General features: G+C 36.9%; 2 pseudogenes; both read right to left on the reverse strand.

Moving 5' to 3' along the window:
• Positions 1 to 6,830: 6,830 nt before the first annotated feature.
• Positions 6,831 to 31,724, reverse strand: LOC114542427 (annotated as a pseudogene).
• A 3,085-nt stretch (positions 31,725 to 34,809) lies between these two features.
• LOC114542428 lies at positions 34,810 to 35,578 on the reverse strand (annotated as a pseudogene).
• Positions 35,579 to 72,089: the final 36,511 nt, after the last annotated feature.

The raw sequence follows: 72,089 nt of genomic DNA on the forward strand, positions 1-72,089 counted from the left end.
ATAAATTGATTAGGTAGGAATTCATATGCTATTGTCGGCTGTTTAAAGTGTTATGGTATTAGGGATATAATAATATTCCTCCATTCTCTTTTTATTTTTGCTTTGGATAGATGGCGGTTCATAATTATGGGGGCATTGATGGTTATTCTCGTATGGTGGTCTACCCAGCATGTTCTACAAACAACCCCAAGCATTGCCTGTGTACCAGCATTTCAGATCAGCTGTTCAAAAATTGGGCCTACCCACCTGTGTTCGTTCTGATAAAGGGGGCGAGAACACTGACATTGCGTGTCTGGACGCCTTAACGGATGTTGTCACATCCGTTGAGGGCTCCAGACAGAGAAAGCCACATAGCTGGCAAGAGTTTTGCATAATCAAATAGAAAAGTTATGGAGAGATCTCTTCAGTGGTTGTACATATCTCTTTTATAACCTCTTCTATCACATGGAGAATGAGGGTATACTTGAACCGATGAGGTGCATTTGGCAGCTTTACATTATGTGTTCCTCCCAATTATCAATTGCCACCTTCAGTTATTTACAGAACCCTATAACAGAGCACCAATCAGCTCAGAGCAAATCAATCTCCAGAACAACTTTGAGTTAGAGGCATGCTATCAAATCCAAGCAATAGAATCGCCAATGAATTTACAAATCAGGTAAACAACCATAATGAATGAACCATGGAATGTGAAACCAATGCAAACTCAAGCAAACAAAGTTGTAATGTTCCTTCTTTTGAATATTTAGAATTGAATATGGTGTGGATTGGGACAGCCCAATACCTGAAAGCAAAGTAACAGAAGATGAAAGTACTGTGGTACCAGAAAACAATACTTTCGTTAAGTGAAATGGAGTTAGAAAATCTTCGAAGTCTGATCAGTCCTTTAGCTGATTCAGAATTTTTTGGGGTTGACATATGCACTCATGTTCTAGGTTGTATTGAAGAATGTTTACAAACAAGAACAAACCAATAAAATGTTTTACTGTAAAGAACTGTCAGTATGTTCAACTTGATGCTAATGTAAATATTTTATCTCTTTATGCATACATTGTGTTGTATGTATATAAACACCTCAAATTGTGCACTACATTGCACTATAAGTAACAAAACATCAACAACCTAATGAAAAGCTCAACAATATCTAATATTCAAACAATACCAAATCCTTCTTCTTGAATATCCAGAGCAGAATCCATATTGAATTTAAATTCTTCATATGTTGTTACTAGACCAGGAAGCTCAAGTTCTAGAGACAAGGGTTTGCATTGTGTAGGGTGGAATTATTCTGCAACACTGTTATAGAACTTTGAAAACCCATAGGAGGAACTGCTTTGCATCCTGTGGCAAACATCAACAGTCTTGACAGTTTACGTTCTAAAAGTAGATAACATAATATTACTTTTCAATTGAAATGTCAAGGTTTCTTTCAACATATATATAAAAACTCGTTCAAAGAGAAGCCGTCAAACATACCTTCAGTGAGAACATAATGCTTGAAAAAATCTTTATGGAGGTTGTCCAATCCGGAAAGGATATTTGTGATTGACGGATCGCTACGATGAAAAGTCATATGCGTCGGCATCTCAACGAAGGAAATGATATCAATTCAGCGTCAGATATGAAGAGAGCACTTGATTCGTATGGTGGCGTCAAAAGCTGTAGGATTGCCGTAGCTGAAGTTAATATATTAAAGCAGGACATCAATGATCATAATTGGAAGGGGATACAGTCACTGAATAATTTTGAATTCCTTAGCACTGGAATACGAGTCTGGAAAGCGTTTAGCGTTGCCAAGGGAAAAGTTGTGAAGAACAAGGTGCTCAAGGATATGACTAGTTCACAGCGAAAAACAGATCTTTGCATTGTTGAAACATTCAGTGATCCGGTGGAAGATAAAGGAGCGTTTAAGAGAACCCAAAAGGAAGGCAAATCCACAGCGAAGGCGGCCGAGAAATCGGATGACTCTTCCTCAGAGGAGATAAGTACAGCTAGAGGTTTCAACTGTCCAGAAATTAACTGCATCAAAGTATTTGTATCTAATGGCGCTCTTGAACGGCATCTCAGGATTCAGGAAAACACATGTATAAAGCACATCAGGAATCTTTGTTTGATTGCATTAAAAGAAAGTGGGTAGAAGCCTGTACATCTGTAGGTACTGTAGCAAAAGGTACCGGAATCCTAGAGCATGGCACTCTGCAAGATTGCAATTGTAAGGTTACGTCTGGCGCGGAAATGGGCTGGGCATTAAAGAAGTCTAAAACGAAAGCCCGTTTTTCAGATAATGTAAAAGAATATTTAAAGAAGTTGTTCTTGGAAGGGGAGGAAACTGGTAGGAAAGAGCTACTTTTCAAGATTGAGTGTTCTCAACAAATGTGGCAAACTCCCTTGCAATATTGATCTTGATGATGATGAAATTGATGGGCTAGAAGAAGCATTAGACAGACAGAAGAAAGTAGATGCTATTCATTGTGCCATCAAATTGTAAAACAAGACAACGTAAAAGGCCCGATCCGCAGTTGTCCTCATCGTGGTGTTTGATGCGCTTTTACCTTATATCCACTTGCTAAAAGATGTCTTATTATTATTAAAAAGGTGTCTTATTATTTTTGTTAAAACGCACATTGCCGATCGATATTTTTATTATAGATCATTTAAGTTTCTTTTTGAAAAATCGAAGAGACTCTCTACATCAACAAGTTACTAAACCATAACATTTTAAAGGAATTTGACATCACAGCATTGGCAGCTGAACGACTACTTATTATCAACAGCTAGTAATCTCACTCAACTGAATGAATAATGCAGAGCGACAGTGAACCTCTTCAAAATATATCCTTAGTACGTTGTCTAACTTGATATTATACTGAAATTGACTGTTTTGAAAACTGTCTCCAAAAACAATACAATTTGTAGCCAAATTCAGAACCATAGTACCAAAGGTAAATAGACATGGAATTTTCTTATTAAATATTTCGCTATAATACTATGTAGTTGAAGTAACATTTGCTTACATCGTTGAAATATATTGCATTGCAACCCAAAATGGATTCTTGCAGGCTGCTGTTAGAAGACATTTTAAGGCCTCAGTTTGGCGAATTAAAAAAGTTTTTCTTTTTTGTTTTTGATTTGACTTTGAATTTGGATCAAGTATAGGGTCGAAAGAATCCCCATACATTTTTAGGTTATTGAGTGCCCGCAGATTTTTTTCGTGCTTTAGTAATTTAAGCAATAGATTTACTGGAGTAACAGAAAATTTTTTCATTTTCGAAGTGGACTTTGGAGATATTGACCTCTCAATAACACGAAAAAAAAGGGTAAATTCAACATTTAAAGTTCTTGGGCTTAAACATACCGTTGCCATGACAACGGTATGGAAGTAAAGTGCACCTCTCTTTAACGTATGAGTAAGCAGCATCTCTGCTCAAGACAAAAGGAGGTTCCACATTTCTACAATTTAAGTTTAAGTTTTTCTGCCTCATTCAAATTAAGTTACGTTTATGTTGTATTTGATGTCAAAATGGTCTTTTTGAGGTGGGGTACCTGTAACTTAGCACCAAAAGAACTGATCCAGCTGAAACTTTGTGACAGTTCATAACTCACTATGCTATACAACTGTACCAAGTTTGAACAAAATCGGTGAACCCAAATGTAGCACCACCTACCAAGCTTTGCCTGGTTCTACCATGGACACACGTTGGTTATCCTGCAAGAAATTTCTCCCACTCGTGCGGGCTCGTTTTTTCAGCAGTTATTCGCGTGATAGATCAATTATATTCTTAGAAGATGAAGTACTTGCGAAAGTTTCATAAACAAGATGGCGTCTTCTGAAAATATTGATCCAGAAACCGGAGGTGAAGTTCTTGATTTGCGCGCATCTAGTTCTGCAACTGAACGCGAAGATGGGTTTTGGAATAGCTCTGTTGTGTCCATGAAGTTTTCAGTGGAACGCCAATGGATAAAATCCGTCCGAAAAGCAAGGCGAAAGCCAAATTATGGAATGTCGAATATGGATTCCCAACTTGAGGAAGTGGTGGAAACAAGCTTGAGTGAGTTGGTTCTCTGCTCGACATCTATTTAAAGGAAATAGGTAGCTCCTTAAAAAGCCGGCTATTCAAATCAAAAGCCACTGGTTTGGTAAATCCAGTAACATTGTTTATCCCTTGGGCCGTGTTTCACCACATTATCGTCCTCGTGCGTGGGTATTCTGGTGATGTCCATACAAACAACAAGAGTTCAAAACATTATGTCTCTATTCAAAAAATGGACACAATGAAGAAGTTGTTTTCACCAGCAAGATTTTCTGGCGAAGTGTTCTTTGCATACAGGCATTTTAAGAAAGCAAAGTGCCCAGAATCTAAAAAGATGATATCTGTCTACAATGGCAGGTCAACATTGTTGTGTCTGAATTAACACCATTTTGCATTGACTACACCATGAAATCTCAACGTGCTACAATAACATTTTATATCCAACGATACTCAGTGGATGACTATGCTATTGATGGGCACCTACAGTCATTGATGAACAGTCAGTAACAAAGTTAACATTTGAATATTATTTGTTTTTGGTAGGGCTTTTCTAAATCTTAAGCAAACTGACACTCAGAGACATGCATACTGATCAGTTGTGAAGCCAGAATGTTAAATGTTTTATGTTTGTTTATGTTTTGCACACAAAGTGATTTCTCTCTGATTCTCACCCAAACCTAACCAGTAACATGATTTATCCAATCATATTTGTGCACAAAACACATGGGTATAACCAGCCAGAAAGCAGGGTGTAAAACACTATTCTAAGGCTCATTAAATATGAAATTAATCTCTAAGGCAACTGTGAAGTGAGTGAAAAATATGGTATACGCTGAACATCATTTTTTGTGAACAATGTAATGCAACAAGTGACATTTTTTGGAATGCTTGACAACATGAACCAGTACCTGACACTCTTTAATTCGATGAAAAAACATCTTTTAGAAAATTCTCTGTCAAAATATAAATTTTACCAAACATCTAATTAGTCAAAAAAGTAAGTAAAAAATAACTAGCAATAAAAAATTGTCAAATTTGAAGAGTTACAGGTACTAGGTTATACACAAATAGAAGATTGTGAAATTTGTATTATTTGTATATAACAACAATTATAAACCTGAATGCAACCTAAATTTAAAAAGCTTAAAACTACACTGTTTTGAAACTATGTACAGTATATTTCACTGCAATTAGACAGATTTATTCATACTAAGTTATGTGCTATGCTTTCTTATATGCTCTCTCTTATGCCCTCTTTCTAGCATCCTCCAGCTAATCTATATCCTTTCGGCCCAACAAACTTAAATTTAATTTACGCAGTTCTTCCTTAAGTTCTTTCACACTCATCTGCTTTGGATTCTTCCTACTGCATTCAACTGGACCAGTGTCACTGTTGTGAATCCCTAAATGGGGATCCAAAATAGACTTGTCAGCAAAACGCTCACCACAAATTTCACAATACACCGGTTTCAAAAGGATAATCAGCTCCTGAGAAAGTTCTTGGTTTTGGGCACATGTCACAATCTCCCTACTCGATAGGCAATCATGACAAAAAACATTGTTGTTTCTATCTTCCTGCCACAATTACAAAATCCTGGCTGGTCACAGTGTGATGAACACGAGACTGATAATGTGATTGTAGGTAGTTGGCATGGGCTGGTTCTCAGGTAGATAAAAGCTGCGCACATAGTTAGCTCTTAGAAGTTGCCACCATTTCCCTTTAGTATCTGTGCTGTTCGATCTGTTTGTCAATGCCAAGTCCTTCTTTACAGCAGCATGTTTGGCTTCTTTAGCCTGCAGGGAAATTGTGCCATATCCAACTTTATACATATCATACAACTTGGTAGCGTGGTATGGAATTGCGTATCCAACTGTCCATGTGGTGACATTCACAGACGTGGGGTAGAATAAGCACATCAAATGGAAAAATAACTTACAATTGTCCTCAAGTTCCACCAGGTCTGCAGGTGTGGCAGACAGCTTATTGAATATAGCACAGGCATTCCTCAGGTAATAAACCATTCTACCCAATGCCAGCCGTTTTAAAGAATGCAGAGGTGTTTCGTTAGGAAACTGCAAAGCATCTACTAAGCGATATGCATAGAGTGCTAAAGCAGTGGCCTGCCCAATAAGTCTGGTACGAATCTTATTGTCTCCTATTCTTATCATCATGATGCTCTTTGACTTTGCTTACCAGGAATCTCAAGCCGCAACCAATTGTTTGTGACTGGCTTACTGGATTACTTGTACTCGTTTCACTAGTTAGGGATTCACCAGTTTCAGTCTGTGAAGCATCAGCTGCGAACTTTTAGTAGAGACTGGAGCACCTAAAACTTCAATAAAATCATGAAATTTGTCCCTTTGCACAGATTCTAAGTATATAATGTTCAAAACTTGCTGCCATGCGTTTATCTCACAATGCAGAGGTTCAGGGCGTTGTCTTTCGGCAAATACACCAATACGAGGGGGACCCAGTTGACGTATGCCATTTTCCATATACTCTAACATCTTGCTATGTCGTGTCTCCTTTAGTGTAGTTGGCAGTGAAGAAATGTACGCTTTTACTAACTTTGCATGTTCCTCTCAGGTGGCATTAGTATAAGGTTTCCAAGTATCGGTATCAGCATTGCCAATAGAACCACCCATTGTTGAGATGTTGGCTTTGCTTACATTTGCATATGGAGAGGATGTGTAGCAGCCTGGTTTAACTCATTATTGGACCAGCCTTGCCATGACATATCTGCACTCGGTTGGAATTCAACAGTACACTGCTTTCCTGCAACTGTTAGTACATTTCCTTCAATAAAGCCATTTCATCAGTGTGCTGCTTCCAAAGATCTTCTAAAATTTGATGTTTCTCTTCCAAGCTGACACAGTGCAGTAAATACTGGAAATCTCTACTTCGGACACGGTCCCCAAGATTCCACATAGTAACACTTCCTATTAGAATAAATATAGGGCACATAAGCACTGTGATTATATATCCTAAGAAAAGTCAAAAAATGATAACAGGTTTCATCAATGCAACATGTTGCACTCCTGAAATTTTTTCCATATTTGAAGCTAAGTTAGTTTAATACCATATTATAGGATTGATAAATATAGGATTGATTTCTCATGTTCCATGCTTCCACACATCCATGTATTATTGCCTATTTTACTCCAGAATTTACAGTACATACCTATTGACATTGTGAGATCACTTGTCTCTGGAGCACCATCATCAGAAAATTGGAATATGAAATGATTTTCCATTTCATTAAACCAAACAAGCTTTTTTGAGAGATGTTGTACTCGAAGATGCAAATCAATAATCATAAAGACCAGGCCAGTGATTGTCCTTGAAACTCCTGATGTGCCTGGTAACTGCTCAATATCACCAATGTCAAGATTTTTCACAAACAAGTCAACAGCTTTAGAGGATACTGGTTGAGGGTGCCTCAGATCCAACCCCAGACAGTTAATATTCTTTGGCAGCCATATCTCCTTGTTGGCATTGAAGTAGGATGCTTGTGTCTTGCAAACAAGTGTAAACTTTCTTCGGGACAAGAAATTCTGGTACTTCAAAGCTAGTGCGTTCTTCATGGCTTCAGCTGAAATTTGGTAATCTTTCATAGAGTTTCCAAACAGTTGTTGTAGATGCTTTCCTTTTTGTACCCAATAAAGACCTCGGTGATAAATTCTTTTGTGCATTAGCTACTATGTAGTCCCAAGCACCATACAATGAACCAACCTATTAATTAAAATAGTGATCTAGGATGAAGAATTTTTAGTACTATATAGTATTTACTTATTTCCATTAACTAGTTACATAAGATCTAAAGGTCTTTCTTTGATGAGTACCGTACCACAGAACCTCTGGCATTTGACAAAGTAAAATAAATTTAAGGGTACAACACATGTTGATGATGGGTCAAGTATGATACCTGGCTGTTTATATAGCTACTCAGCAATCTGCCCCATTGTGCTTCAACTTTTTACTTTACTCTATGTATTGCCAAATTATCTTACACGCCAAGGGGAGACCCTTACAGCCTAATGGGCTAAATTACAGTCTCTATCCATATGTATACCTCTCCTCCATGTATAAATGTAAGGGCCTTCTCTGTCTCTTTTCTTCTTCTGTATCGTGTGCTTGAGCTGGAGTCATTAATCATATCTTTCAAAGTGGGATTTTTCATTCTCTTACTCTTTGAAAATTGTTTGTAATCTAGGCCAAGTGAAGAAATCATTGACTTCAGTTCTTGATTCTCCTGTGTTTTAACTGACATTTCCTGTTTAATTGCTTCAACTTGCTCGCTTTTCTCTTCAAATGCTCTGTTTAGGTTTACCAATTCAGCATCTGAATAAAGTAAAATATCAATAGAGAGGATGCCATGTATATGGTATGGTTAGACACAACACTGCTTATATTAAATATTCAGTTTGAAAGTATGATTATACAGTGTATTTTGAAAAATATATCGAACCTAAACTTTGTTTACATCATTCAAGAGAGAATATAATTCATTGTATTCTGCTTCGCTTTCTATTGGATCAAAAATCACTCGTGCTTATTTCCTTGCCAAGAAGCGCAAACAAAGTTTAGGGGTCTACAGGCTCAGAGAGATATGATATAGTCCAACAAATATTCGGGTAATGCTCCTAATTTTTACACCAATCAAAATCAGCTTACCTTTATTGCTCAAACTTTTCATAAGCTCGACCTTAGCGTCTTCCAACTGCTTTACTTGGGCATGAAAACGAGATGCTGTCGATTCGCATTCTCGGATTGTTTCAGTCATACGATTTTCCTTATCTAACTACTCTCTTCGTCGTTTGTTTGCAATAAAAACGGGTGAATTTTCCCAAAATGTTGCCAGTTTTTTTTTCAGAGTTGCAAAGTCCCTTATGGCCTCTTAACTTCGAACATTTACGACTTCTTTTGCAATATAAATCTTCGTCTTCTTGAGTCGCCATCTTGAATCTACGAACTTCCGTACATAGGTCAACCTACGGCTTTCCACAGTCTTTCTTTTACACTTTTTTGAAAGCATAAGGTATTGGTTAGGCTACAAAAATATATATCTACACAATTCGTTTAGTTAGGAGCCTGCACGACATTTGTATGAAGATATTTTCATCAAAAAACCTCCACTTTTTGCTTAATTTCCTAATTTCCCGCTACTATTAAAGACCTTGTAGGGTAGCCTAAGTGACAAATGTGGATATACATGTGCTTTACACACCCCTTTCGTCAGATCTGTTTTTGATTGTTTTGATCAGTCCCTAGAAAGCCGTTTTATCAGAAAAATGAGGGACTAAAAATGCCATTTTACTGCCTTTTATGCTCATACGTTGGTCAAAATAAGTATTTCTTATAGAGACCATATATTTTACATTGTTTTAAAGGTATTTTTAGATTCAAAACATAATCAGCTTAGTGGTATTAATATTAATGAAGCATGCTTATTCAGCCGCCCCTTGACAGTCCCCATTCTGTCTTGCGCTTGTCACATGATCATCACGACGCGATGGGAGAAAATTGAGGAAATTTTGCCAATGTGACATACTCTTAATTTCAAAATGGAACAAAAAAACGGGACGCACCCCCGAATTCTCATGTAAACTTTACGAAAAACTCCCCCAGTTTGAAAATCCGGACAAATAAAATTTGAGCGATGACTTTACATAACTCGCGTGTGTGGACTGGGGGCGAAACCACTGTTCGTCAAGAATAGTGTGCTGCCTCGCAACTATAAAACTACACTATATGAAAAGTCCAAAATATCAAAAGTTTAAAAGTGTTTTAAAAGTTTTTAAAATTTGCCAGTTATCTATGGTCAAGCGTCAAAAATATCCTGTATTCTAGATCTAAACTTTGTAATAGATATTTCTTCTCTCAAATTAGTTAGTAACAAGTTCAAAACTTTTGCTTCTGGAAACATGAAATGGTAATCTATCACACAGTGATTTAATTGAGATCCATTTGCTAATTGATCTCTCCCAGAACACAATTTTGAAAGAATGATCTTGTATTTTCTGAAATCTATTTACCACTGTATCAGAACCGAGTAGCAAGGGGTGGCAGTAAAGGAGAATCGGTTTTATCATTACTTTAAATATCGACTCCGCTAAATGTGTTGTAACCGTTGATCTGATTAATGCTAATAGTCTACCCCTTGACATCTTCTTGAACAACTTGTCTGTCTGTTGTTTAAACGTCAAAGAGTGGTCCATTAAGACACCCAAGTATTTGTAGACTGTTCAATTTTCTACTTTCGTTTTTCCCGCCATTATACTTCTATACTATTCAGATGATATGAATAGTTTCTTTTTAGTTCCATATATATCGCACAACCTCCAACTTGGTTCCTGCCGTACTAATATGCATTCAAACCTCGATTCAGGGGACTGTATCTTTCTTGATTGCAATATTTATTACATTGATTTGCTATTTACACAAGTTTAACACGTCTCGTTCACAAATCTCGAAGCCTCTGCCCAAGGCCAACAACAATACATGGTTTCATCCACCGGTGACATCACTACATATCAAATTACACTGGATCAACTATTAATTAAATTATATTTACATAAGTATTCAAAACAACCACCGCTGTATTAAGGAACTGCTGGCGCTGCGCAGGGAACCTACAACAATATAGAACAGCCTCAGTTTTTCCTAATATTACCATGTCATCAGCATATAATAATATTTTACATTTCTTTATTTCCATTCCCAATATCATTTATATGTAGTAAAAATAACAATGGCCCCAATATTGGGCCCTGGGGAACTCCACTTGTCACAGGTCTATCGTCAGAATCTACACCGTCATATTTGACATTAAAACAATTAGTCTTTGATCCATTCCAATTCTTCGTCCTGAATGCGACACGCCGGAAGCTTGGATGGAAGGACCGAATGGTCCACTGTGTTATATGCTTTTCGCCAATCTACATATACCACTCCTGTATAGTTGCCTTTATCCATATGCATACGGAAATGGTAAAATAATAAAGTTACGTCTTGGGTTGTACGCCGCCCTTGCAAAAACCAAATTGACTTTGATTGAATAGCTTGTTACTTTCCAACTATTCTTAAATTTGTTGATGAACTAGTCGTTCTAGTACTTTTGAAAAGGTTGGCAGCACAGAAATCGGTCTGTAATTCTCGCATGAGTCTTTGCCATCAGATTTGAAGATTGGTGTTATTTTGCCACACTTTTCAGCAGTAGGAAATAAAGATTGTTGAAGTGACATATTGACAAGGGGAGGTGATATCTCTTCTGCCCTATCACAAATTAAGTTGAAGGTAATTTGTCATTCCCAGAAATTGGTATCTAAATAGGTCGATGATTCTGGGGGTTTGTATGCTATGCAAATTAGGATAGGCTGCGATAAAAGTATAAACAACTCAATCCCAATAGATTCAATTCTGTCACCCTCAAGATCATAGCGCCAGTTCAAGTCAAATATTTGAATGCAACTACAAGTGCCTTGCATTAGACTATTGTTAATCTAGTCATTAATTTATTCAAACATTACTATCAATTGCATCGAGTTTGTCAATAACAGCATTAGCCCTTTTTACACTGATGATGAATGTTTAGTTTAGTTCAAAAGCTTTGTTTTTAATGATCATAAAATTTTTTTTCGCTAGTTGAACGGAGTTTATAAACATGTCCATCCTAACTACAAGAACATTTAGATATAGTCAAAGGAATTGTTGTCTTATTTCTTTTAACCAAAGACCTTTATACTGACTAGAATCAATTTAACAGTTGCAGATGCATCACAATGAGCAGCTTTAACCAATTACAATGCTCAGCATCTGTTGTAATTTTGATATTGGCGAGCATCGCCGACTATCTGCGAGTGATGAAAACCAGGCTTTAGTGGCAACATTTAGTGACGGCTCGGCATCTGGAAGATCTTCAGAAAAATCATCAACTTCTTTAACATCAAATCCTTCTTTTGGGTTATTCATACACAACTCTCCGCACTCATCTTTCTTTATCTTCAAATTTGTAAGTAAGTATGTTTTCTCATTTTTTACTGAATCAACAAAATCTTCCCAAAAAGTTAAACTGATTGATCTAAGTGTGCCAGTAGTTTTCCTGAGAGGTCTGTATTGAGCAGTCTTCACAAGCTTTTCTCCCAAAAGATTCATCACTTTAGCCTTTACGGTAACTAGCTGGCCAGGAACCATCAACTTTAGTATCTTGATTGGAACCACTTTATTGCAGAGAGAATTCATAGAGGAATATGGCAACGACTTTTGGTACACCACATTTTGCAATTTTGTCATTGAACTCAAATCTGCAGATTTTTACAAGGCTTTTCTTTTCCATTGCTGTTTCAACCTTTTATGGGGAAAACCATATTGCTTTTCCCACCCCTCCTCCACAGTTAGGAGTTGTCACGTGATGTAATGAATGTTTCAAGGCTTCTGTACTCCCGTGACATTATGAACATGAAGAAATTGGTAAGCAAATGGAGCAATATTCTGTTTGTAGTGAACTCTTCAATGAAATTCACGCTGGGGATTTTCTCTTTGACTTCTGGCCATTTCTTTACAGCTATCGTTTTGTGCAGCGGCATCCTTAGTAGGGTTTTGCTGTGGGCTTGACGACAAGCCTTATTCCTTTGGTAGCGAAGAAATATTTCGGAAAATACAGCGAAGGGCAGAAATTCACAATTGTTGAAGCATTTCCCATGGTAACACGCATTGCATAATGCTGGTATAAAACATTTATGCCAAGAAGATGTGGTGTAAGAAATCCTTGGAGAATAACAGTTTCCGAATACTCAAGTAGAGAGATATTCAATATTATTCAACAAATTGTTGCACGAAGCTCATATGAAGTTGTGTGTGTGTCAAGTGATAAACATATTACGATTGTTTTCGCCAAAGAAGCCAGGATTAGGCATGTTTTTTGTGAGTTAATGGACTGCAAAATCCTGCAAGAAAGTTTTCTCAAAAGCTCCACAAAAGGGAGGGGAAAAGTGGAAGCTATTAAGCAATTTGGGATGAACAATTGCTTATTATTTGCTTCAACAGTACAGTTGAGTGACTGAAGTCTGCATGAACATGAAAAAAGATAGAACACAGACCATGTCTCTATTGACTATGTATTGATGGCATCAAACTAAAGGTACATGGATTTTGAGATTTCGCTCAGGGGGGGGGCTGTGCAAAGTTCAGTGGATGCAAGCAAAAGGTGTATAAGGCTGCCTGAGCAAATTGGGTCATGGTCTTGCTGCCCTTTGGATTATCTTAAGTTACAAATTTAGTTTGCCCAAGCCTCAATATCCTTAGTCTCCCCCGCCCAATACCCCCTTAGCCTTTGTGTTCCTCTAAGCCTTGTTTTAAATTTGATTAAATATCAGGTGCACAACGTTTAAGAGAAGCAAAGTTCAATTTTAATGAATAGTCTAAAAACTCTGATGCACACTAGTGCCACAAAATATGTAGCATTTAAATATTGAACAAATATTTTTCTAAATAAATAACTTCCTTGAACAATTGGGGGCAGTTGTTCAAAAATAGGTTAGTGCTAGCCTTGGGCTTAATTTTAACCTGCTGTTTTGGTTTCTGTGTTTTTCAAACAGCCGTTCATTTCAAAATTTCACCAAATAAAACTTCCTAAATCCAGAAATATTTGTGGGAAAACATACTCAGCTTTATAAACAAGGTTAAACTAACCAGCTTTTGGACAACTGACCTTGCTTTGTTACTGATTGATAACACTAGCTTAAACTTGGTGTCAGCAACATCCTCATAACCAGTTACATCTGTTCGCGCTACAGCATATTTCAAGATCAGTGCCATGCATTATTCTTAAGGTGCAGTGGTTCTGCCTTTATTCGGTCAACCACTTCACCCAGCAGAGGTGGAAATTCTGTTTGAGAGCCTTTCTTGGCAATAAAACCCGTAACCTTATTTCTAAAAGAAACAGAGGTTTCATAGAGGAGTTCGACAGTACTTTTTTTTCTCAGCAACAGCTGATGCCACTTTAATCCTTTCTTGGTATACCCAAGGCTTCCACTTATGTGAAGTCCTGACTCCAAAAGTAGATTTTGTATCTGATATGTCAGCCTTTTTAACATTTGCAAAAGGTGAAAAATAAGTTGCAGAAATTGAAAGCTCGCCTGCAAGAGATGCGATGTATATGGACCTAATACTATTGTATTTTGCCTTGCTTACAAGGCCATTCCTGTATAGCATTTTTACACTTCTAACAAAATTGGTTTTAGATTTCTCAAAAGCCTTGACATTTTCATTTACAACATTAGGAATTACTTTTTGGATTACAGTAGGTGATTCGTTAAACATATCAGTGAGTACATTAGCTGAATTATTACCTTTACATAGGGTTGCCAAAAACCTCAGTAAGCTGGTTGCATATTACTTGGAGTTCCTCCATGAATTCTCAATGCTACATTTTTGGTTTCTTGTATTTTTTTTCTAGCTGTTCTCTCAGGACCACTTATATTTCCTTTTTCATCAAGAACTGTGGGAGACTGTAATAGTTTTTTGGTCATAGATTTAGAGAAGCAAAATTCCTTTTCTGAGTTCTTCCCAAAAGGTTTCTATAAAACATATAAAACATATAAAAGAAACTTTACTCCTAAATGTGTAATAATGTAATATAATTCACAATATGATATAATTATGGAAACTAAATATGATAACAGGGCCAAGTTTAGGGATCAGAATACTTTGTTTTCAAATGACTTGTTGATCTAAATGACAAAAGTTACTCTTTGCCAAATAATAGTGTACCAACCTGAATATTATACAAAAAAATCTGCTTCATCTATTCCTACTTTTTTAAATAAACAAGATCAAACCAAGCTGTGCTATTTTCTTTTTATTGAAAACATTAATTGGACTTTCCAAAAGGGAGAAAGCCCTGCACACCCTTTCTTTGATAAGCCTACTTAATGGGCCTGAATTGGAAATATGCATCAAAAGCTCATTAATAATTTGTTTGTGACACATTTAATTTTATAGTACAAATACCTTTTGCATGACTTTCTCTTTATAAATGTTTCCATCTATTGTTTTCACCTATTGAAATACAAAAGCAATCAAGGTTCTCAGGGGTTGATTACATTGATCGGGCTATACTAAAATCCTTCCTAATAGCCTATCCTAAAGTAGCCATGTCTTCCAGGTTTATTTCAAGTGAATCTAAAACCACAGTGTAAATAGCTTTGAAAGAAATGAGTCAGCCCAGATAGCTGGGTCCATGTATTCGGCCCCTCAAAGATATATTTGTAATAGATTTTAAGGGAAAAGTCAAATATACATTTCTGCCAGAAAAACTAACCTTATTTTGAAGGTGTTTTAACTTTGCTTGCTTAGATTTCATATTTTGTTTTCAGCCACTAGCCTTTGTGTCAGCTGTTCTTGCTGTCTTCGCAAAGCAACGTTTCCTTCGTGGCATTAGCCAGTACTTGTATAATAACCTAGAAGACTCTCAAATGCTGAAACACCAAAATAGAGAATTTTTAATCGAAAATTACAATGCGAAGAAGGGATATCAAACAATTTGAACAAAAACAAAACTGTACCTTATAATCAGAGTTGTAAAAATGTACAAATTTCAGAAGATTGTCCATCAGGCTATGAGCCTATTGAAGCCAAAATATTACAATATCACACGTCCAAGGAAAGCACGCTTATCGTCATTGGAAAAACAATGCTTAAAACGGGTTTCTTAGCGCGAAAATTGACAATGTTGGTATGAATCAAAAGATTGAAGCATATATTCTAAGAATTTATTCAAATGAATGTATCATAGCAACGAGATACGCGAAAAAAGGCTCTCCCCATGCCGAGATAAAGCCCATACCATACGTCAATCAAATATGGCGTCATATTACAAAATTTTTTGGAACACTTCCGTTGCCGGGAACACCAAAAAAATTCCCAATGTGATTGGACATCATTTAGGCGAATGTACGGTGGCCCATAGGTACAATACACAGCTAGAAATACACAATACACAAATAGAAGTACATGAACACAAATAAAAGTACACTAACACAAATAGAAGTACACTAACACAAGTAAAAGTACACTAACACAAGTAAAAGTACACTAACACAAGTAAAACTACACTAACACAAGTAAAATGTGCACTAACACAAGTAAAATGTGCACTAACACAAGTAAAATGTGCACTAACACAAACAACAAATGTAACCGATGTACCGCAAAAACATACAAGTAGAAGTACACGAACGCAGCGTACAAGTACACAAACACATACTAATAGAAGTACACAAACGCAAGTAGAAGTAGACAACCATTACTCATTAAGCGTTAAGAAGTACACAAACAAGAGCATTATTGGTATTATACGAATTCAAAACGATACTTTAAAAAAAACTTTAAAATTCCAAGGCTCTTTGTCTCTGGAGTGGTCATGGAAGAGGCAATAAGAGACTATTTCCGGAAGAACTATCAATACAAAACTATATTGAGATTATTAGAAAAATTTCATGGCATAACCATCTCGAAGGGAACACTTTTGAACAAGTTAAAAGAATACGGATTGCTTCGGCGAGGAAATGTTGTAGATTGAATTCGTGTAAGAGAATGTATTCAACAAGAAATAGATGGAGATGGTAAAATGTTGGGATACAGAGCTATGTGGAGGCGATTACAATCAAAATATGACGTGAATGTACCCCGTTTGGTTGTTCAAAACATTCTTCGAGAGGTTGACCCAAAGGGATCAAGACTTCGACGAGCAAACTATCTTTGAAGGAGAAACTATTTGAATCCAGGTCCAAATTATTGCTGGCACGTCGATGGCTATGACAAGCTTAAACCCTACGGGTTTCCAATACACGGATGCATCAATGGCTTTAGTCAGCCATATTTTTAGAAAAATTGTTGACAGATTTCAGTAAGTAAATGCGCATAAAATTTGCATCAACCTTATCAGGGTTAGGCCCTAGACACTTCATTTGAAATAAATTAGGAGATTAGGGTTTGAGACTAGGGATTTTCCAAACATCGGGTGCAAAAGAATGACTGGGCTTCTTCGAGCAAGGGGTGTCAACATGCAACAGGCCCGAATACAGCAGTCTATGGATAGGGTTGACCCAGAAGGTGCTCTTGAAATTAATATTATCCACCTGAAGGCAATACGGTGTTGCAGGACCGCTATCACTTGGCACGTCGATGGCAATCATAAATTGATTAGGTAGGAATTCATATGCTATTGTCGGCTGTTTAAAGTGTTATGGTATTAGGGATATAATAATATTCCTCCATTCTCTTTTTATTTTTGCTTTGGATAGATGGCGGTTCATAATTATGGGGGCATTGATGGTTATTCTCGTATGGTGGTCTACCCAGCATGTTCTACAAACAACCCCAAGCATTGCCTGTGTACCAGCATTTCAGATCAGCTGTTCAAAAATTGGGCCTACCCACCTGTGTTCGTTCTGATAAAGGGGGCGAGAACACTGACATTGCGTGTCTGGACGCCTTAACGGATGTTGTCACATCCGTTGAGGGCTCCAGACAGAGAAAGCCACATAGCTGGCAAGAGTTTTGCATAATCAAATAGAAAAGTTATGGAGAGATCTCTTCAGTGGTTGTACATATCTCTTTTATAACCTCTTCTATCACATGGAGAATGAGGGTATACTTGAACCGATGAGGTGCATTTGGCAGCTTTACATTATGTGTTCCTCCCAATTATCAATTGCCACCTTCAGTTATTTACAGAACCCTATAACAGAGCACCAATCAGCTCAGAGCAAATCAATCTCCAGAACAACTTTGAGTTAGAGGCATGCTATCAAATCCAAGCAATAGAATCGCCAATGAATTTACAAATCAGGTAAACAACCATAATGAATGAACCATGGAATGTGAAACCAATGCAAACTCAAGCAAACAAAGTTGTAATGTTCCTTCTTTTGAATATTTAGAATTGAATATGGTGTGGATTGGGACAGCCCAATACCTGAAAGCAAAGTAACAGAAGATGAAAGTACTGTGGTACCAGAAAACAATACTTTCGTTAAGTGAAATGGAGTTAGAAAATCTTCGAAGTCTGATCAGTCCTTTAGCTGATTCAGAATTTTTTGGGGTTGACATATGCACTCATGTTCTAGGTTGTATTGAAGAATGTTTACAAACAAGAACAAACCAATAAAATGTTTTACTGTAAAGAACTGTCAGTATGTTCAACTTGATGCTAATGTAAATATTTTATCTCTTTATGCATACATTGTGTTGTATGTATATAAACACCTCAAATTGTGCACTACATTGCACTATAAGTAACAAAACATCAACAACCTAATGAAAAGCTCAACAATATCTAATATTCAAACAATACCAAATCCTTCTTCTTGAATATCCAGAGCAGAATCCATATTGAATTTAAATTCTTCATATGTTGTTACTAGACCAGGAAGCTCAAGTTCTAGAGACAAGGGTTTGCATTGTGTAGGGTGGAATTATTCTGCAACACTGTTATAGAACTTTGAAAACCCATAGGAGGAACTGCTTTGCATCCTGTGGCAAACATCAACAGTCTTGACAGTTTACGTTCTAAAAGTAGATAACATAATATTACTTTTCAATTGAAATGTCAAGGTTTCTTTCAACATATATATAAAAACTCGTTCAAAGAGAAGCCGTCAAACATACCTTCAGTGAGAACATAATGCTTGAAAAAATCTTTATGGAGGTTGTCCACACTGTCAAATTCAACCAATGACATCACATCTTCAGCAGATAATGGTTTAGAATTGCCAGACACCAGAAGAGGTTTGGCTTTCTCATGATGATTGCATATCAAATTCAGCCTTTCAGGATAGAAATACTGAGTGAAGAGATAATGATGCCACTGCCTGGGAACGATTTTGGTAAGTAAGAGCATATGGGAATCCTGCTTCTATAAGAAGGGTTTGTAATACATGGCCATAACCAGTGATGGAAGATCTTCTTCTTTCACATCATTTATCTAAATGTATATATTTAAACTCGTTGATATTTGCCTTATATCCAAACTTTAAAACAGTTAAAACTTACCTTTGAAATGGCATCAGTTACATCAATATCAACCACATCTTCCTCAGTGATATATTCACCGAGATCTTTAGCATTTGGATTGCAAAAATAGGAATACACTGCCTGGGAGAATATATGGAAGCCTGGTCCACACCATGGCAAATCGAGCTTGCCACCATTCTCCCAGCAACTTTAAAAAGGTTAAAGCAGACAGCATCTGAATTTTGGAAAGGTAGGATGTAGGAGTTTCTCCCCTGAAAAAGGAAAATATTTCACGACCCTAGCAAAAGTTTTCGTAAAAGTTTTCATTCTCAATTTCATTCTCATTGATAGGCAAAGTGAAGTCAAAGTTCCTTTTCTTAAAAAAAGCAATACTATCTTCAAATATGCAATCTCTGCTCACAGCTTTTGTGGACTGCTTGGAAGTGGTTTCCATTTCTTCAAAAAGCCATTGAGGCTTTTTTCACTCTCAATTTCTTTTTCAAATTCTGAGTCGGCATTTATGAATTAAGGGCACATGATCCAACGTGACCTGCTAGTTGCTAGCTAAGGCTAGACAAGGAAGCTAAGGCGTTTTCATTCAAGGGTTACAAAAATCAAGAAGGGCTTGAAACTGATGGGAATGAACTAATAGCTATTAATGTTCTGCAATACATTAAATAGAATGCTAATAAACACTCACCATTTGCATCTAACATGAATCAACAGCTTTTTCTACATTGCCACCGTGTAGATTCAATGCAGTAGAAATCTCGGCTTCAGAAAAGGCTGGTAAAATATCTTTGATATTGCTCATATCTATGAAGCCGATTTTAAAACCCACTGTTCGTTATCATACCCTCTTTTAAACTATTAATGAAACTTCTGATGAAGTTCCCCCAGGGCAAAACGTCTGTGTGTGTGCATCAGTAAGTTGCAGCAATATTCTTTCATGATAATCATCACATTGGACAGTGTCAATATTGGAAGTTTCTTCCTAGCATTTAATGTAAAAAAAAAATGAAAAACCTACTGGCAGCAGTATGAATTGCATAACATTTTAATAATACCATGTACAGATGTTCTTAAATATTTAATTTTATAGTACTTCTCCATTAAAAGTGTTTCCTCATGTTCAACATTCATTGTGACTTGCAATCTAAAGACCAGATTAAGACAGAAGCATAAATTAAATTTCATGCTTTAGTATTAAGTAAATAGAAAATTTGATAACAGACATTATATTTACAACAAATTTACTTTTTGGTATAAAATTTTGAATTGTTTTATCTTTTGGCAGGTTTCATTACTTTTAAAGGAAAATGCTTATTAGCTACTCGCAATTCCTCATCCATACAACATTCCTCTTGATGCTTTCAGTCACTGCCACCATAACATCACAATTCATACATGGTACTAAAGGAGCAGCTTCTACATCACTCTGAAACATGTTCATGTGTTCAGCATCTAAAAATCATGAACCTTACCTTGGGCTCTGGGACACAGGTTTACTTGGATAGCAATTTATTAAAACTCACCTCACCGCTGGCTATGGCTGCGTCTGGTATTTTATTAAGGTCCTTCTGAATAGGCCTAATAAAAGCTATAGCTTGGCCCAACATTGCAGTGTCGTGAAGAAAGGGGACGCTATATCACTTAGGAGGGGGTTGAATGTGAACAAGTTCACCAGTTTGTACACCACGTCATAGAATTTCAAATCCTCCACTTTTTGTTTGGGGTATTCTTCTTCTAATTTCACCTGAACGTCCATAGGACTCACTTTCGAATTAAAGCAAATTTTTCTGGGTCCTAGTCCAGCTTTCTGCAGCTCTTCTTTCAATGCAGCGGAAGGGAGTGTACATTGCGCACAACTATGCAAACAAAAAAATGTGCGAGTCCAAGTCTCTCGCTTGAATGATACTGCATTTGGGTTTTTTTTCCATGGGTTAACTGACTGGGTAGAAGAACTGAGGCTTCTATGGTTATTATTGGCATAGGGCACTAACAGATTTCTGAAATTTCCCAGGACCCTTTCCCTGCTGAAATTTCTCAAAAGAACCACGGTTGAAGCAGTTGTGGATGTAGTAGCAGTTGAAGGTGGAGACTGAGTCGTTCCGTTAGCTTGATTTGTATTTATGGTCGTAATGTTTAAAGATTCTACAGTCTTGGAGCAGTTTGGTGTAGGAGAATACTCCGAAAGTAATTTCTTAGCTTCTTACAAGAGAGAAACAGCACGCTGTGGATCAAGCGCCTTCTTGAAATCACAATTTTCCATGTTTTTATTGCGTTTTGGCACTAAATGATAGTGTCGGGTCTAGTCCCTTGGAGACCGTAAGTTTAATATTGGTTTCTGAGTGCCATGCAAAATGAAAATAGTCATAATTGCAAGTACTCAATGCAAAATTGCAGGTTGTAATTGGGCACTATTGCATTATAGCATTGAAAAAAGAGCATTATTGCATTGAATGATTTCAACTACAAAGTCCAAAATGCCATGATAAACCTCATAATTCTCAAATACATTTTTTATGGATATTACACCTGATAGATTTTTGCTACACACTGGCTTCCCGAGAAGCTTTGTAAGTCATAATGGTTTGAATTTTACAAGTGACAAATTTGGACAATTTCTTAAAATGAACGGCATCAAGCATATAAAAACTGCCCCATATCACCCAGCGTCAAACGGATTAGCGGAACATGCCGTACAAACATTTATAGAAGGCATGAAGAAGATGAAAGATTGAAGTATTGAAACAAAAGTTTCACATTTTTTGTTTCAATACAGCATCACAGTACAGACTGCAACAAGGAGCTGACTGAACAAGTTACTGATGCGCAGGAAGTTAGTATCAAGATTAGATTTACTGACACTAGACGTGGGACAAAGAGTAGGAGATCTGGTATATGCAAGGAATTACGCCTGGGGCAAGAAGTGGGTTCCACGTCGCATTAATCAAAGAACAGGACCAGTATTGTTCACATTACGAGGAGACACTACTGAGAAAGTAATTCAAAAACTGTGAGACAGAAGAATATTTGTGACATTTTTGGTCCTGTCATGCAGTTTCAAATTGTTTATATTTATGTTTTGTGCTGGAAACCTAAGTACAGAAATAATCAAAACATCTGTTTCAAACCACAAGTGCCTCAAATTGGCCAGTTAGTTGGCCTGAATTCAATAGCATAGGAGACATGTAGTGGAAACTACTCAAGACTGCCCTACTCTTATTGTTCCATTGATATCAATCAACAGAGTTAAAGTTTTTTTATATTGGTTTAGTGACTTTAATACTTACTGGGAAAGGATTTGGTAGGCTGGAAAGAATGTATATAATAGTTGAAAGATCAACATTTGAAATTTTATTGTATTAATGTTCAGTTACTCTAAAGAGTAAAGAGAATTAACCTATTAAAAGATTCTCTTTTTTAATTGTATTGGATTTTGTAGCAAGGCCTTAATTCTGTTCATTCTGCTAAAAAAACACTCAACCTTTGCATTTGTAAATGGCGTAATTAGGAGCAGTTCAATGATGTGCATCACATTCTTACATTCTGTTTCAGTGATGTCGCATTTCCAGATAGTTTGCTATACCTTTTAGTTCTTCTCCATCTTTTTCCTTCCAAGTACGTAGCTTTTGACGTGAGAGGAAAATGACATGAGAGGAAAATTTACAAATGAACCAAAAATATTAACTAGTACCTTTAAACAATTTCATTCTGAAAGAACTTTGTCTGTGTCGCAAAGATAAGCAATGACAGTGCAAGTGTGGGAGATCTGTATATTCCAATTAGAATTAGGTCTGGACATTCGACTGTCTTCATAATAGTTACCTCAATCCTATGACAGTTTCTTGCACAAGGATAACCAATCATCATGGGAAGTTTAGAATAAACAGCTGTTCCATGATAAAGAGTCATTACTGAATAATGCATAGCATGTCTTCATTACTGAATAATGCGTAGCTTTCAATCAAGTCATCCTGGATCTTCTGCACTAAATCTCGTTTAAGAAAAAATTAGGATATCAGCTGACGTATAATTAATATCTTTTCGTACATCTTCAATGCGTTTGTGCAAAGATCTTGCATTAAGATAACAGATTTTTAAATCAGTGGGATTCAGCATGTACAACAGAGTAAAACAAAGATCTAATTTATACTCATTTCTTAGTAAGTGCATTTCTTCTACTACTCTAGGAATCGATGGAAATCTTACTTTTGCACAGGCTAGTTATATATAGCCCTCCAATTGTTGTTACTTGGCTTAGGGCGACGTAATGAATATGAGGAATTTGCTCTCAGGAATTGTGACTGAGTATCACCTTGTGATCGATGAGCCGTTTTTGCGGCAGCTGGCCTTAAAGGAAATTGCTTTCTTACCGCTTGAGCAGACTTTGTTTTACCTACAGCAAATTGCATTGTAACAGGTTTTTTTGGTGTCCAAGTATTTAGCAGCTGAACTAAGGCTTGATATTCGTTATCTTGCATTTCATTTAAAATCAACGGCTCATTATTTGGTAAAGAAGACGGTATGCCAAAACGTAAAAAGAGGAAACATAGGCGCCCCCCTTGGATAACAGATGAAATATTACAGCTTATACGAAAGAAGAGAAATATGTATCGGAAAGCAAAAAGGTCAATAAATCGTAATGACCTGTGGTCTAGTTGTAAAAACGTAAACAATGTGTTGAAGAGAAAATGTAATCTGGCTCGATGGGAATACTTAGACAATTTGGCGAATGATTTGCATAACAACGATAATAAAAAACTGTTCTGGAACTATGTTGCTTCAAAGCGTAAGGGGACTAATGATCTAATCTCCCTAAAGGTGAACGAAAGCGAAGTTATTACCAATGACCTGGATATTGTACGAACGATGAATGACTATTTTGCTTCAGTATTTACGGACGAAGACCTAGAAAATGTACCTACGTTTGAGAGAGTCGTAAAAGATGCTAAACTCACAAGATTACATTGCTTCCCAGAGGAAGTCTCTAGTTTATTGTCTGATCTGATGCAAAATAAGTCACCGGGTCCAGATCAAATTCATCCCACGATACTGAAGAAATGTTCGGGAACGCTTGCATATTCGTTATCCAAGTTATTTAATATGTCGTTCGCGCTGGGGATTGTACCAGATCAGTGGAAATTGGCTGATGTCATACCTCTCCATAAAAAAGGCCCAAAAGATTACCGGGAGAACTATCGACCAGTATCACTTACATCCGTCGTTAGCAAGATATGTGAGAAAATAGTTAGTAAAAATATTGTCGAATTCTGGATATCGATCGAATTTTCACCGCGAACCAGTTTGGTTTTATTAAGGGCAAATCTTGCCTTTCACAGCTACTTCACGTATTTAATGATTGGACGAGTGAAAAAAATAAAGGAAAATCAACTGATGTTATCTTTTTAGACCTAGCAAAAGCCTTTGACTCCATACCCCATAAACGCCTCATTATAAAGATGAATTCCTATGGAAAACAAGGGCCATTGCTCTCATGGTTGAACAGTTTCTTAACTAATCGTTACCAACGTGTCGTTATTAGGGGAAATTGCTCTGGATGGACAAATGTCAAATCTGGTGTCCCCCAAGGTACTGTTTTAGGGCCTATTATGTTTCTGATCTATATAAATGACATAACTAAAACTTAGAATCGTCGGCTAAACTTTTTGCTGACAATATGAAAGTTTACAGGGTATTAAATAACGTAGAGGAAGATCAGAATATATTACAGCATGATCTAACAAAGCTGGAATCCTGGAGTGCTGATTGGCAATTGATTTTTAACACAAAAAAGTGTGAAGTGATGCGAATTTCAAACTAGGGATCCAAGGATAGTGCAAAGTTTTAGCTATAATGCAAATGCTGTTATACTTGTGATTGTGCAAAAATGCGCGGTTATCCAGGTGATCTCGCATTCATATTTCAGCCAATCAGCGCTCAGAAAGTTTGTAAAAATAGAAATCCATCTTGCAGTGTTTAATCAATTATATCTTTTGTTATTCTTGATGGAACCATTCGAAATTTTGTGATTATGTTTAGTTATAAGAACTATAGCTCTGATATAAATTTGGAAAATAACCGTTGCGGGAATCGATCACTTGTCCTGACAGCACGAAAATATAACCAAACATACTCAAATTACATTACTGTAGTCGCGATATTATATATGGATATCAACCATAACAATATAATTAGCCTTGAATGCCTACTGTGTGGATCCACAGTTTTCATTTACAAACAACCCGTTCTCGCCTGAACTGAAGTATTAAATAAATTATGTAAACATTTTATAATAAAATATTTCTGAGAAGAATCCCACAAGATACTTTCAAATTGCATTATCTGTATAAACCTTAAAGTAAATAAACCTTGCATGATTTACATAACCGATGCGTGAATCAATCACTTGTCCTGACAGCACGAAAATATAACCAAACATACTCAAATTACATTACTATAGTCGCGATATTATATATGGATATCAACCATAACAATATAATTAGCCTTGAATGCCTACTGTGTAGATCCACAGTTTTCATTTTGAAGCATTTTTTATGACAGTAAAATTGGTTTGTGCATAGGCGTACGGGACTTTTAAAATGTGGTCGCGCAGATGAAACATGGTCTAACGTAATTAATGTAATAGTTACTTTGCCCTTCTTTTGGACTGATTGGACGCCTGTATATATTCAAAACCGATCCGTCTATTTACATAACCATATGCGCGCAATCGCACTATAGCCTACCTAAATAAAATACAAAGCACTAAATAAATATAGCTCTATGAAGTTGTGCTGTAAGAAAACGAACTAAATAATATTAGCATTTTAATTGTCAACATTTTAGCGTGAATTAACTGCAATACGTAAAATACAAAACAATGCTATGCTTCGTGAAGTTTGTGTTGTCTAGCACTCTATTCAATGAAGTATACGATCTAAATAAATCGCGCAGTGTAATATTCGATGCGTGTGTTTATAACGCGATGCGCGGATCAATAGATCAGTTCAAATATAGTGTTTATTATGTGTAGTAATAGTGCATGTCGTGTAGCACCTTAGCATACCATTTAACCTGATAATACTGATCGGCACTTGCTAGTAATATCGCCATTTGCTTCAGATTTGTACATTTTAAACAGAACTGTCTTGCTCCATTGTTTCTCTATAACAAATAGCAATTATTAAGCACTGTTATGGTTAAAAAATTTTTAACCTCCATAGTCGATTATACAGCAGTATCAATTGCTATCAACACATGTTAGATTCGTGAAGTACATTATCAAAATAAGTCGTGTATATTATGTTATGCGTGTAGTTAAAATACGATAGTGGATGTGGACGTATTCTTTCTTGGTTCTGCGTTTAATGAGTTCACAAATTCTCGAACATTTGCTCGCTTTTCGCTTAAAATATTTCAAAACAACACTTCGTCGCTCCATCGCTCCTTATTGTATTTTGCGCTTCTGAATATTAATCGCGCATTAATGCGCTGTTCAAGATGAAATCGTGTGTACCGGGAGGAACAACACACATATCATTGTAACAAATGTTATAAAATTTACAATAACCACAGTAATTCTTTCATATTTTTTAAATTGGAAAATGCTAAAAGAATATACAAATCAGAAAACTATATACTTGATCAAACAAACTTCCTGATACCCACCCACATAAGATCAAAGACGACAAACAAAAAACACTCCGCCCCCCGGAGTTTACACTATGACTGACTGACTGACTGTCTGATGTGAATTTTCGCCACTCACCACAATACTGCAAAGTTTCACAGAAACTTTGCACTAAAAAGAATGACTTTACAGAACCAAGTTACACTCTAATGAATAAACCGCTAAATGTTGTAGACAATACAAAAGATCTTGGCATAAACATTACCTCAAATTGTCATGGAGTTTGCATGTTAATCAATGTGTGAACAAAGCTAAATGCGTACTAGGATTTTTAAAATGTTCTGTGGGATCGAAAAATCATAAATTATTTTCCAAACTCTACAAAAGTCTAGTGCGTCCTATCCTGGAGTATTGTTCTCCAGTTTGGACTCCTTACTTGAAGAAAGACATAAGCTCATTGGAAAAAGTGCAAAGAAGAGCATCCAGGTGCGCCTTAAGAAGTAAAAGAGGACATGAAATGTCTTATGAAGAACGCCTACATATTCTACAATGGCCTTCTTTGGAAAAGAGAATTTCTATCATTAGTAGAGTGCTACAAGACAATACATGGAGCAAACGGCCTAGAACCAACCAAGTACTTTACATTTGCTAGCGAGTTTAGGCAATTAAGATCAAATCATTGCTTTAAACTGAAGATAGCTTCAGCAAAATTAAATAGTTATAAATATTCTTTCTTTGTACGTATTGTTCCAATTTGGAATAGTCTGCCCAAACATGTTGCAGAGACAGAAAGTTTAACAGAGTTCAAAAGAGGATTGAAAACTTATTTAATGGAGTAGATATACCTAGTAACTATATTTTATATGAATATGTAGATTCTATTTTTCCCTTACTTATTTGTTAATTTTGGAGATAACTAGATAGGGATAGTCTCATTATCTCCTTTTCACATGACCTTTATTTGTGTGAATAAATTATTATTATTATTATTATTATGCATTATAACACCTTACATTTACACAAGTACACAGTATAACAAGCAGATTAAAATTTTAGTAAATCTGGGTTTGTCCAATCCTTGTTTCTACAACAAAAAACATAATATGTTGACTTTATTGGGATATTAATGATCTTTGTGATCATATATCGTACACAAGCCTTGTTGGATTTTAAAGTTTCCAACATATTAATGAAAACTGAACATTCTTTCTCAAAAACACCAAGTGCACTAATCGACAGATTGAGGAACTTTACTGGTTTAAAATATTTCTACTGTTCCGTAATCGTATCTTTATATTTCACATGTTTTTGCTGCACATTTTTTCTTAGATCAGTTTCGTACCCGACGGTTAGGTTAGTTCAAGGATATAAAGACAAATGTCTTTGGTCACAATTAGTAGATCAGGACGATAGTCTTCGCCAGTAATTATTGAATGATTCGAGAATGATGGCAAGTCAGCATAGATGTTTTGATTACTCCTTCGGAAGGTTATTGACAGAAAATTTAGGATTGAATCGAGCCTCCAAGTAAATTGTTCTAGGTAGGAACTGCAACCAGAGACAACGTGCAACAATGATTCAGGCTTAAGGCAGAATGAACATTCAGAAGACGATGAGAGTCCTCACTTATGTAGAATTTTTCCGGGTTGGTAGTGAATTGTTGATGTACCGAATGCTGAAGTTGAAAATATTTCTTGGTAGTTTCAATAGACACATTGATCAAATACAGTTTACTTTGGGTGGAGAGAATTTTGTTATGCCGGAAAAGAACAAACCTTGACATTTTAGTTGATTTTCCAATTTACCTTCTTGACTTTTTCTGAATGACTTAACAACTTCTTTCGTTTAATTATATTGATAATATTGAGTGTTAGTATGATTAGAAGAAGATTTCCATAGGTGGTTTATTGATTCATTAGGAGAAGATTTCAAGACACTGCGGATAGTTGTTTGACATTAATTAAATTTAGTAGAAGGAGGAATGATGTCAAAACCAAATTTGTGTCTAGTTAGGTAAACATAACTAAGCAATCCAGAAATAGGGATGTCAAGCCATTTTCGGATGTACTGTTTGAAAACTGAATCCAGATTTTCAGAAATCCAGGTTTTTTGAATGGATGCTACTGTGAGATGCCACAAGAGTTTTGAAAGTATGTAACGGCTGTATAAAAGAATTTTATATTTTGGGTGCAGTGGCTTCAGATCTATATCTTTCATCAGGTCAGTGGTGGCCCCCCGCCAAAAGAAGCATCTCCGGTAGAAGAGAGAGTAATCAAATTGTTTGAAAACACGCCTCTGTTCACGGGACTAGATGATTTGAGACAGGTATGAAAAAAAAAATGAAATAAATTGCGTAATGTGTTTCGGGCAGGTTTGGGCACAATGTTATTAGTTCCCCGTCGTTTATATAAATATTTTTAAATCTAAAGTCAAAACGTTTACTGTAAAATATATAAGAGTCTTATATTGCAATAAAAATGTTTATTTTGTTGATTAAATCGTCTTTCGTATGTTCATTTTGGTGACAACCGTTGACATACAAAAGTTGATGAGCAACTAGGACAAAGATAAGTATTTTGAGCTGTACAAGAGTAAAATGACATTCAGAGTCGTCAAAATGATATGAATTTAATGATATTATTTTACATCTCTATGCAGTCGTTTACATTTATATATATTTTTTGTTTTTAGCTGCAGATAATGAATATGAAACGGTGACCGCTCTGAGCAATTCCGCTTTCGCATCGCCATTGTCACACTCTAGCATCAATGACATCGAACTGATCGAAAATCCTTCCCCAATACCTCCTTCGGTATTGTTGGCTGAAGATGAAAAGGATGAAGAGCCGACAAATATGAACATCCCTCCTTCATTGCCAGTACCATCTCGTATGTTGCCAGCCCTACCTGGCCCAAAAAAGAGTGATAACCGAAAGAGGACAACAAACCAAGATGCAGTTGCAAGTAGAGGTACTTACTCTGCAAAAAGAGGTATTGGCTTTGAAAAAGCAAAAACTTCAAATCCAAATCCAGAACATGAAAGGTTAATTTTTACAAAATAATCCCTCAGGCTCAGTCACAGTTCCCCCTGTTTCTTTTCTTTTCTACTTCAGATATTTGTTTGAATATTAGTTTTAATGCATCAGCTACCAGCCTGCCACATTCACATATAATATGTCAATGGTTTTCACTTTGCCCAGCAGTAACTGGCCATATATTATAAATTATCAACTTTATTAAACAATGAAAAATATAGGAATCATAGAAATAAATTCCCAATATGTAGTTCTTTATTCAAAATATTTATTGTCAATTATTTATTTTGTTTTAATGTTTGAACTTATTATAATCTGATCTTCAGTGCATGTATTATAAGCACACAACATTTTGGATACTCTACAGGGTGAGTAAAAAAAATATGACACTTTTAAAATTTAAATTAGCTTCAAACTTATGGCTGGAATTTGACAATTCCCATTGTGTACAATCAACAAGACGTGGTTAATTAATGCGAAAGTGTTTAAACCAATTGAACTAATCCAACACTCTTTTTTATTACAGAGCTTAGAATAAATTTAACTCCCAAAGGGAACAAACTTTATGTTCAAGGTTAATAAATGGGTTCACTTATTTGATATGTTTTGTATACCCATGAGATATTTTAGGCAACTTCTGTAATATATTACAGCCGATTACAGACACATTGCAGCTAATTTGAATTTCAAAGGTGTCAGGTTTTTTTTGCTCACCCTGTAGTGTAAATTTCAATGAACAATTTTCTATTGTACTGTATATACAAATAATTTAATGAATTAGTAATTAATAATGATACATTTTTGTGATAATTGAATTATATTATTATTTTACAAACTTGCTTATTTTGGTAACAATTCTTGCATTATAGGCTCAGTTAATTCTACTTTATAAAAAGTTAAAAAAAGGTGTTAGTTATATGTTCCCTGATTAGATGGCCATTTTGGGGTCCAACATATTCCTTCACCTCTGGTTGGCATATTGCACATGCACCAATGAGCTGGCACACCTTTTCCGGTTGCCATCTCACCTCCCCATGCAGTAGATGGAATCTCTGTTTTAGCATTCCAAAGGTTCATTCAATCGTCACCCTTGTTTTCTTGTGTGCTTGGTTGAATGCCCTCTCATTTGGTGTGTTTGGGGTGCTGTATGGGGTCATTTAAAATGCCTTTAAAGGGTAACCACTGTCACCAAGCAGAACACCATCATCTAGATCATGGTCGTGGTTCTCCAGGTGAGTGCATATGTTTCATGTACACAGAATATGGCTATCGTGTGTACTTCCTGGCCATCGTGCCACAATATTGATGAATTTTCCTAAAACGCTTTTAGAATATTTAGAAAATCCACCAACCCATAACCACTCCCTGTAGAAACACTAAGCCAAGAGAACAGTTTAAATACATATCCAGTTGCAAAAAAAATCTGTAGTAGGGTGGGAAAACCTCAGTAAAGTGCCACACCCCCAAAATTAGTCATGAACAAAATCTGAAGTTAACAGCATTTCCATCAGTGTGTACAGGAAAATATGAATATAATGTTACCTTCATGATGGCAAATTCCTTGTACATTGATCGAGTGATACCGCTTCCTGTTTACGTAATTGTTCTCGTGCACGCACGGAGCCTGAATTCGGATGTGGGTACAATCAATACATTCAATTACGCACGGAAAGCCAGCTAGTACAAAAAAAATATTTTTGATGTCTGCGATTTCTATGTTTGTTGGCCATTTAATAAACTCTTGCTGTCTCCTGTTAAGTGCCAAGGACACATCTCTTACGACACAGGACACTGTACCCAAAACCAAACGTATCTCCAACAACTTGTAAGAAGCTGCCTGTTGCGTAAAACCTCAGTGCGATGAGTACTTGTGAATCCGGAGAAAGAGCATGGCTGCATTGTGTATCCCTGACAAGGTCATTGTAAAGCAGATTTGTTATGTAGTTCATGGCATTTCGGTCGAACCTATATCTTGCTCTTAACTGGCTGTTACTAAAGCCAATCATGTTTAGATTGCGTGGACGATATGTTCGTTCTTGACGTGGATAAACAACACGGAATAAATTGAATGGAAGGCCATCCATGTTGTTTATTTTTGTTTTGTTTTTTATTTTAAAAGTGTTGGGCTAAAGTTAACCCACTGTTTGAGTTGGGTTAAATTTAGCCCATTGTTTGTCCCTATGTTAGCGCTAGCCCACTTTTAAACAACGCAAATTAACCTAGGGATAACATTTATCCCTGGGTTAGGCCATTTTAGCCCTGGGATAGCATTAGTCGGCTTTTGAACAACCCGCCCCAGATCGCAAAACAATTTAGTAGGGTTTGATTTTCAGATTCCTTGGCTAGTTATTACAGCTGCGTCATCGGCAAATTGAATCCAATGAACTGGGTTGAGAAGTTTATTTGAAAAACCAAACTGTTGATATTTTTCAGACTTTATGTGCTGGATAAAGGTGTTGAAGCATAAGTTGAATAACAACAAACTGAGGCAATCACCTTGTAAAACTCCACGAGTTACGTTTATAAATGGGGTACTAAAATCAGGTGTGATGATTGATGTTCTAAAATTTGCATAAAGACTTTTAATTATGTGTTGAATATGATCAGGTATGTGATGATAGCCAAGAACAGATTAAATCAGATTATGGTGTACCTCTCCAAAGTGATTACACTATGGGTCATATTACCATGTAATATATGAATCTTTATTGAGGGCCCATGCACAACCTGCTTGGGAGAAAGATAATTTAATTAAACATGTGCACTTGGATGAATTTTGCTATTACAATAGCATCTCTTTTGTTTGGGCATGCTTTCTGTTAATATTATAAAATGCACCTACTTGAACTTGCTTTATAAAACTATTTTCAGTGATGCTAGCAATATCACTACCACTGAAGAAACAGATTTAATATATGAAGGTCTTGGGGATGCTTATGAACTCTTAGATACTCCCCAAATTAGTAATGATGAGGGAAGTGAAGATGAAATTAGTAACTTCAAAGGTAAAGCAAGAAATCGTTGAGATCAAGCGGCGGTGTTGTGTAGACCTTGTTCTTCAGGTATCCCCAAAGGAAAAAGTCGCAAGGAGTAAGGTCAGGGGATCGCGGTGGCCATTCCACATCATGGTAGAGGGCAATGATACGGTGACCAAACAATACTTTGGAGAGGTACACCATAATCTGAAAAGACCAGGCTTTTAGCTGTCGAATGACAGACTTTTCGTACCAAATGAAGAAAAAATGAGCGAATACGAGTTCAACAACAAATATTGGTCAAAATCGCATTTTTCACCTCAGAGAATTGACTGTAAACGTAAGTCTCTTGGGAATTAGGTTAGTGAATTAACTTTGCATATGCAGTTGCATACGCATAATTTTGTTATTGCAAACATGGTTCAACTTACAACAGAACAACGAATATTTATTGTGAAAACGTTTCATGAAACAGGAAGTTTGCAAAGAACTCGGGAGAGTTTCAGGCAACGTTTTCCTGAGCGGCAACCACCTGCACTCTCAACAATTTGGTCAAATGTAAGAAAGTTTTCTGAACATGGCACAACATTAAACCGAAACAAGGGGAATTCTGGCAGAAGGCGCACGGGGAGATCAGAAGCCAACATTGAGGTGGTCAGACAGCGGCTAGCTGATCATCCTACAGACACAAGCGCAAGACGGAATGGTGTTGGCCTACCACATGCCACGTTCAACCGCATAACAAGGTTAGATCTGAACATGTACCCTTACCGCATGCACATCCGACATCAACTCCTTCCTCGAGACTATGCTCGGCGTTTGCAGTTTGCGCGATGGCTGGTTGACCGTTGCAGACGAAACGAAGAATTCCTGCGATCATTCGTTGTTGGAGACGAAGCCGGTTTTGCCATGAACGGCCAAGTTAACACCCACAATGTTAGGGAGTATGCTGCTGCAGGACAACCACCCGCATTTAACTTTGAAATCAATTCTAGTCAACAAAAACTGACAGTTTGGATCGGACTTTGTGGCAACGGCCAGATAATTAGGCCATTCTTCTTTGATGGAAATGTAAATGGATTAAACTATCTGCAAATGTTGAACAACGACGTGGTACCACAACTTCAGCAAAATTTCCAGATGCAAAGGAGAGGAGCATTCCGAAATCTCTGGTGGGTGCAAGATGGAGCTCCGGCACACCGTTTAATTGCCGTCCGTGATCGTTTGAGAGAATTGTTTGGTCACCGTATCATTGCCCTCTACCATGATGTGGAATGGCCACCGCGATCCCCTGACCTTACTCCTTGCGACTTTTTCCTTTGGGGATACCTGAAGAACAAGGTCTACACAACACCGCCGCTTGATCTCAACGATTTGCGGAACCGCATTCGTGACGAAGTTAACGCTTTGCAAAATAACCCACTGATTATCAGAAGAGCTGTCCAGGCAATGTTAAAACGATGTCAACTGTGTATCGAAACAGACGGTGGTCATGTCGAAGGTGTAGGAGCCTAATTAATGTTCTTAAGTTTGAATTGTAAATTAATCATCAATTAATCAGTTTTGACACATCTGTGACTAATTGGTTCTTCTTTTGTTTCTCAATGCATTAATCACGCGCGGAGGCGAAAGAACGCGATTTTGACCAATATTTTTCGTTGAACTTGTATTCCCTCATTTTTCCTTTATTTGGCACGAAAAATGTGTCATTTGACAGCTAAAAGCCTGGTCTTTCGTAATATAAAAAAATTACGCTCGTTTACCTATTAATTTATGCACAATAACGTGCCAAAGATGGATTCGGTTTTTTTTGAGACACCCTGTATTGTTGGTAAGTTGGTTGATATTATGCCGTTTATGCAATTGAAGTTAATATTTAATATTGGTAAAGTAATATTTGCTTTGATTTTGGCAAAAACTGGTACATTAACAATGTTCAGGTTTTGTTGTAAAAACAGTTCTACTTGTTCGTTCATTTTTGCAACGATTGGGGTGAATTTTAAGATTGTTTTGGGCAGAATAATTCTTTTATTAACTCATTACATGGGAACAATAACAACATAAAAATTACTATGACAGTTGAAATTATAAGGCATTTTTGACCTTCAGCATACAGTTATGAGGTGTCCTTTCTTTCCTTCCATAGTTTCTTGCATAATGTAGTGCGGATTGTTTCAGCTTGTCCAGCAGTATCCCGAATTTTTTTACAACAGCGCATTTCAAGCAGTTTGCATATTGTTGCCCGATCCCTTCTTTCGTTGGTTAGCGGATTGTCAGAAGTGTCAGATCAAGCTTTTTGGACAATGTCTCCCCCTTTTCAATGCAGATATTGCGAGAGAATGAAGTTGATCAAGTAAGAACAACAGTTCTTACTTGATCAACTTCATTCTCTCGCATTTCCTCAACAAAACCCTCCACCTCCCTTTCATTTGTCCATATGCTCCTCCCTCTGTTACCATTTGTGCTCTACTTAGGCAATAGTTAAAGTTTGTCTGTTCTTTTGTTAGAACAGCATTTGTATAAGGCTTCATAAGCCACGATTGCAAAGGAAAAGCAGAGTCACCTAATATAAGTGGATAAATTACAGTTTCTCCCACACATTGGCCAATATTAGGAATTGCATTTTTTTCAGTTATATTAATCCAAAGTTCAGTGGACTGAAAGACTATGGAATCGTGAGAGTTCCCGGGAAATCCACATGTTGCCCGTACAAATCGGTAGTTAGGATCTACCATTGCCATCAAAACAACAGAATAAAAGTTCTTAAAGTTGTGATATTCTTTACATGCCTGCAGCCCACCAGCTGGACATTTGATTGGTATGTGGCAACCGTCAATTGCTGCCCAACAAAAGGGGAATTGTCACAGTTCTTCCATATCCAACATTTTTCTTTCAAAGTCTTCCTTTGTTTGAGGCATGTGTTGTCCTACAGATAGGTGCCATAAATTTGCAACAATGGTTTCAGTAACTTCTTTAACTATCAAACATACAGTCGCTATCCCTGTGTTGAATGGTGTTTCTTATGCATTAAAGTATAAAGGTGAATGTATGCCTGGATACCCTAAACGTTTTCGCAAAGTGCTTTTCAGAATAGTTGTTCCATACCATTTGCCACCACCCTTGATTTCGTGCAAAGCGACGACAAGAAAGTTGACAAGGCCTCGTTGCATCACTACTTGATGTTATTAAAAGAGCATACAGTATTGCACGTCGTCTCCAGTTAATTGCTTTCTTTGTGTATTTTGGCGTTCAAAATTCTTCCGAGGTAAATATAAGAAATTGTTATAACAAATTTTTTGACCTGCCATTTTGAATTTATGCGCGAGAAACATCATTACTTTATGTAACTACTAATGTTAATCCAATACGGCACAACTGATTATGGCGTATAAATCAGTTCCCGATTTTGTGTCGCTCTAAATTGTATTAGGCTCGGCGCATGAAAAGTTTCACCGTCTAAACCGGGCCTTAGTATAATTTCTATAATTAATATTTCTGGAATTAGAACCCTAGCAGGCGCTCTGCACCCGCTCGGGGATTAAGAATCACACCCGGAACCCGGGAGAACATAGGCGAATCCAAAGTTGTCCAAATTCTATGTCATGGATGGTCAACGTTGGCGTGGTTTTGTAAGTTATGCGCATGCGCAAGTAGCTTCTTGTAATCAACAAACCTTCTGATTGGCTAAGACAGAATGTTTGTATTTCAATGAGAATGTCAGCAATTTAAATGTCATTTCGTAAACATTTTTGTAAAAGCGTTTTATAAACTTTGTGCAAAGAAAGTAAAACGAGAAGAAAAAAGATATATGAAGCATGACAGATAGCAAAGATGAACATAGATACATTCAAGATAAAGCCGTGTAAGAGGATAACTCATAATCTGCAAGCTTATAAATGTTTACAAAGGGTACGTATTTACTTTGTTTATTTCGTATTTGTTTCGCGGTATTAAAGGATGAGCCGTATTTGTATACTTTTCAGCTTTGTATGCCATTTATTTGTTAAATTTTCAGCTTTGTATTATTTTCAGCTTTTTATACAAATGCATAAACTGTAAAAGGCTAATACACCTTTGCTTTAACTTCAACAAGTCTTTTTGAAAGTGTAATTTGAATTATGGCATCAAAAGTACACACTATATTTATAAAGTATAAAACTTTTAGCCGCCGGCGTCGACTGCAATTACAGAATAAAATAACATTTGAGATTTTTTCTTTGTCTGTAAAGATTTTGTACTGTTTTAATCGTTTGAAACTTCGATTTTAAACCCTTACTTAATTGCTGGCATGGTATAATGCAGCAAAATTGAACGGGCAATGTTTACACAAGCTTTATGATTATTTTTGTATTGAATGATGGAAACATAAGCTATAATATGTTTGATAAATATAATAAGACTGATTTGAGTTTTGTGTCATTTCATAATATTGGTTTAGGTCATGTTAACTGCATGCTGCATGTATGTATTTCTAGTATAGTACAAGCTTTCTTCCATTCATCAGGAACAGACCCAGAAAGCCAGTTCGCTTGGATTAGTTCGGTTAAACATGTTCGGAGGTATGGGCAACGTTTAAAACACATAATAGAGATTTGATCAAGAGGACAAGGGGAGTCAGTGGTCCAGTGCTATTCGAGCAACATGGCGACATGGTGTTGGTTGTTGCTGAGTTTTTTCATATTGTGTCCTTATCCTGATAATAATTTGTTTATCAAAAGTAGCAGTAACGTAGATAAAGGTTTCTACTACTCAAATCGTTATGTATTATCACTGCATACGGAGTTCTTGATTAGATCTAATCATCAGTTTGGCTATGTCAGCCACAATGTAATATGTCGGAGATCTCAATTGTATTCGAAGCTCAAAATCAAATTTGCCCTAGTGAAGCAGTCGAAACGTGGATCTACATGTCTGGCTCTCCCTTCCAAACCATTTGTTATGGACCTTACTATGTGCATGGATGTGGCTTTAAACCCAGGACCAGAAGTAAGGTCGAAATGTATCTCTGAGTTACAGAAGTCACAGGGTTATTGTTGTCATTCAGGAACGATTCCATGCTCAATTAATTATTCAAAACCTAGTTTGTTTTCCGAAAGACCGGATTTAAATAACATTGGAATTCCTGTTCGTATATCTAGACATACAAACCAAATAGTCCGTCCTGTGCGTATGAGAAACATTTCTAACTGTATAACTGTTCAAACACATAACCTATTACCACTTTCTCGATCTGTGGTGGAGAAGTCACAGATTGGTAAAATAAAACTTGCTCACTTGAATGTCATATCGCTTAGGAATCGAGTTAGCCTCATGCAGACTGCAGAGTTTGCCCATCAACATGATATTGCAATATTGACAGTATCTGAAACGTGGCTTAATTCGTCAGTAACCAACCGAGAAATTGACATTCCTGGATATAAAGGTATATAGACTTGATCGTAAATACAAGAAAGGAGGTGGCGTGTGTGTTTATTTGCGTGATAGTCTTAAGGCAAAATCATTGAAGTCTCTGTCCCAAATAAATGAATCGGGATTCCATCAACTTTGGCTTACGGTGCAGCGTGCCAAATTAAAATCAATTATCGTATGCGTTGCGTATCGCCCTCCAGATTGCCAGCCGACTTGTTTCGTGAACGACTTGACGCCTGCACTTACAACTGCATTGGCCGTCGGTAAAGAAATATTTATAGCAGGCGACCTGAAGTGTAACATGCTATCGGATTGTTTTGAATCGGCCAAACTCAGAGAATTTTGCAATATGTTAAATTTGACTCAGTTAATCTCTCAACCTACGCGAGTTACAGCCCATTCTAGAACTCTCCTTGATGTGATTTTAACTACGAATAATGACTTGGTCAGCAAGAGTAACGTTATATGTACTGATATTAGTGATCACTTTCCAGTAGTGATCACTTTAAATTTGAAAATGGACAAATCTAAGATAACCAAGATCACTACCAGAAGTTTCAAAAATTATAATCCTGTAACCTTTTGCCAAGATGTATCCATGATCCCCTGGAATACCCTTAATATCTTTGATCATGTTGATGATAAAGTCAATGGCTTTAATACCCTCTTTGGTGAAATAATAAAAAAACATGGCCCTATTAAGGAAATGACATTTAAGTATAAAGGCAACCCTTGTATTACGTCTGCGATAAGGGATGAAATGAATATTCAGGATAACTTACTGAGGAGAGCGCAAAGAACGAGACTTGAGAATGATTGGTTGATTTTAAGAGCTAAAAGAAAAGAGGTTAAGAGAATGATAAGAAACTCTGAAATTGAGTTTGTTCAAAATAGGATTTCCGAATGCCATGGGAAGCCTGGAGCCAAGTGGAATATGATACGTAATTATACCCCAACATCTAAAGCGTCTGCACCTACAGTCCAATACACCAAAGATATCAGGGCGACAGCTGATGAGTTTAATGATTACTTCACTTCTGTTGGTCAGAAAACGGCAGAGACTGTTCTCAATTTGGCCCGAGAGTACAATATAGATATGTCCTTAAATACAGCTCCACCCGACTTGCATTGGTAAAATGCCTGCAAATAAATCACCTGGAGCTGACAAAATTCCTATGAAACTCTTTCAGGACTGTCTGTCCAACATTTCCTCTCCATTGACAGATATTATAAACCAGTCGTTTGAAACATCAGTGTTTCTAGAGGACTGGAAATACACGGTAGTTGTACCTCGTGTCAAGGAAGGGGACCATGAAGATGCCAGAAACAATCGTCCAATATCACTTTTACAATCTGCTTCTAAGATATGTGAGAAAATTGCCTTAAATCAATTTATGAATTACTTGGATGCAAATGACCTACTTACAAATCACCAGAGTGGGAACAAAAAATATAACTCAACCGAAACGCTGAATATCCATGTTACTGATTTTATACCTAAAGCTATGGATAAAAAACAGATGACCGTGCTAGTCCTTTTGGATCTAAGTAAAGCTTATGATAGTATAAATCATGACTTACTTCTTGGCAAACTCAGAAGCCTAGGTGTATCGCCATCAGCACTTAAATGGTTTTATAGTTATCTAACAGGCAGGAGACAAGCCGTACGTATTGGATCAACTCTATCAAGTAAGCTACCGTTAAAAAATGGGGTTCCACAAGGTTCAATCCTTGGACCTATCTTGTTTAGCTTGTATATTAATGATTTACCTACTGTTGCACAGCACTGTAACATTGAATCGTACGTAGATGATTCCAAACTATTTTTGGCTTTCTCCTTAAATGAATTGGATGATGCTGTAATCAAAGTTAATCAAGATCTGAAGTTGACCTTTGAATGGTGCTGCACCAACTACCTACTAATAAATCCTACTAAGACAAAGGTAATGGTATTTTGAGTACCCCAACTTGTTTCCAAGTTACCTCAGGATATAACTTTTACTCTAATGGACAAACAACTTACAATTTCATCAAATGCAAAAGACCTTGGTGTCACATTAGACCCATACCTGAACTATAACGATCATGTAGCTGATGTAGTGTCCTCTTGCATTAGAGCATTGGTACAGATAGATAGAGTACGCCACCTTTTTAAGTGTGAAATTTTAATCAAAATCATAAATTGTTTGGTATTCAGTAAATTATATTACTGTTCTTCAGTTTGGGCATCTACATCTGAAACGAATATTGGAAAGCTTCAGTGTGTTCAAAATTTCGCTGCTAGGATAGTAACTGGAACAAAAAAGTTTGAAGATATTACTCCCATTTTAAAGGACCTGAAGTGGCTGCCGGTTGCAATGGAACTCTATATTAGGGATGCTATCATGACATTTAAATGTGTAAATGACCTTGTGCCATCTTATCTGTGTGGAAAGTTGAATAAAAGACAACAAATAAGTGGTCGTATAACCAGACAATCAAATGACTTTCAGATACCTAAATGCAGAACTGCAACAGGGCAGAAGTCTTTTGACTATCGCTCCGTATCTATTTGGAATTCGCTCAGCCCAGCTGCCAAACAGTTGTCCTTGATTGAACATTTTAAACATCTTAAGAAATATTTTCTTAATATATTCCTAAATAGTGCCTAGATTGTAATCTTTCCTGTTAACTATTGCATGTATAATTTATAGATTTAATTCTTTTTAGAAATCATTTGTAAATTAGTTATGAAAAGCTCATTTTCGAGATAACTGTTAAAATATGTTTTCAGCACAGATGTTGTTGCATTCCTCATGTTAGAATATATTATCAAACTCATTATTGAGCCCCAAGATGACCTGACAGCTTCGTTAATGCATTCTTAAACCTTGAGCTCCTTTACAAATTTTCCCACGATAACACTTGGTACCAGACTTTTTATTAATCATTCCCGTTCGGTCTGATTAATTTAGGACTTAAAAGTCCTACTTTTTTAATGTCTAATAACTCTGCGAATGTGCAAGCAAAAAACACATAAATACCACAAAATTATAGCTTGAGAAAAGTACTATAACCCCATCATTTCTGTTATAATCCGGAAATTAATAAATATTTCTGTTAACCTGACACCGCTGTGCAGCTGTCAAAATCATATCAAATTACAAAGTGATGACAACCGGCAATATAACTCACCTTTGGAATTTCGTTATTTTCTTCGTTATTTTTTATCCTTTGTATTTTAACCGTTATATATAAACTAGAAATGCTTTAGTTCTCTTTTCTGATAGTTTTTAAGACAGGATGGGCAGAAAAACTCCAAAAATATCGATTTTTCTGAATTGTTATTGTTTATAGCGAGACATGTTGCTCAGCGCACACACGTGCGGTTGTTGTGTGAGGTTAAAGGTGTCAAAAACTCAACTATGCCTACCCCCTAGGGGTAAAATAAGCCTGGAAATCGATTTCTGGGGTAAAATCACTGAGCTATATAATAATTCCAGCAGAACCGGCTCCTGGCCAGAAAGTGAAGCAAAAAACATGGCGGATTTTGAGTTTTGCTGATGCCACATGGTCCCCTTTGCCCATGGTAATTTCCACTGACATACCGCAATACAAAGTCAAAAACGTGTCCATCACCCTCCCGATTTTTATGAAAATATTTTTGGTTTTCGGTATTGTTTTCAGCATATATTTTCTCCGCATTTCATCTAAAGTCTTTTTTACTGTTCAACAAGTTATATGGAGAAGTGGTTTCTTTCTCTACTTATGATGCTGTGAATGGCCTAATTCATCTATCGGGATATAAATTTTTACCTCAGGTAAGCCGGTTTTCACAACATTTTCGTTTTTCGCCTTTGGTATAGACAACTACCAAAGCATGTGTTGCAGTAATTCCTTTGAAATTAATGTTAAAACGGCAAATATGCTTCAGCCTTTTTGATCAATGGTACATGACTTAGTTACGCTATGAAAAACTATATTTTATGAAAAAGGATCAATAACTGATCTTTTAAGTTTTGGCTATGTTGTTTTTTTGATTAGAACTCTTATGGGATTTGAAAATGTCAGGCACTGGAGCTTTCACTCATATTTAATGCCAATTCATGAGTATTTTCATTCAAACAATTAAGATAAATCAATATTCAATCCTCCCAGTAAATCTACTAGTCTCTCTATTGATCCTTAGTCTATTTTAGATGAATTTAAAACATTAAACATGATGACTGTGTGAGTGCTGATACAAAATATTTCACTGTTAGATTTCAACAGTGTTTGTTAAAAGTCTAGTATGTTATCTTGTTTGCCAAGTCATGGCTTAATAGACTTTCTTGGCATCTTGACCTTGTTAATCAAGCTACAAGCTTGATTCAAGCTTGTTAATTTGCAATGATTTCTACTCCTCTCTGGTTCTGTCCTCTGGGTGTACTCTATTGAGTACAGTTAAACTTGGTCTGATCTCTCTTTTTTAGGATAAAGATGTTAAGGAATTCGGGGATGGCTTTTTGCAAATTATTGGAACATTAAAATGTTAATTTCACCATGTTGACTTTGTTAGTTATAAATGGAAAATGAATTTATACAGACATGCATTGACTGAGCAGTCTGTTTTCAATTTGCTGCAACTTTTATAATTTTCTGGAAAGTTTTACCCTCCCTACCATTACAAGGAATATTATCATAGGGCTAATCAGGAATTGAAGGTTAATAGATTATAGACTAATGGAGGAATGAATAGGCTCAGTTGCATTTTCATTAATTCATAAGACATTTGTTGATAGCACAACTTGTACCATAATCTTCTTGGTACCATATATAATCAAATTTACCATAGCCTTTCTTTGCATTATTTGGAATATGATTCCACTCAAATTCTTGAGTCAAGCAGGAAACCATTTGAAAGTGCATTACTTGGGATACAGTAAGATATGGGTAACTTATAGCTATAATGACCTAAATGAAAATATCCTATGCGAATATATCTTGAAGAACTATTGCTAATCAGCAGCCAAGCATCTTGCATGAGGTTTGGCCTTTGTTGCCTTGAGTTATGCATGGGCTGATATGCATAAGCATGATGTTCTAAGGAAAACATGACATAACCACATATTTTCTGCCGGTAACCTTTAGTCGGCGATTGATATCTGAAAGACAATCCAAATTTCCGACAAGACTCGAAAAATATTCAAGTATTTTAAGAATTTTACACAGAAAATATGTATGAATTATGAAAATAAATAAATAAATAAATAAAATAACCTGTCAGCTAATCGTATAAAAATCCTTTGTCCAGAATTTTTTTTACGCTTTAATATTTATTATTTTTGGCATTGGCAAAACAGTGTCAACGACTTGTATATAACTGAAATAAATGCCTTATTGCAAGCCTTTGTAGCAGAAAAATAAATCGAAAAATACAAAACAACAAGGTTTCATGGCAAAAACAAAAAAAATCATACAAGACCAGGGGGGAAATACTGTTGTTTAGATAAACCAGGGGGGAGCAATTCTCGTAGCGGACTCATATTTGAGCCTGGTCAGTGGTAATTACCATGGGCAAAGGGGACCATGTGGCGTCAGCAAAGCTTCTGCGCATACGCAGAAGGGCAAAGTCCGCCATGTTTTTTGGTTCACTTTTTGAGAAAAAAACATTAGGAGCCAGTCCTCCAGGAATTATTATATAGCTCAGTGGGTAAAATTCACTGAGCTATATTAAATTCAATACCAATTTTACTACTGAGCTATATTGAATTTAATATAGCTCAGTGGTAAAATTGTCCCCAGAAGTAATATATTCAGCCTTTTTGGAGCGAAATTTTTCCGATTTTTTGTCAAATTTTCACCAATATGGTGATAATTATATGCAAATTTTCGGGTTTTCTGTTTGTAAACACGTTTGTTTGGAATATCACTACAAATCGCCAAAATGACTGTATTTCAAGCAAAATAGATGAAAATATTTATCACAATGTAAGCTACAAACATTTGGAGGTTTTTAGGTGAGATTTCTGGAAGGTTTTGCCTATTTTCGCTTCTCCAAAATTCAATTTAAAAAGTATAAGATCGGCAATAAATATCTTGGCTTATAGGAAAGCTTTTGAAATGAACTAAACTTATACAAATAGATAAATGTTTCAGCTTCAAGATAATACAATCTCTAGTTGATTTGATAAAATACTTGCAGATAAAATCGAAATTATCTGTGTGCGTCGTTTATGACCGGACGGCAATGAGTTAATACCTGAATAGATAAATTTAGCAATGCAATCAAAACTAGTCATGTGACTTGAAATGGGTAAAAATTAACAATGGCTGCCTGTCAGGAAATCAGAGTGATCCGACCGCTGGAAAGAATATATAACAATTTAGGGAGGAAAGAATTAGCAGCTACCGGTAGTTCACTAGCAATGTCAAAAAGACAAGGCAATGTTTCAATACAAGATAGTATCTCGCGGTCCTCAGTTTCAAGGGAAAGACAAACAGCGTGTGGTAATCTTTGTGCGAAAGGAAGATCATGTGAGCATCACTTACTTACTTACTGCCCATCATGCCTATGTGGCACATAAGGCAGCAACGAAATCCTTCCAACCCTGCTTATCTTTAGCCAGTTTTTCAATGGTGCTCCAGCTGTAATTGAGCTCCCTCAGTCCCTTTTCTACAGTTCTGCGCCAAGTTGTTTTTGGGCGCCCTCTGCTCCGTTTACCTTCAGGTGTCCAGCGCATTGCAATTCTGGCTATGTTGTTATTGCTCTTTCGCAGCACATGCCCGATCCATCTCCATCTTCTCCTGGTGATAAGGGTACGAATATCCTCCTGTTCGGTTTGCTTCAGAAGCTGATCATTTGATATTTTCCGGGGCCAGAAAATTCTCAGAATCTTCCTGAGGCTAGCTGTGTGAAAAGACGCTAGTCTTGAAAGATCGTGTTCCGTCATTCGCCAGCATTCCGAGCCGTAAAGAAGAGTTGACAACACACAGCTCTGATAGATTCTAAGCTTCGTCTTTGTGCTGTAGCTTGCTGACCTCCATATTGATCTTAAGCTCATAAAGGCATTCCTCGCTTTATTCAGCCTGTTTTGTATATCCATACCAGTACCGCCATCCTGGCAAAGCACACTTCCAAGGTATGTGAACTTGTCGGTGTATGGAATGTCCTGTCTTCTTACCCTGATCTTCGTTGGGGAGGGGACATTAACACACATGGCTTCCGTCTTCTTCAAGCTAATTTTTAGGCCGATTTGATTGCTGAATGTGCTGAGCCGGTCTGTCTTCTCCTGGATGTGCTGACGAGTGTGGGACAATAGGGCTAAATCGTCTGTGAAGTCGAGATCCTCGAGTGTAGAAAAAGGAGTCCATCTTATGCCTCTTCGCTGATCCTCCACTGTACGACGAAGAACCCAGTCGATAGCAATATTGAATAGCACAGACGACATGACACATCCCTGCCGTACACCGGTTTTAACTTCAAAACTTAGATCCCCCTGGCCGACGCACCATGTGAAGTTCGAGTAGAAGCATTTGATGATATTTAACGTTGTGGAATGCCATATGCTCTCAGAATCTGCCAAAGACTCTTTCCCTGTGGATACTGTCAAACGCTTTCTCGAAGTCGATGAAATTTACATACAACTGCCTATTCCATTCAGTACATTGCTCGAGTATGTTCCGTAGTGTGAAAATTTGATCCGTACATCCGCGCCCCTTGCGAAATCCAGCTTGTTCGTTTCGCAGGATGTCATCAACAGCTTGGGTGATACGCTGTATAATGAGTTTGCAAAAGATTTTACTCGGCACAGACAGAAGGGTAATTCCACGCCAGTTGTTACAATCACTTAGAGACCCTTTCTTCGGTATCTTAATTATCACTCCTCTACTCCATCTGACGGAATTTCTTCCTGCTCTCAGATCTTTGTAAAAAAGGGGGTCAGAATGGTTGCAGCAAGTTCAGGGTCTGCTTTAAACAGTTCAGCATTTAAATTATCATCGCCAGGAGCTTTTCCATTCTTCAGGGAATTTATGGCTTGGATGATTTCCAATGTGAGCATCAGTTTTCCTTTAATCATCTAAAAAGCAAGTGTTTCAACAATCCAAAGAGGGAGGAAAAATTATTCTGTCATTTTACTGGTTTCAGTTCGTGTGAAGAATTTATGAGGGTACTTTCATTTATCCTGCCTGGTCTTGACAGAACACGTCTTGTTTATTGGAATACTAAGCAAGCACGGCAAAGTTATATTGACACAGAGCAGTTGTTTAATAAGTCTGACAATAACACAGAACCTGAGAATGATGAAAAAGAGAATTGCCCTGATTCTGTTGCTGGTTCATTAAAAACAAAATTGAATTCCCATAAACTTCTTGTTGAAGATGAGTTTTTGCTTACTTTGATGAAATTAAGAATGGCATTGACAAATATCGACCTTGGAAAAAGATTTAATATTTCTGATGGGAGTATCACAAATATAATTTTAACTTGGATAAACTATCTTTACCTTACCTTAGGTAGCTTGAAATTTTGGCCACACAGGGATATAATCCTTAATAATGCCCCTGTTGCTTTCAAGGAAAAATATCCAACCAATGTTACCATCATTGAGGCAACAGAAATTAAAGTTCAAGTACCAAGTGCTCTTCAGAAACACAGTGAAACCTACAGCACCTATAAGTCTCACACAACTTTGAAATCTGTGATTGGAGTGGATCCTAAAGGAGGTATATTGTTTGTCTCACAATTGTATGAAGGATCAATTAGTGATAAAAAGTTGTTAAGCGATGTGGATTCTTGAATTTGCTGGAGAAAAAAATGTTGGTTGGAGAGATCTTAAAGGGTGATGCCATAATGGCTGATAAAGGCTTTGATATTTATGATGAACTCAATGGACTGGGTCTTAAGTTAAATATTCCACCATTTCTTAAGGACAAAATTGGTTTCAATGAAGATTATGTGATAGCAACTCAAACAATAGCACAGCACAGAATCCATGTGGAAAGAGCTATATGCAAAATCCGAAGAAACAGGATTTTTCATTCACCTGTGCCAGTTACAATGTTTGGAAGCATTAATCAAATCTGGACTGTGGCATGTTTATTGTCAAACTTCCATAATCCAACACTTTAAACACTAAATTATTAATACAGTGCAATTCACATTTAGTTGTAATGACTTTCCAAAAAGTTACAATGTCTTGAATAACAATCATAATGAAATATTTAATAGTATAATTGTATATAATATAATTAGCCTGCTGTAAATAGTGAATACTTCACAACATATTACTGGAAATTAAAACATGTTGGTGTGAATTACCATATATTCCATAAACAGTTTAATGTTTTTTATAAATTTTCTAGTTCTCCATTTTTCGACTATGCATGCAAAGCAATAAATGGCAAAGCATGTTCAAAATAAAAGCTGGAAAGTTTTGGCAAAAGTTCATTTTACCAATAATGTGAATTGAAGTAAATTCTCTCAACATTCATTTCATTTGATTCAGATAAAAATACCACAAAGTCACACCACTTCAATCCGGTCACTGCCAATTGTCCTTGAATCTGGGCATAATAGCCACAGTTATGATTCACTTTCAAGCAATAGTTATCATTTCTTTGTTCAAGATAGAAACTCTTGTCATTTGCAGTTTCAGTTATTTTGCTACTCCTTTTTGTAAATGGACATTTGATTTCTAACAATCCAAATGGTGATATGGAGTCAGATGGGTCATACACTCTACCATCTGGGCTTGCACCAAGGTAAGGCCAAAGAGGATTAACCAAAAGACCAGCATCATACACAAACCTACTAGATAGTTGTTTTTGCATTTTGCTTGAGTATATTGTCCTGGCAACTTTCTCTTTTGATTTGCCATGAGCAATGGACCTCACATTTGACAGATCTTTCTGATTAAATAGATTTTTGATCATTTGATCTTTGATGGAGTGTGCACTCTGAAAATAACTTTCCCAAACCCTGATGCAGTCCATTTTTTTTTGGTGCTCTTCAAGACACTCGGTGCACTCTCCTTGTAAAACTGTTCTTTTTTCCAAGGCAACTGCATCTTCTTTATTGATGACTATATGTTGTGTAAATGACCATTCATTATTTATTCCCGGGGGGCGGCTGGCAATACTTATTAGAAAATTGAGTAAAATGACCAGACCCCCTTCTTTTAAATACAAAATGCCATAACCCCTTTGCACTCTGTATGAAAAAATGCAGACCCCCCCCACTTGATAAAGACTAGTCTAAGTAAAAATTTGGCTTCTATTTTATACAAAACAACAAAAGTCAAAAATATTTAAAGTTAAAAATATTTAGAAAACAGTTATGAAATAAATGTAAAGTTCAGCCACCCATAAAAATTTCATGCAAGTTTTGGATTATAACCAACACAGGAAAATACAGCATAAACTAAACTACTTTCTCTTCATCAACATTTTCGTGTAAACTTTCATCTTCTTTCTCCGAATCTGCTTCCTCTTCTGCTCGTACTACTTTCTCTTCATCAACATTTTTGTGTAAACTTTCATCTTCTTTCTCCGAATCTGCTTCCTCTTCTGCTCGTACTACTTCCTCTCCATCAAAATTATCATCAAACCTTTCATCTTCTTTCTCTGAGTTTTCTTCCAAGTGTGCATCCAGCTCCCATTCTGTAATCTTTGCAAGCACACATTTCCTTGCATCTGGATCCCAATTCATGTTTTCCAAAAGTGCAAGCAGCCCAGCTTTATGTTTATGTGCTCTCAGGTGGTCCAGTTCATCTAAATGAAGCATTGCCTTTGTAATAAGAGACTGATCTTCATTATCAGTGCATGAATCTACTTCAATAATCTTATGTTTTATTTCTTCTTGGATTCTTTTTAAACGTTTTTCCTTTCTCTTCCCAGCCTTTCTTTTATTTTCTTTTTGTTTTCTGGATTTAATGCTTTTCTTATTTGGTAATGGTATACCCTTGAATACTCTGTCAAAACTTTGCCTTGTGTTTCAATAGCTTTTCTCATGAACATCTGCTTTCAAGTGACCAAGCTGCTCTACTGTTGTTTTAGTGTACTGGTATTGCTCAGTTGCCCATGCCTTTACTTTATTCTTGTGAAAAAGTGACTCCATGTTAGCCTTTATTGCCTCCTCCTCTTTTTCTACCTTGGATAGCAGTTCTTCTAACTTGCTAACACCTTTGGATACCATCTCAACATGCTTATGTTTTAGTGATAATGAATCAAAGCTCAGAAACTTGAAGCAAGAAGCCTTGTTTTCTGCACAAAAAACCACATTGATACCATGATTGACCTTTTCTATAAGCTTCTTTGTCTGAAATCTCTTCTCCCTTTCAGAGAATAGGTAGTTACAAAACTGTTCCTGAAGATAGGGATGAGCATGCTTGTACATTTCTGGAAGTATATCATTGAAATACTTTGTTCTTTCATGTTTTGGGTCTTTATAAAGATACTTGGAGTAAGCTTCATTGTTTATCAATTCTGATGAAGTATCCAGCAATAACAGTTTTGGGGGTGGAGCCCATGGAAGTGCTATACATAAGATTAAAAAAAAATTGAAGTCTTTCAACTTTTTCTATTTAATGTTTTATATGAAGAGTATGGCATGGCACCCTGGTAAATGCAAATTTAAAATTTCTGCATAAACATAAAATTTTGTTCTGGCTATTGGTTAAACTGGATTAAAAAGCATGTTTAATAGTTGCTGCAACATTGTCATTATTGTTGCAAGTTTCTTAAAGGTTCTTCAACAACAGTAATGTCATTGTTGCAAATTGCTGCTTTAATAACTCCAGAAAGATGGAGTTAAACAACTAATTGTATACTACACCTTTATAGATAAAAATATTTGTATTTTACCCTGTAAATTAAAAATCCCACCTTCAAATATACAAAAACCTGCTTCTGAGTATTAATTAGACTGGATTTTCCCCCTATTTTTAATAATGAAATATTAATAAGCTATTGAGGAGTTATACGCTTACAAACACTTGGAAAACTAAAAGGAAATACAAATATGAAGTGTTAACAACTTACTTGATTGCTTACGTTTCTTGTCTGGCATAAGAACTTCTGTCACTGTTCTTTTATTGTGAATAGTCAATACGGATTTAAGTTCCCTTATCTTTGACATAAGCATGAGCTTTTGGCCAAGTAAATGAATCCCTATTTCATCCAATTCGTCCTTGCTTGATATTTCTGCAATTGTATTTAAATCTTTGAATCCTTGGGCAATGAATAGTGCTTTGTAATCTTCGATTTCATTTTCGGAAAACCAGTCGTCTAAACTTTTTGGCCCTTTTGAATTATTCATTGCCATCTTGTAATTCTGTTATTCTTGCCTTTGGTTTTTACTCTTTTCCATCTATCAAAATGACTTTGCATCAATTTCATAACTTGTATTGAATAGTAAACAATTTGTCAATTTCCGAATAGTATTAAATTTCATTTCGTTACGATGAGTTTAGACAAAGGCTAAGGATCAGAGTTTATTTTTATACGATTAATAGGGACATTTTTAAATCTTTTTTAAATGATGTGATGTTCGTTCTTGATAAAATGACCCACTCAGTCTTATAAAAATTAACAAAATGGCGTCACAATGAGCAGGCAAACGACGACTATACGTAAGGAACTGAGAGATAAAAGTACATTGGAAACCGAATGTGGGTTTGTGTACAGAAATTCTTTGCAGCAATGTGACCTTTATGCAAATCACTGTTGTCTTCGTTCAATAAAAGCAGAAAGTGAAAGAAATAATGCTTGTGAAAAAGTTAACAAACTTCAAGGACTACTTGAAGTATTGGAACATCTTCAACTACCAAAAGATGCAAATAATAAAGACTCTTATAACGGATATATTAAGTTTGATTTAGCCTATGAGATATTTTCTGGGCATCAAGCAGGTCATGTGGATAAAACAACGTTTAGAGATGCGCTTCTACACCCTGAACATGGTCTTTGTGTTTATATTCGGTACAAGGGAAGAAGGCTGACAAAGTGCGACGAGTCATGGCACATCTTTGCAACAGAAATGGTGAGCGAATTGAAAATATTGTGTATTCGAACAGCAACGAGCGAGATTCAGATAATGATTCTGACATAGAGAGTGATGCTTCTAATGCCAAGGAAAGTGACAGTGAGAATGACATAGTTCTTGCTCATCATAGCACTGATGATTCCTCTTCGAATGACCAGTCGAACGCTGATTTCGATAGGGAACGCACTGAAAGTACGGACAAAGTGCCAATAGTTGCACAATTACCTCGCCAAACTCGTTCTGGGCGTAATATTGCTACATTGCTAACTCATTATCGTGACTGTTTTCTTTATTGAATTTTCTGTTGTTGGATCAGGTCATCCGGGCAGTAGCTAGACCGCTTAATTGGCGGGGGGGGTGTATATTCATATATTCATGTTTATTTACCGCAGGAACAATAGCGTACAAAAGAAATCAGTCGGACACAAGATGAATTTATAAATATACACCCCCCCCAATTAAGCTTCTAGCTACGGCCCTGTGTTGGATTTATACAATTCAGTAGAAAAGAAGTGTGGGAATAATATATAAATTATAATATATAATATATGTATTATTATTCTTCAGTAAGGGGAACAAATGATCTGACTGACAGTAACGTTTATATGTGCAGGTATTCAGTAATACATTGAAACATAGTCTGCCTGTTTTTACTACGTACAACTTTATGTGTTGATGTGTTTTTACGTAGCTACAAAATGGAGATAAGCGCTGCATGTATGCTTATTTAAAAGGAATGGTTGATATTTAATATTTCTTTTGTGTGAAAGATATACACGGAAACGCCGCATGTCTTATTTGTTTTAATATCTTGAAGTCTGAAAAAAGAATAAATTTTATAAGCTAATTGTCTCTATTGGAGGGGTTGATATTAAAGTAAATACGATTTAAAATATTTTATAAATACAACAAGCCTACACTGCATATTTTCTGGGAGAGTGTATGTATGATTGTTTACAAAATATACAAGACCCCCCCCTTTGAACCCGATATTTTAAGTGGTCCCCCCCTTTTATGTCAAAATATTTTGATGACCCCCCCTACATTTTTGCCAGCCCCCCCCGGGCATAAATAATGAATGGTCCCTAAGAAAATCCAAAAAGTTTTCAACATTCCAATTTTCAATTTCATTAGAACTATCTTCCAATGGTATATCAGGGAATAAAGTTGGTTCTAAATCTTGGTCAACACTGCATAAATTTATGTTGGAATAAAAAGTTGTTGACGGTTTACCAATATCTTGTAGCTGATATGACAAAATTGATCCAATAGAAACATTTCCAAACACAGTGTTTACAAGCGCAGAAGGTTCCTGGTCAGCAAGTAGATATGAGAAAGGAGGTGGTTTTGCCTTAGTCTTGAGCCGAGAAACTTCATCCATAACTTCCTGCCTTGACAAGCAATTGCGAGCATGTTCACTTCTTGCATCATACAGTTTCGCAGTTACCGGTTTTCGCTTTCCTGTTTTTTATCAGTTGCTAAACGTGCATAATGTGTTGCCATAACTGGCATAGGACAAATGGATGTTGCCCTTGGTATGTGCCAAGTTTGAGGTTTACTTGTGCATGTTACATCACTTGGTATCTCGTTAATTTTTGAGGAAGAATAATCATTTAGTTGAAATATAAATGCAAATACGTGATTGCAGTGTCCACCCTGCCTCCAGTGCAAGAACAATGGGCAAGATATATAGAGGCTTTACGGTCTTTTTCATCAACTAAAAGGTGTAAATAATGCGCTTCCTCATTCTTTTTTAATGATCTGTCACATCTTGCTCTAAAAGCAAACTTATCGCCCGTCTTTCTGATATAAATGTCAAAAATATATCCTTCTTTAAAAAATTTCCAGCTCTTGTCTCCAGCGTGCTTTTTCCCCGCAGTCGTTAACCAACCAGCCCATGTTGCATGAACAAACTCGGGAATACCTTGAAAGGTTTTTGCCCAGCCGATTCCCTGTTTTGTCCAACAACAGCAACAGTTGACATGTCGTTTACAACAGTTTTTGCATACAACTGTCATATCCACCATCTTGCTTTTTGTGATTTTATACCCATATCAAGTCACATGACTAGTTTTGATTGCATCGCTAAATTTATCTATTGGGGGAGCAGATTTGATTAGACATTTGAGTAAGGATCGGTAATCTAAACTACGCCGACTTGGTTCCGACCAAGAGATACAAAATCTTTGCCACAAAACGAACATATAAGACAATACAAAAGCAGACATATAAAGCTTAAACGTATCATAATTATTACTGATGAATTCAAAATTTGTAGATCGTAAATCAAGTAAAAGGATTTTGATTAAACCACGGACATGTGTAGAGCATGTCTTGCTCTACTCGATGTCATAAATTATAATAATGGAAACTCTATTTAAACATTTTTTACATTTACATATACAATTATAAATCTCACTAATGAAGGTAATTTATAATTGGCTACTTGAACCTATTAAAGATATTATATGTGAAAAATTACTTGCTTATAGCACTAGATATTCATCAAGTCTGGATCGGACCAAACTTTGTTTTTACAACAAAATATATAGTATGTTGTTCTTATGGCGATAGAGATAATTTTCTTAACACAAAAATTCTGTTGTTTCTTATAGAGACCAACTTTGTTTAACCTTTTCCTGAACATGCTACATTCTTTTGAGAAAACACCTAAGGCACTAACTGACAAATTAATAAATCTAACAATTTTAAAATTATCTCTCTTTCACCGGTTATTATTGATGGGCTCTTGTATCCAGGTAGATCGACAAATAAATTTGAGTTTTGAATGGGTCAAAATGTTTTCGCGATCAGAACGCAATCATGTCTCCTGGTAAATCGTGGGAGATAAGACTGGCATCCAGCGACCACATGCATAAGGGTTTCAGGACTCAAACAGTAGGAGCAATCCAAGTAGGACAGAATCCCCCACTTTGTTACATTTTTTCGTGTAGGTAGAGTGTTGTTAATGTAGCGAATGGAGAAGTTATAGATGTTCTTTGGTTACTTGAATGAGCTTTGGAATTACAAGTTGTTTAAAATAGACAGTGAAAATTTGATGATGTTAGAGAAAAAGGCACTTTGCAGAAGCAGATGGTTTTGAAGTTTTTCTTGTTGTTCAGAGTTAAAATGTTTTAAGACTTCCTTGGTTGAGTTATACACGTTGTACTGTATGAGATGGATTTCCATAAATATTTTATGCAATCATTTGCAGACGTTTTTAAGGCTCTTCGAGCTACTGTTTGGCACTGAGTAAACTTGATAGATGGAAAGCATATGTTTAGACCGAATTTATTTCTTGTAAGGAACACATTGCTCAAAGTTTCTGATACGAAAATTTCAAGCCATTTTGGTATAAACTTGTTAGCAATGGAGTCTATGCTTTCAACAACCCATATTTTTTATAAGGTTGAGACAGTAAAATGCCAGGAGAGTTTCGACAGGAGATAGCGACTATACAGTCAAATTTTGTTCGTCGGATGTAGCAGTAAAAGTAGAGTATTCAGCTGTTATAATGGTTATATTGAAGTCAGTGTACAAGCTCTTGATAATTTCGCTAATGTGATTAGGAATGTGATGATAATTTAGGACAGATTGGATAAGATTATGATGCACTTCACCAAATGCATTTTTAAGTTCAAGAAGGGTGATGACTACAGAGCACTGTTTTATTCTTGCTTGATTATTTGTCATTTGAATTTTTCAAATGGCAAATTTGAAATGGCAATTTGGCACTTAAGTTTTTCTTAAAATAGGACAGATAATCTGTCACCGTAAATGTTGGAAGTAACGAAGTTTTCTGATTCGTAATGTTTTTTATATATCTCCAAAGGTTTTTGGCAATGTAATTATCGTTATTGAATTCTTTGTTTTGATTTTGGGTTGTCTAGTCATTAAGAATGTTTTGACTGCTATTATGCAATTTCTCACGCAATGAGCGAGATACATATTTAATTTCACGAGGTTCCGCATTGTTCAAAGATTTCTTCAACTATTTTACTGTTTTGTCTTTGTACTTATCTACCAGTGCTTTATCCGAGATCTTTTCAACATGACCGAAGTTATCAGCGAAATAATTGTAGACCACATTATTTAACTGAGTTATGCTGAAGCTTAGATCTTGGGCTGATTGGTGCATTTAAATGAAGCGAGAGTTTAAAATAATCATTGGGAGTTGGCCATTCTGCGTCACATTTAGGTAGCTTTATTCCTTTTTTTATCACTGGTAAATTCTGTTTACTCCCATTGCCTGCGATCTCATTAATTTCCTCAACAGTAGAAAAGTTGAAGCTGACATTGGAGTTCTCGCTAGATTGCTGTTCAAGGTTGTTGTATTTGATTAAGAGTGCTTCAAGAAAGGCGAGAATATGATAGTTATTCGATTTAGTTATGTGTAGAATTCTATAGTCATTGAAAACTAAGTTCTCAATAGGAGAAGGGTTATTCAAAGATAATGGTATATCGTTGAGTAGTGAGAACTGGTTTTGTAGTGTGGCTAAGAATTGAGCATGCTCACACTCAGAGAAATGTTGGCCTACTGCACTAGAGGAGAGCCTAGTAGAATGCTCTTTCAAAGGTACTGAAAGGCACCTTTGCGTCATGCCAATATAGGTTTTCCCGCAGCCAGGGCAAGCGACTTCGTATACTAAATTGCTACGAGATAATCATCCGCTTCATGAATAACCGTATTGACAACAGGAGTGGAATTTGGAAAATACTTAGTTTTGAGTTTCTTTAGCGTAGAGTATATAACATTATTAGGATAACCATTCCAAGACATGAAAGATTTGATGATTTTAATTTGACTATTGAAAAGCTTTTCCAAACTACAAATTTTAAAAGCATGGTGGTAAAGAGATTTCACCCAAGCTGTTTTGCGGTAGAATGGCTCGAAACTAGAAAAATGCGAGTACTGACCAGTGTGAGTGTCTTTACGATAAACGTCAGTACCATCGACCATGATTTTTATACCTAAAAAATGTGCGATACCATCGGAAAAAGTGTCAACTGTGAAATTGAGGTTAGGATCAAAACTATTAAACTTTGTTAAAACACCGAAAATATTGGAAGGCTTAATTAAGACAAGCGTATCATCAACATAACGTTTGTAAAATTTTATAGTGTTATCGCAATTAATTCAGAAACTATTAATCTCTCAAACTCCATTAGTATGATATTAGCTAAGACAGGTCCTAGTGATGAGCCCATAAAAACACCGTCTTTTTTAACATAAATTTGGTCATCAAAGGAGAAGACTGTTTTGTTGCAACAATCCAAAATGAGTTTCTTTAAAGTGCATTTTTGCATAGTGGTTACTAACAATTTTTTCTTTGTAAATTCGATCGAGAATGATGTTGACTGTGCGAGAAAGCGGAACATTAGTAAACAAAGACTCAACATAAAAAAAAAACAAGTTGATAGCCATCTTGAAACAAATGTTTAGGGATGTTGTTAATAGCATTCACCGCATCAAATGAATCAGAGAGAGAATAAGAGTTTAAAGTGAGAGGATTTAGTAGAGACAATAAGAATTTCCCAACGTTATAGTGAGGAATGTTGTTAGTGTCAACTATAGGTCGGAATTTCGGTAGAGTGTCAAATTTCTTGTGAGTCTTTGGCAAAGCATGCGCTCTGCCAAAATGTGCTGAGTGGGTGGATGGATAAATGAATAAATAGGTGGATGGATGGATGGATGGGTGGATGGATAAATAGATGGATAAATAGATGAATAAATAGATAGGTGGATGGATGGATGGATGGATGGATGGATGGATGGATGGATGGATGGATGGATGGATGGATGGATTGATGGATGGATGGATGGATGGACCCACGCTAACCCTGTCAACCAAAGCTGATTTCTACAGGGGGCGTATACAAAAGAAGGACAAAGATATAGTATTTAGGCTATTTACAGGATTTAATTACAAAGTCGAGAGGTATAAAGAATAAAAAAAGAATGTGTCGAGAGGTATAAAGAATAAAAAAAGAATGTGTTTCTTTTAGGATGCTGTTTTGATCAGAAAGTGTGAGTAGCAATTTTATTTTGAAAACTTGAGAGGGTTTTACACTCCCTGATCTCATTTGGTATAGAATTCCATAGGTGTGCACCATCATACATGAAACTATTTTTCATATTATTTGTTCGAGGTTGTGGTAAACTAAGTCCACTGGAAATATCTCGAAGTTGGTAATTTACCATTCCACTTTTATAAGTCAAAAGGTTCGTGAGTAATTTGGGACCTATTTTATTCAAAACTTTGTACATTATTTTTGCCTTTGCCTTTTTTCTAATCAATTTGAGTGGCTCCCAGATTGAGGCATGTAAAGCAATAGAGTGATCTATATCGTTTGTCATACCCATGATAATTCGGGCAGCTCTATTTTGAAGTTTTTGAAGTCGTTTTGACTGTGTTTTGCCAAATACATCCCACAATTCACAACGATAATCGAAGTGTGGACGAACTATAGCATTATATATTAGGATAAGTGTATCTTTATTAACAAAGGGTTTGACACCGCGGAGAGCAATTCCTGACGTTATTTTCATGCAAATATTTTTAGTATTACTTTTCCAAGATAAATGCTGGTCAACCACTCTTCCAAGCGCCTTGCATTCATAAACTTGTTTAATTTGTTTGTTTTCAATAATTCGGGTGGAAATTTTTTTTATCATTTGTTTTGAGCCGATTAACATGATTTCAGTTTTAGCTACATTAGAGCTTCGTTTATTTGCTATCAACCAATTTCTAAGATTTTCTAGATCAGAATTTACTGCAACCTCAATGTCAGTCATTGAGTCTCCAAAAGCTGTGAGATTTGTATCATCAGCAAATAACCAGGGCCTTGTATTATTGAGGCATTTGGGCAAGTCATTGATGTATAGTAAACACAATAATGGTCCTAAAATAGAACCCTGTGATACACCACATCTAATTAAGCGCTCTGACTAAACAAATCTATTTATTTTGCACCTCTGGCTGCAATTTGTGAGGTATGATTTTAGAAAAGAAAGAGCTTGTCCTTTTATTCCATAAATTCCCAATTTTTCTAGTAGAATATTGTGATCCACAGTGTCAAATGCTTTTTTTAAATCAATAAAAACTATTAAGTTAAATAGTTTCCTATCTAAATTTACATACCACTCATTTGTACAGTCAAGTAATGCTGTGGCTGTAGATTGAGACTTTCGTAAACCAAACTGGGAATTGCGTAATAATCCAAATTTGGTTAAATAATCGTATAGTTGGTTATACAGAACTCATTCCATGACTTTGCTTATTACTGGTAAAACTGATTAACTGAAATTGGCCTGTAGTTTCCTGGAATATTTCGTTGGCCATTTTTATAAAGAGGTGTTACTCTAGCTACTTTCCATTCATCGGGAAAAGTTTCTCTATCTGTCTTTCCTAATTATATCATAGTTGTCTTAGTGAATAAAGTTATCTGAAAAACTTGAATCACGCCGTGTCTCATTAAATGCAATGTGATAAATATTTTTGTTAGACATTTGTATTTGTATTTCAAAATCTTTACAGAGGATAAACATTTTAGTAATTTACTGTTGTCAATATGTGTCCTCTATTTAATTAAGTAGTCCATCCTTAATTATCCATTATCTATATAATATACCACAACATACCAGAACTCGTATTTCAACAGGATCGTGAAATTATGGAATAGCGTTTGTAAAGATGCCCCACCAAATACATTCTCCAGTGTCAAAACATTTAAATACTACCTCTGTAATCATTATTCTATGTTAGTATCGACTGTATTCGACGTAAACTTGTTATGTACCTGGTCCATGTCACGTGTCCTTGTCATAGGAGTTAATTGTCTCGTTGTGTAAACTTGTTATTAGTGTGTTTATTAAGTAAACTATATTCACATGTATTTTTTGGCAAGGTGCCTCGCATGGATAGCACAAATTTACGTTCCGTTCGCACCTCTTCCATTTGGGTAACACTGTATATGTTCTGTGCATGCATATTATAAGTACGTCTTTTTGTAAATAATCATGTTCATATTTACCCAATAAAGTATTAAAGTAAGTCTGTATAAAAAAAATATATATATATATATATATATATATATATATATATACTGTAATTTAATAATTGATAATGGTTTTCTAGCAGTTTCTGAAATATTTTATTGTCCTTTTCAGCTCGAATTTTGCAAGCAAGGTCATTATAAATTCTTGCTGCTGCAAAGCGAAAAGCATGTCTACCAAATCCAAGCTTTACTTTTGGTAGTTTTATCAAATTATTTCTGTTTCTCGTATTATGACTATGCTTATTAATTTCAAAATAATCAAAGAAGTTACAATAGATGTCGGTATCGTCAGCATACTTTATAATACGCAACTTTATCCCTATGTCAACAAGATCGTTATAAAACACTAGGAATAACAAAGGTCCCAGTACTGACCCCTGAGGAACTCCAGTAAATACAGGTTGATATGACGATTTATTACCTCCAAGTTAAACGTATTGCTGTCGACCGAACAAATAGTCTGTAAACCATGTCAATTCTCCATTTCGAACACCATATGCCTGTAACTTTGTAAGAAGAGCATCGTGATTAATAGTATCAAAGGCCTTGGTGAGGTCAATAAAAATAGCCCCAACAATTCCCCTGATCGACTTGATTCCAATATAGGTCGGTAAGGTTTTCCTTTTACTTTTTTAACCATTTGTAGCGCATGACGGTCAAAGATAGTTTTAACAGTATGATTAGTAGCATAGGCGGCGGAAGATGTACATTATTGGGGGGGTTTAAACGCGAGGACAGAATCCGGACTTCGGGGACAATAGGACATGCTCCCCAGGAAAATGTTGAAATTTGGTCTTCTGAAGTAGCATTTAGAACTTTCTGCGAACACATTTTTGAAAATTTTTAGACTCTCAAAACTCTATGCAAATACAATAGTCAACCATAGTGAGTAAACAAAAACAATACAAATATTGTTAGTAGTGTAGAATGAAAAATGCTTCAAATAGTTGCAGAATAGTTCCCTTCTTAACAGTGCCAAAAACCAAAGTAGTTGATTTGTCACTCATTCACAGATACAAACTGTTGTGCAATACTTGTTAGTTCCAGTTCGACCAGTTGATCAGTTCTGTCTTTGTGAATATGCATCAAAATAAGGTGGTTCAGTCGTTTCTGGCTCATGGTGGTTCGTAAATAGTTCTTGAGCCTTCGTAAAGCAGAAAAGCTTCTTTCAGTGGTAGCACTGGCCATAGGAACTGTTAGAAAAATTCTAAGAAGCCTGTCGACTTGTTGCAGCATGGTTTTACTGTAGGGACAGGTATTGAAGAGTTGCACGATGGTACCTATGGAAGTTACCTTTTTCACACCCAATTGGTGTTCTACATTCGCAGTCCGCACTAAGTCTGGAAGCATGCACAGCTGAACCTTCAATCTGTCAAGGTCGAGGTCTTTTGCATATAATGCTGACAAACTTTCATGGTTGGATTGTGACACCACTACAAGACTTCAATAGTAAACTCTCAATTTCTTTCAAAATTGCAAAAGAAGGTTGGTTGAATCTGTGCCTCATCTCATTTATCACCAGATCCAATACTTCGAAATACTGATGACGAAAAAAACTTTCTGGAAACGTAAATGTGTGATTGGCAGAACCGTCGTCAAGACGTTTAGGTATGGATTTAGGCCGGCGAAGTTTAGGCGGCTCGGTTAGATTCTCTGACTTGCTAACGGTCGCTTGAAAGAATTCAGAAAATGCTGCGTCTGAGCGTTGCCTTGTAAGGATAGATACTGCTTGAGTGTCAGCCATCACAGCATCCTGAGCATTAAGGTCATGCCCCTGTAATGTTCTGGAGAGTTGCTCAGTAGCACTGAACACCAAGTATGACAAGTGTAGCCCAAAGAAAGTTTGAAACCTTTCCATTAAAGCAACATATCCAGATGCATTTGAAGCTGAAGGTCCAGAATCCTTACTTACTTGTTGCAGTTCATTACAGATGATTTCATAGTTCTTCAAGATGGCGTCGATCGCACCTGTTCGCACAGTCCAGCGGGTTGGACATAGTGGTTTCAATCCCGGAGCATCCATGTTAAATTCTTCTTGTAAGTGTCTAAAAATTGCAAGACACTTTGGCGATGCACATATTATAGTAGCCACGCCCGAAGTCAGATTGAGAGCTTCTTTCACTGCATCGCACTGACGCCCGCAATCCTGCAGACACAAATTGAGATTATGTGCCAAGCAATGAGCAAAGAGTGCAGACGGCTCGTCCTCCTGAAGGCGCTTTGCAACACCGCTAATGCACCCTACCATATTGGCAGCCCCATCGTATGCTTGTCCACGACACTGAGAAAGCGGAAGAACACAACGTAACAAAGTGTCCTTAATTGCCAATGTTAGGACTTCTGCAGTTGTGTTGTCTACTTCAACCATTCCAATCAGATCTTCCGAAATGTTGTACTCCGAGTCTCGGGTTTCATCAGCAATAATTGAGTACCATTCAGCATCCCGAATTTCCGCAAGTAGTTTTCTCAAGACTTTCATACACATCAATTCGATCAAATAGTTGATTATGTCATGTGATCTGTACTCTCCCTTTCTTAACCATGTTTCAAGACCAGGCACATCTTCACACCTGCATTTAAGAACCTGGTAAAGGTTTCCTTCCTCTTCAGTGTGTCCGCGAATGGCAACACCCTGTCGCAGAAGCAATTTCAGGGACGATAATAACTTCTTGAGCATATTTTGGTGCTTAGCTTGATCTTTGCGTATTTGATTGGAAAGCAGACAAGCTACCGAGCCTTTTACTGATGATTGCCTTGTCTGATAAGAAAGTAAAGCGTGTTTATGAGATTGGCTACACTCATGCTCACGAAATTTTTGTTTTGCCTTCTTCCAGTTACTGAAACCCTTATCAGTAAATGCGGGTTCGGCTTTCTTATTAAATACCGATGGATATGCTTTTTGGCAATAGAAGCAAAACACACTATTTCTTGAAGTGCAAAACGTTAACCAGTTATATTCCTTGAACCAGTTGGAAGAAAATGACCGAGTTTGCTGTCCTTGTCTCTTGCTGGTTGAATGGAAGTCAATATTTGGATGGTAAGGATTTGGGAGATCATGTTTGCAACATTCAGATATGCAATCTTCCCCTTGTTCACGTTGTTCAGTATATTCATTTGCTCCTATCTCATCAGTCTCATCCGACAGCGGATGTTCTGTTGTCTCTATCTCAACAGCCTCATCTGACAGTGGATCTTCTATTGTCTCTATCCCAACAGCATCTTTTGAGGGAGGATCACAAGTTTGATTTTCTCTAATTTACACAAAAATGTTAATAGGATTTTAGGTAACATTTGGTGATGTTTGAAAACCCAAATGAAATAATTGTATACAGTGTGTGTAAAAAAAACGCAACCACTTAATATTCTAAGATATTCATATTTGCACGTAATTTGCACGTAATACTATAATTATACTTACTCAGAATTAGAGTTGTCTTCAATTCTAGGCCTCTTCACAAAAAAGCCGTTTATATTTCTTTGCATATTTTCATTTGGTAAAATTACTTAAGTTAATTTTCTTCGTTAAATTTTCTGGTAATCTTGTTTGAATATTTCGTACATTTGCATGTTTGTTTATTCATGCATTAATTGCTCAATGGCTCATCCACAATACTTTTGAGCAGCAGCATATATATCCACCTAGTACTTCATGAAATAAAAGTGTAGCTGTGAAGTGATAAAAACCAAGTGCATTGAAGTCATGGAAGGCCAAAACTTTCTCCTATATTTAATATTTTCGTCCGCTTATTGCAGTAAAAGCGTTCACATGGATCAAGGTGTATAATGTTGAACATTTTTATTCTTATATTCAACGTTTGTTATATAAGCAACTTATTTCAAACATTAGGGGGGCTTAGCCCCCCCTTTTTCCTACTTTCTGAAAGTTGGGAGGGCTTCAGCCTCCCTTGCCCCCCGGTTCCGCCGCCTATGATTAGTAGTACTCTAATGCCTTGTTAACATCATTCATAGTATATAACGGCTGCCCATTGAGTGCCTTATTTCATATATTCTTTTAGGCAGACTAACAATATTTGAAAAGGCCATTTTGAAACCTCTTTCACTGGGAATTGAGTTAAGGGTTGTTGAAAAATTGCTACTCACATTTTTTTTGTTCTGAATTACTACAAGCTACTGGTGTAACTGTTGGTATACATATCTCAGGTCCAGGAGATTAAACTCCTCACATTAAATAATTTGTCTTTAGCTCTAAACAACAAAGAATGTCACTCTTGAGTCCTTGAAATAAGTTTGTTTTGTTATTGATTATATCACACCGAAGGACAATATGCTCAAGGTTATTCAGAACGTTGCATTTTTTGGACTAGAAAAAACTGACCCAGCTTTAAAGTCTTGATCAAAGCCAATAAGTTTTTGAAGTCTTCTCTCAGTTTGAACAGAAGCATCATTTGGGGTTTTCAAAATTGTGAATCTCCCAGGATCAATTTTAAGCTCAGCCCCAATTTTTATGAATACTTTTTTCATATCATTAAATGACAAAAAGCCTTTTGCCAATGTTTTCTTTTTAGGACTTTGAGAGGGTTTTTTTTAATAAAAGAGTCTTGCTTTAAATTTTTTACTCAAAATAGACCTTTACATTCTTCATAGCATCAAATGTGGTATAACGACTGCCTAAATAAACAAAACAATTCTCGACGTTTCAACCTGAGGGCCTTCGTCAGGAGAGTTAGTATGAAAATAAATAGGGGAGAATACATGTTTTGTATGGGGGCAAAACATGTGATAAAAATGGGCCAATAGAAAACAAAAAATCAAAACAAATTGGAATACATTACACTGCCAAAGAGGCGCCTGATTGTGGGCTAAGAATAGACCAAAATGAGGAAAGCCTGATCAGCAACGAAAACATATTACAACCAGCTTTGATATAAAGAAAGGAATGGTAGTTATATTACTATGGGTGAAGTAGCTTAAATGAAAGAGAGTCTCTCATTTATGCCAGAGGGATGGAGAGTGCCAAGACTGTGGATGAGTCGCATTTCTTGTTGTTTACGGCTATCGTTAGTACCGGAAATGGGGCAGAGAGCTCTAATTTTCACGTCTGTGACACAATGATTACCAGAGGTAAAATGTCTGGCAACAGGCTTGGTGTTATCGTGGTTGTTAACCAACCTACGGTGTTCACCAAACCTTACCCTTAGATTGTTGCATGAGATGCAATAAATCAGGTTGGAGGAGAGGCATGTGAAATGGTGCCTGATGAAAAACTGTGATTTGGGAGCCAAAATAACAGTGCTAGAATCAGTAAATGAGCATGTTTTACATTGGCCAATGCCACATGGGAATGTGCCATTGGCCTCTGAACAGTTTTGCTGTAGAGAGCTGTGAACTAATGTGCCTGGATATTTTTGTTGTGCCGAAAAGAGACTAGGGAGTTATCGATTAAAATGGAAGATGTCTCGGGATCATTCTGCAGAATATGAAAATTCCTAATTAAAATATCCCCAAGAGCAAAATTGAAGGAATGATGTGTTAGCACTAAGGGAGTAGAATTACTGCTAGAATAACTAGAGACAAAGACTCTAAGGGTGTCTAAACAGGAAATGTCAGAGGCCTTAGATAAGGCAGTGCCAATAAGTGGGGAGGGATAGCCGGGCCCAACAAATAATGTTCTCATCTCCAGACATTTGGACTGGCCAACCTAATTTCTATTGGGAGACTTTTAAAAATATTTGCTCCAGCAAAGCGAAAGCTCTGTTTTGCAACTTCAAGTTTTACTTTTGGTAATTCAATCAAAGCGGTGTTATTTCTTGTTGACTTTTCAAGAGATAGCTTGTAAAACACTGAGGTAGAAAGCCTATTACCATTGATGGAAACTAGGATATCTAAGAATGAAGTTCATCAACAAATTTGATGAATCTCTCCAACTCAGCATGAGAACATGATGCTGTAGCAAGACAGCCATCGATGTACCTTCCCAGGTAATCAGGTAGAGGGCCAGTGCACTGTTCTCATAGATTTGTTTTTCCACAAAACCAACAAACAAGTTGGCATAATTGGGACCCATTTTAATTCCCATTGCTACACCACTTATCTGTTAGTAATGCTCACCATCAAAGGAAAAATTGTTGAGAGTGAGCACCAGTTCTGCTAATCTGATCAAAACAGTTCCTGAGTGGGGCGTTTATCTAAGAAAAATTTGAGAGCCTTCAAACCATTCTGGTGGGGGATGACAGTGTACAAGGATTTGACATCCATTGTGAAAATGAATTTGTGGGATGATTGAAAGTGAATGTTTTAATGATTTGAAGAGCATGTTTGGTATCCTCGATATAGAACGGTAAATCCTTAACCAAGGTGCCATGACATGGTCTAGAAGGCTGGAAATGTGTTTGGTGGGAGAACCACAAGCAGACACAATGGGTCTTCCTGGGTTGTTGAGTTTGTGGGTTTTGGGGAAAAAGTAGATGACAGGAGTGCGAGGGGTGTTGGTAAGAAGGTTGAATGAAGTGGAAGTTCACCACTGGAGACCAGTTGATGAACAGTGGATCAAACAATTGATTGGTGATGGGATGTCAAGTCCACATCCACCCTGCAATAAAAAGAGGTGTTGCTAAGTTGTCTGTGGGCTTTATCACGGTATGAATCAGCCCTCTAGACAACCAAGGCACCCCCCTTATGTGCAGGTTTGATGACAATGTCAGTGCAACCACGAAGAGATTTGAGAGCCTCAAATTCCAAAGGGCTAAGGTTTGATGGCCTTTTGGGCCTAAATGTAGGAAGTTGATCTATTTCATGTCGACATTGTCTAATGAAAAGATCTAGGGACCCAAAGGCACCTTCTGTGGGAGACCAGAAGGATTTTTTAGGATTACTAGTCTCAAATACGTCTTTGGTGGACACAGATGTCTGATCATGAAAATGCGCGCTTAAGGCGCAGCCAGCGAAAAAAAGATTCAGTGTCAGCTTTGGACATATAAAAGTCATGGGACCTGGGGTTGGGAACAAATTTGAGACCTGGGGTTGGGAACAAATTTGAGACCTTTTGCAAGGACAGATCTCTCAGAATCAGAGAGGGGAAAATCAGTAGGAATCGTGACAACCAAATTGGTGGGATCAACAGGACTGGTGTGATTAACAGTCGAAAAGGGACAGGACCCTAACAAAGAGTTGAGTTTCAAGGCTTTATTCACTGTGAGATGTGAATAAAATTTAAAATTCAACAACCGAATTAAATGCATGATGTACTGCTGTAAAACAACAGGGCAAACTGAAAAAAAAATTGGATCTAGCGACAGACAAATTAGAATCTAAATGTTGAATATGTTTAACTAAAGCATCAATGGCAATACGCATTAAACAACGACTGTGTTGATAACAAGCTTTCGTGACAAGTTGAGAAGGCGAATGAAAATGCAGTGTAAAAGTCGATTAAAAGCCATTAGGAATGACTTTAAAACGAAGACAACTTTAAATCAACTTTTACACTCCATTTTAATTCACCGTATCATCTTGTCATGAAAGCTTGTTATGAACACAGTCGTCGTTTGATCCGTATTGCCATTGATGCTTTAAACGTTAAACTTATTCAGCATTTAGATCTAATTTGTCTGTCGCTAGATCCAATTTTCTTTCAGCTTGCCCTGTTTTTTTACAGCAGGACATCATGCATTTCATTCAGTTGTTGAATTCTAGACTTTATTCACAGCGAATAAAGCCTCAAAACGGTTGTCAATATCTTGGTCAGAAAAGGGCATATCCTTGTGGCTGCCCGTTACGTCTCTCATACAAAACCATGGATCCGTACATAGGGAAACTCCGGGCTATATTTCATTCTATGGGATGTGACAGAGAATGGGATATTAGCCAGTAATTTTGCTTCGTGATCTAGCCAGTAATTTTGCAACTGGTCTTTTGGGCCTTTCGTTTGTATGGAAGACGGACCACCGGGGAAATAAAAAAGCCAAAAACTGTTCTGTTCATGTTCACAATATATTGGCAGGATCAAACCATTAGCATTATTGGTAACTTCAGTAAGTTTTTATTTCATTTCTGCAATTGCTTCCTCCATGAACAAATCTTTGCACACAACCATAAGGTCTTCAATAACAGAAACACTGGAAAGTTTGTCTTTATCCAATTGTTGAACATCTTTTATTGAAATTTTCTTGTTAACGAAACTGTTGGTACCAAAAATATTCATCAACAGTTGTTCAACATCTTCACTCAAACCGATAATGCCTGCTCCTCAGATTTGTCTTCAATTATGAACCTAATACTTTCTATTTGGCTCTTTATCTTTATTTCATTTGCCCCATAATGCCTAGGTTTTTTAAGTTATATGTTTTTAGAAAGTCACTCAACATGAAAGCCACCTGCTAGGTATGGTACTTGTGCACCAACAACTGTTTTGCTTCACCTTAAAAATGATAAATATTCTGAATTAAGGTCATACATTCTGCAAAGTACATACCACTTTTTAACCAAATGTGAGGTACATACTTGTTGTATCCTATAGTTAGACTTAATTAAATCCAGCCTTAATTCACCGCACCCATATCATATATCCTAATCACATGTCAATATGTTGTATATATAGTTACTTGATTCCATCAATAAACAAGTCTTTGATTACAATTCGTTGGAGTAGCATTTGTCTAGCGGTCTCTACCATAACGAAGCAAGATACAAAAGTGGCGACGAGGATGGGATGTACCTGGAACAGTAGTTTGTTAGACCCAGGAATGATCTAACTTCGGAGGCTGACTTTTGTGGTGGGGCGTTTTTCACTGCTTTGATTTTGGCGTTGTCGGGCTGTATTCCATTTCCCGAAACGATGTGTCTGAAGACATTGATTTCTGGAACGGAAAACGAGCATTTGGGCATTTTCAGGGTTAAACCGCTGGACTCCAATTTGATTAGAGCTGTTTTTGGAACGCGCATGTCGAGTACCAGTCTGATGTCACCAGTTTTCTTTGGAATCGCGATGAGTGGAGACAGCCATGGTGTTGCACCATCCACTTTTTCAATAATTCCTCACGCATTTCACGCAATTTCTCGTTTACTCTCTTTCTCATGTGATGCGAAATTCGCCTGGACGACTGCGCTACAGGTGGTACGGTGTCATCGATCACAAGTTTGACCTGAACATCTTTCAAATTCCTGGTTCCTTTGAAAAGCTTCTCGTGCCTGTTGAGCAACTTGGCAATGACTGGATCTTCATGTTGTGTGATAGTGTTAATGTTCAACGTTATTAATCCTAATGCCGTAGATGATTCACAACCCAGAATGCACTGCGATTTTCCCATGGTGACGTAAAACGTTGCTTCTATGGATTGACCGTGTGTTGATTTGATTGTTGCGCGAAATTCTCCAGAAAGTTCTATAGGCTTATCAGTTCCGTACGCATGAATTTTTGCATTGGTGTTGACTAGTTTAATGCGATTGTCCTCGTTTTTGATGCGCTCGAATATTTTACTGTGGAGAACATTGACAGACGCGCTGGAATCATTAAGACTTTGACTGAAGTGTGTCCAATTTTGATCTGAGTCTCAGGTGTCTTTTTTGGTGTTGACTTTAAGGTGAAGCAATTGTCATCGTCCGAATCTTGCAAGTATCTGTCATCGGGTGACTTGAGTGGGGTAATCTGCTTGACCGCTTTGTTGCTCGATTTGCATAATTTTGCGAAATGTCCGAGTTTTCCGCAACTGTGGCAGGATTTCCCGCGAGCTGGGCAATTCTGCATCCCGTCTTTATGTGGAAATGCTCACGTTTTTTTTCCGTCTGGCGCTGGTGGTTTCCGTCTCTGATTAAATGGACCCCGTGGTTGTGATGTTGATGGCTGGCGGTTTCTTTTCAGTGCGTTTAGGTCTGTGTTTGCGTTTTCTAGTCGTCGCACTTGTTGGTCCGTAATTTCCAGCGAATTTCCATGGGCTAATAAGGCTTTTAAGTCCATGCGTTCACGAAGGGCTTTCTTTCGCAGTCTTGGATCGCGTGTCTTGTGTATGATCTGCGTCTTGATCTCTTCGTCTTCGTTTGTGAATGCACAATCTGTCGCTTTGGTCTTGAGTCTTCGATAGTACTGGGTTAGAGTCTCGTTGGCTTCTTGTGTCAACTCGCGAAACTCGAAGATGGTTATGTCCTTGTTTCCACCCGGAGTGAAATATTGCGTCAGACTTTCGACGGCTGATTCATACGTTGTATCGGTGTCTGGCAGAATGTCGAAGATGTGGTTTGTTGCTTCGCCTACGTATGTCAAGAGAAGACCTCGCCGGATGGTCGGGTCGAACTCTTGGAGGCTGATGAGCAGGTTTTCAAAATGCCGCAACCATTTCTTCCATCGTTGAGACACTGTTGCTGAATCCGTGATTGGGTCTAATGGGGGAAACGGAGGTAGACCACTTCCTGAGAGCACATTTACAAACCGAAACCCAACAACACAAGCAAGTCGACCCCTGCGAGAATCGAAAGGTGGAGATTACGACTCCAAGAGTACGATTTTAAAGTCGTGTACAGACCAGGCCCCACCAACCTAGCAGATCCGTTATCGAGACTTCCCAAGCAATCGCCCACCGATACTCGAAGTAACATGGAAGCCTGCGCAGACCGATACGTCCATTACCTTTCCCAATACCTTGCACCACGAGCCATGTCAGTAGAGGAAATTCAACAGGCCTCTATCAACGACCCAGAGTTAACAGAGATACGGCACTGTTTACAAACCAATCAGTTACACCAGCTTCCCAAATCCTACCAATCAGTCGTAGATGAACTCTGTGTCACAAATCAAGATATCCTTCTTCGTAGGAACCGAATCATCCTTCCAACCAAGCTCAGAAAGCAAGCCATAGCCTTAGCTCACGAAGACCACGCAGGGATCACCAAGTGCAAACAACGCATTCGATCAAAACTATGGTGGCCTTTGATGGACAAACATGTTAAAGACCATGTCAAATGTTGTCATCCATGTCAACTGGTAGCACAACCACCACGTCCAGAACCGATGCGCCCAACCGAGCTCCCCAAAGAACCCTGGACCGAACTAGGAATCGATATCTGTGGACCCTTCCCGACTGGTGAGTACATTGTTGTTCTGACCGACTACTACTCCAGATGGCCCGAGGCCAAGATCCTCAAAACCGTTACCTCAGCTGCAATTCTGAAGTGGCTCAATTCCATCTTCGCCCAATACGGCTATCCCAAAGTCCTAAAGTCCGACAACGCCTCGTACTTCACCTCCGCAGAATTTGGAACAACCCTTCAGTCCTGGGGAGTACAACACAAAACGGTGACCGAATATTGGCCACAAGCAAATGGTCAAGTGGAGCGTTTCAATTAAGTCATCAAGAAACATGTTCTCACAGCACAAGCAGAGCAAAAGGATTGGAGAGAATCACTACCGAATCTACTGCTGCACTACCGAACGACAACCCACCGAATCACTGGGGAAACCCCAGCCAAACTGCTGATGAAGAGAGAGCTTCGAACCAAGATCCCAGCAATTCCCACGTTTGAGAAATCAACAGATGGGGACGAAGAAGTTCGAAGAAAAGACGAGAATGAGAAATCCAAGGCAAAAGCTTACACCGACAAGAAACGTCACGCTGCAGAACGACAACTCATCGTAGGAGATCTAGTCCTGGTCAAACAGAAGCGAAAAAACAAGTATTCCACAAAGTTCGGCAAAGATCCGATGACAATCACGAAGATAAACGGAACACAAATCGTGTTAACAGATCGTCAGGGTAAGCAGCACAGACGAAACTCTTCTCACGTCAAGAAATATTGGACAAAACCAGAACACAGAAACACAGAAGAAGATAATTTCGTAGCAGAAACGCAACCACCACCACAAAACACCGCTCCAGAAACCCCGCCAGACAACAACCCAGACATTCCCATCATACCTCCAGACCCACCACCACTCCGCAGATCCACACGAGAGAAAACCGCTCCAGATCGTCTTGGGTTTTGACATTACTAAGCACGTAGATAATTATTCTTTAAGTATTCAAGTTATGAACAATCACCATACACGAATCAGAGATAGTTTAACCTAGCAAGCTACTAAACAGGGGAGGAATGTTGTATCCTATAGTTAGACTTAATTAAATCCAGCCTTAATTCACCACACCCATATCATATATCCTAATCACATGTCAATATGTTGTATATATAGTTACTTGATTCCATCAATAAATAAGTCTTTGATTACAATTCTTTGAAGTAGCATTTGTCTAGCGGTCTCTACCATAACAAAGCAAGATACAAAAGTACTGAAAAAATATCAGACCGTGGTCTTGACAGCACAGATCAAACAATAGAGAGGTCCGTACATAAAAGACCTACAGTAGGTCTGATATTTTTCCAGTCCGCACCGAACATATTTGGTTAAAAAGTGATTTATTATATGGCATACGGTGTTAATTTATTTATTAACAATCCCCTTTGCATCCTTGCCTACTCCATATCGCTGCCCAATCAGTCTCCTTCGAAACATTTGCATTTTACTCTTTAAAAGATGAATAAATACAATAATATAATAAAAACAAAGGTTAACAATACCAAATAACAAAGGTTAACAATACCTTCTCCGTAGAAATAGGCCTTCTTCGTAGAAATAGGACTTATTTCAAATTTCCATACCATTCATATTTTAGCACTATAGTGTAGTGGTCAAACTCCCAAATTGAACATCTACAATACCTTTTGGTTACAGTGTAATTTGTCTTTAAAAATAATAAGAATGGTTCGAGCGTTTGGTTGATGGAAAATAGTGCTACCTCTCTCTCCGCTCGTGATGTAACGCATCCCCCTGTTTTTAATCATTTCTGTCTTTCGTTTAGTCGTTATTCTTCGTGAAACTGGTCAAAATTTTGTAATTGTATCTAGAACTACAGCCTTAACATACATTTGGGACCAAAATAGAGTATATTTGAAGAGAAATTATGTTAAATCTTAAATTGTTT

This window comes from Dendronephthya gigantea, unplaced genomic scaffold, assembly GCF_004324835.1.
Source record: "Dendronephthya gigantea isolate DGI-Jeju-01 unplaced genomic scaffold, DenGig_1.0 000349F, whole genome shotgun sequence".
In the NCBI taxonomy this organism is placed as follows: domain Eukaryota; kingdom Metazoa; phylum Cnidaria; class Anthozoa; order Malacalcyonacea; family Nephtheidae; genus Dendronephthya; species Dendronephthya gigantea.